The sequence below is a fragment of the Harpia harpyja genome, chromosome 9 (genome assembly GCF_026419915.1).
Source record: "Harpia harpyja isolate bHarHar1 chromosome 9, bHarHar1 primary haplotype, whole genome shotgun sequence".
In the NCBI taxonomy this organism is placed as follows: Eukaryota; Metazoa; Chordata; class Aves; order Accipitriformes; family Accipitridae; genus Harpia; species Harpia harpyja.
The window spans coordinates 44186450-44257875 of NC_068948.1; the positions used below are offsets into that span (position 1 = coordinate 44186450).

Sequence of the window (71426 nt, forward strand, 5' to 3'; positions counted from 1 at the left end):
AATGTAAGGGTTTTCCTCCATTTCCCCTCATCTCCTTAGCTTCAAGAAATGGAGGCAGGTAGCCTGAAGATTTTTCCATCCCACCTAAAGCCAGGAGGCGGATGGGGAGGAAGCACTGCCAGGTCTCCCAGCCCGATTCCTCCCCAGCATGGGAGAGCACCGTGAACTCTAGCAGAGACTGAACAGAAAGGTCATGGTCATCAATGACACTAATAAAGAGGCCCTTCAGCACTAGTATGAGCAGAGGACAGCGCAGGGTTGTGTCACCAAGAAGCTTCTTGCTTGCCACAAACAGCAGCACGAAGCACTTTGGAAGGGTTGAGGTACAAGGGAGCATCTCCCTGCCGGCACTGCTGGCTGCTGGGGTCACTCCAAATTGTGAGAATAAAGCAGTGTTTGCCTGTCTTTTAGTAGAGGCTGGGGTGGGGGGGAAGGGAGGGTGTCCTGGTTTTGCCTCTTTACTCTTTCTATCCTCTCATTTCATCCCTCTTCTCCAGGCAAGTATCACATCCTTGATTGAATGCCAAGCAGTAGAGTTAATGAGTTACACAAGCCAGGTCTGGATGATGGCTGCACTTTCTATTATCATTAATGTAGAAATAACTTATCCTCCCAGTTATCCCACTCATCTGTCCTGCAGGAGGACAGACTCCCAACAGAACAGGATTCAATTAATACAGTTCCACTACATTAAACTTTATCGGGATGGCTCAAGCTCAAAAAAAAACCACAAGACCTTTTTTCCAGCCTTACCCTGCATGGGCACATATGTAACCTGTCTACAGGAATATTCCTACTGGAATCCCAATAGCAGCCCCACTGCAGACAAGTCTGATGGATAAAGCCTTTTGGTTAGGGGCTAGTTGGTCCAGAGAGTATGTCGTAGCTTAATTTCCTAAAGAAATGAGCCTCATCAAATCACTGCGGCTGTCTCTTGGGAGCTTTTCACCTTCACGAGCAAAATTCAGCCACCTTCAACAAAAAGACAGAATTAAGAATTTCAGGTTGAATGTTGTTGAGGGTCCTCAGTAAGAAGACATTGAGCTTGAAGAACTTTTCAAGCTAATTCACTCTTTAAATAGTACCTGTTAAACTTTTCCTGGCTCACCAAGCCTCCAGATTTGGCTTCAGATTAAGTCCTAATTTAGGTTATATATAGCTACCGTTACATCTCAGCTAGCTGCACCTCGCAGACATAGGGCCACCTCTCCTGCTTTTGGAAGTCGGTCCTCCTGGAAAGAGCAGCAGCTGTCTGCCAACCGGCAGGAATAGGAGACAGTGCTACAGACTGGACCCAGCTAATGAACGAGGGGGTTCTTGCCCCATCCATCAATAACTGATCAAGTTGTTAAAGTTGTCCTAAAAGCTGCCACAATCAGATGAGAAAGGAGATATCACACACAGCTTTCCTGCACTTTATTAACAGCTGTGTAAATATGAGTAAAATCCAAGCAAACCAACATTAAAAATAATCCCATATAAGGATCAGCAATACGCTGGGATGGTGATAATCCTGCTCAGACCAAGAGCTCACTTCCTTACGGGCAAGAGTCTTCAAATATTGGCATAGACTGAACCACAATGTCTGGAAGACAGACATTAGGAAAATATTTAAGACATTTTTAGATTTTTTTTATTTTTTTTTTAATGCTATAGCACAGCTAGGAATGAGGTGGCCCTTTTGGTTCCTAGTCCTGACTTTGCCAAGTTTCATTTTTCTTTTGAATACTGGTTAGAGCTGAGCAGCATTTTGGGATGGTGGGGTGGCATGAGGCGAGAACTGTCCTTTTCCCCACAAAAAAAAGAAGATTAGATCAATTTGCCCTTACAAAAGGATTCAGCAACCACTATGAGAACTACCCTCACCCCCCATCCCAGCAACAATGTTTTATGTCAAAGCTTAAGCACCTTTGATGTTTCCTGTTCTAGGAGATGCTTTATGTAGAAACATACTTTACTGTTTCAGGTGATTTGTTTAAAAATGGAGTGAAAAGTACAATTATTTCTTTGTAAGCTAAGCAAATGATGTCATGCAAGCCTAAGCAGCGTTTTGGTGCTGGTTAAATACACCCAAAAAAAGCAGTTATCTGCATTGGCCCAAAAGTGGTATTTAATTTCCTTTGCAAAGCATTTTTGGAGGCTTTGAAGGTCACCCAGCAGCACAAGGTTGCCCCATCTGTGGCCTGTGACCCTGGCTGTGCAGCGCTGCCTCCTTCCCTTGCTACACAATCTCAGCGTGGGACACTTGGAAATGAACCAAAACAGGGTTTTATTATTTGTTCCCCACGTAGGCAAGTGCTGCAGTCACTGCCAAGCTGGGTTCGTCATCACCACCTTGACTGGCATCGACCCAATAGTAATATTGGTGCCTGTCACTCAGTGAGACTGTTAAAGTGTCTGTGTAGAGGCACACGCTCTCATAACTCACTGACCAGCTCCAGACTGCTTACAGCATCGTGGACCATCCGTGGTCCATTGACCCTCTGCCTTAAATTAAAAGCTCTCCAAGTCTGGAATTACCTCTCCTTCCCTGCCTGGGCACACCAAACGCCAAGCTCAGGCAGGGTAGCCAACACTACTTGAACAGCAGCAAATACATCATGCTAACCTAGCTTTTCAATCAGGCTTCAGCTAGACTTGCTTTCCCCAGATACTTGCCCCACAAAAACCATCCTGTGTTTTAGCAGGCCACAGCATTTCTAATTAAAAGCGCTGACAAAGAAGGCGCATGCAGACATCCTCAGGTTTACAGTGATCTTGAGATGGAAAATGTTGCGGGATGCCCCAGCCTAAGTTTCTGATGAACGTCAGGACCTGCAACTGCCTTTGGCAGTCTTCCATAGTGTTCTCCAAGGCCAAATTGACAAGGTATGGACTGGATAAGCAGACAACAAGGTGGGTGGAAAATTGGCGAGACCATCAGGTGCAAAGGGTGATCTTTAGCAGCAGAAAAGTCCAACTGGTGGTTAGCTACTAGCAGCATCCCTCAAGGGTCAGCGTTGGCACCAATGCTTTTTAATATCTTAATATCTTAACAACCAGTATGACGGGACAGAGCACACTCTCACCAAGTTCACAGATGATACCAAACTGAGGGAGCAGCCAATACATTGGAAGGCAGAGCTGCTACTCAGAGGGATCCCACCAAGCTGGAGAAATGGCATGGCAGGAACCTCATGAAGTTCAAAGGCAAAGCCCTGCCTCTGGCACGGACAACCCTGAGCAACAGGACAAGCTGGGGCTAGAAAGCAGCTTTGCAGAAAAGGACCTGGAGGTGCTGGTGAACAACAAGTTGAGCAGGAGCCAACCATGCAGCCTTGTAGAAAGGTCAGCTGCACCCTAAGCTGTATGAGCAGAAACATAGCCAGCAGATCCAGGGATGTGATCATAAAGGATGTATTAGAAGTCCAGACACCAAGAGCAGGGAAAGAGGAAATAGTACTCCATCGTGACCACCTCATTACATTTTGATGAGAATGTTCCCCTGAAAACCCCAGGGACAACAAACAAGTTTCTGATTCATCACAGCCCAGGTCTAAGTAAAAGCTGAAGTGAAATATTGATGACTTTGGGATGCCTGGAGTCAGCGATGGGGATATCACAACAGCGCAAAGCCCTGCAGTGATACAGGCACGCATTAGTAACAGCGTTCTCCGCATGCCAGATCACACAAAGTAGAAAAAGAGCAGCAGTATATTATTATCATCATGATAATAAAAATAATAATATACTTGTTTGGCCTTATGCAACAGAAACATCTCAACACCGGCATTTATGGATATAAGTACTACCGGAGCCCCTGGTCCCTTGCTGTTAAAGGGCTCACTACGCACTGCAGCAGGTTTCTGCCCCTTCCGCCCTCCAATTTAGGGCTGCACTTTCTGTTCATAATTCAAGCAATATTTTTTGCCTTGAGGCAGATTACAAGTCACTTGTTAGGTCTTAAGCAGAGACCAAACCCCCCTCTCGACTTGTAGCACATTATACACCCCTGAGTGAGAGCACTGCACAGGTTACATAGAAACCCATCCACAGGGACCAATTTCTATCACCTCATCCCACCCCTATTTTTTACTTACTTGTGCTTCACCATGCTCCCAACAGCAGCCGTGTTGCTGAGCTGACAGTATCACTAGGAGCTGCCAACACAAAACCTCCATGGCAAAGCCCAAGCCTCCTCTTGTCTCTGCCTTTAATCCCTGTGGTGGGAGGGCTCATCCAGGTGGAAATGATGCTGGTGAGAAGCCTTGGGGAGTGTCTGGAAGCCTTGGGGAGTGTCTCCAGCTGCTGCTGCCCAACTCAGGGCAGCTGCAGACCCCACAGGACTCTCCTCCTGCTGATGGGCAGCAATGGGCATTGCCCAGGTATTCCCAGGAGAGGGGCGATGCTAACAGCACAGCTGGCCAGGATGCTCAGACAAGCAGCATTGCCCCACCAGCAGCCCTTCTGATTGACAGGAGGAGCATTTTGCACCTAAATGCCTTTATTTATCACCTAGGGGAACCGTGGCAGACACTTGCTGACTTTTAACTATACTTTACTGTAGCTGAGTCCTCCCAGGTGCAGGGTAAAGCCTGCAAAACCCACAGCAAAGAACCAGCCGCCAAGGCTGTAGGATTTGTTTCAACCAAACAAAGGAAGTAGGAGACATCGGAGCTGCCGGGTGTGGTGGTTTCCAAGTGAAACACGTCAGTATTTCACTCTGAAATGACTTTGGGTTGAAAAATTTCCTTTGCAATTTCAAAAGAGTAAAATCTTCTAAATGTAAACAAAATATTTCTCCTTTTTGGGGGTGGGAATTTATTCAAGCCACTTTCTGAACATTTTCCATTCACTTAAAACTTTGAAATTTTTATTACTCAAAAAAAATGCAGCAAAGGCATTCACTTTTCCAGAGAGAACTCAAAAAAAAAAAAAATTATATTTTTTGTCTGGTGATGAGTTCTAGTCCCACCTCCAGACAACTCATTTCTTTTCTCTGCCTCACTTGCCTCTCCAGTAAAATTTCCAACTTTATTATATATCCTAAAACCCAACAAAGAAGAAAAAACATGGGGAAAAAAAAGACTCAGAATCCCTTGAGAGTCTCATATAATCACAGGACTCCAGGAACTGGAAACTTTAAGAGGGAAAAAAAAACCCAAAAAACACTTTTGCAAATCACAGGAGACCCATCATAAAATTGTCAGAGTTGGCAGCACCGTAAAATCTATCATATTGTGGGCTGGATTTATGTGCAAGAATCCTGAGGCTTTGGGATATTTTTTTCCCTCAGGCCTCAGGGCACAAAGGCAGTTTTCGGGAGGTCGGCTCTGCCCTGGGAGCACAGCCTGGAGCAGCAGAGGGGTGACTTTGCCCCTCTCAAGCATCCTTGTGTCTAGGAAAAAAAAAAACCTCACCAACACAATTCGGGGAGCTGCTGATCTCAGCAGGTACCACGGCAGGGAAAAGCCACCTCCCAAAACCAGCTAGCATCCTAGCTGTTGAAACTTGAAACGTGGAGGTGAGCTGATAGGGGCAGACAAAGAGCTCTCTGTGTGTCTGCTCAGGGCATCAGCAGCCTCCCCAGGTATGAGCCATGGTAACTGCAGGGAGTATTTTAGCCCAGGAAGGCAGCTGAAAAAACAGCATTGTGACCGCAGCCTAGGAATTCGTGTTTGCCCTTTAAAAGATGTTTTTAGCAGAAGTTAGGTTTCTTTCTCTCCTCCTCCGCTTGAAGGAGTTGCCCAGCCTGCGCTTATTTATTATGGTTCATCTATAAAGCTCTGTTTTTCTTCTGCCTGATGATGTTTCACCGCTACTTTCCACACTGCCAGAGCAGCAAGCTAGCTCCAAGGCTCCTCACCAAAAGGGAGAGGTTTGAGGCAAGGAGGTCCCCTGCCCAGGAGGAGGAGGATGGGCCACCCTTGCCTCCTCCACAGGCTTTGCAGGGCTCCCTCCTCACCCAAGGACACGGTTCACCCACCCAGCAAGTCCAGCTCTCCTAGACTCTTCCACCATCCCTGTCCCCAGGCCCATGGCAGAAGCACCCCAGGTCCAGCCCACCGCCCCCCAGCACCCTCAGTGGTGCCTATGGTGCTGGGAAACCACCAGGCAATGCTGAGGATTGGTTTATGGCTCCTGGGACTTGCAGGCAAGAAGGGAAAGAGGCTGGTGGTGGCTGTGCTCGGTCCCTTGTACCACGCTGGGATGGTCTTCCTCAAGTTTCAAGGCCTCTTACGGATGAATTGCCAGTTTACCTCTGAATAGGGTGAATTTTGCAAACTCTTTTGTCCAATTCTTTCAATGACAGTAACTCTAATATAATTTTTTCCCTAATTTTTTTTGTTTGTTTATTATCATCATCATCATTATCATACCCTGCTAAGGAATAAGTCCGTAAGAAGAGAAATGAAGGCTCTTTGTAACATAAAATCACACCCAAAGGGAGAGAACACCCTCCTCCTTGACAGCTCCCAGTGTTGTTTTGGACCAGCTGGGAAGAAGTACAAGCTGTTTCTCAAGGCTCAACATAGACCAGGCACGTTCACATCCAGGCTGGGAGTCACCACGGGCCTTTGAACAAGTCAGTTTTTTCCTTCACGTCCTGATTCCTCACAGTCCTACTCATTCAAGCGGAAGAGCAGGCTGTGCTCATGTGGCACAACTGGGCTCCATCAAGGCTAAAGCCCAGAAATGCCATACTGAAGCAGCAGCCAGTAACAAACTCTTCAGGAAGAGGAGGAGAAGGCTACATCGCCTCCTCCCACCCACCTTTGCCTTCATCCCAGATTTTGGTGGTGTGACAGGTCCATCCTCCTGCCACTGATGGCCTCCTTGCTCCCCAGCGTGGCTCCGCAAGGCTGCGTCCTCGGGGAGCTACCTGGCTTTTCAGCAGCCAAAACCCAGCGATCGGAGTCCGTCGCAGCATCGCAGACTCCGCCAAAGAGCCTCGGCATTTCCTTGAAGACCCGAAAAAATAATGCGAGGAACTCAGGGGAAATTAGTCAAGTTGAAAGCTGGAGGCTTTCCTTCCGAAGCCTGAGAAATAATTTACCATGTGGGTTTAGTTTCCTTAATACTCTTTGAGATGCATGGCACACATTTCTGGTGAGACCTCTTTACTTACAGAGTAACCACTGGCCATTTAATTACATGTAAATTACCATATAGTGATAAGATGATTACATGATTAGCAGTGGGATAACGAAGCCTGGAAAGTACAATGTAATTGACAGCTAAATACAGTGTAATTTTTTTATTCCTTAACTCAAAATGCAATTTACTCAGTCATTAATCTTGGACAACTGCATATTCTGGAGAAACAGCATGTGATTTACCAAGCAATGCAACATTTGAGTGATTCCCTGCGGGTGGCTCCATGAAGACAAACAGCTTTGCGTATAACTCGGGGTCCCAGCCATGCCCACAGAAGGGTTACGTGATGCCTACATCCCCTTCTGCCTGCAAAAGTGGCCGATACCCAGAGCGAGCTCCCAGGGTAGCACAGCATCGCATTTTGACTGTCTAACCCAACATTTATGAAACCCAGTTGTTGCAAGCAGAAGACAGTAAAAGCAGAGACAGCCGAAGGAAGAAAGCTGCGTTGTAGCCAGCGCTGGGATAGCCCCAGTAGACACCATCATCCCCCAGGTCCCACCTGCCATGGGACAGCTAGGTGGGAGCATCACCCTGGGGGGGCTGTGGCTCACCAGCTACACGGAGGAGACCTTTCTGCTGGGCTTCTTGGATGCAATCTCTTTATTTCTCCGGAGCTGGTTTTCCCGTCTTGTTTCGAATCCATAAAGTATCCAGTATCGTCCCCTCCTTCGCTGAGGCTGGGACATGGCCCCGCACCTCCCCTGGGCCAGACGTCCCCCCCCGACCCCATCTGCATGGGAACAGGGGGCAGAGGGTTTCCCAGTGCCACCCCAGCACCCACCTGGATTCCCAAGGTGGCTTCTAAATCTGCCTCGATGGGAAAGCGACCCCAGGAGAGCATGTCCCTTGGGTTGGGGAAGGACCTGGGGGACGCAGGCAGTTCTGTAGCAGACAAACACACAGCAGTCTCAAGCTCAGCCCATCACTGCCTAACAGCCTTCCCCGTTGGGATGCTGTACCACCTGTGGTACACCAGAAATAAATAAAAATCAAACTTACGGGCATCAAGCAGAAAGAACCAAAAAAACCCACCCCAAAACAACAACAACAAAAAATTAAAAATAGGTGGGCGGGTCCCTTGCCGTTGAGAGCATGTGGTGTTTATTAGACATAAATTGGCACACAAGAATAGGAAAGCGTAGCTAGGTAGGGATTATTTTTTTCTTCTTAGCTACATGGCTTTGGATACCTGTCTATAACCCCTCCCATGCACATACCAGCATTCCCACTCATTCACACCCACATTCTCAGTTGCTGACACAGAGGTATACCTCTTTTGTTAATTAGAATTACTTTTAATTAAAAATATATGTAAATTATATAGAGTGTGCACAGCTTGGAAAGAAAAAAAAAAAAAGAAGAAAAGAAAGCAAACTTCAGTTTCAATAAAAATTTTAACCCCTTTGAATCAGCTGCTTTGCTGGCTTAGTGTGACATCCTATGAGTTATTTGAACTCCCATGTATAAATAAATAGTACCAGGAAATTTTACACCTGAAAAATTCTGCAGTAGACATTTTTACTTACACATTTGCTTTTTCTTCTCTTCTTGCCTCCCCCACTCCTAGCCTCTCATGATCATTTTCTGCTCCTTTTAAACACATTTACTTAGTATCTCACTTAACGCACCCAGACCAGTATCCCTTTTTCTTTTTTTTTTTTGAGAGGAAGAAAAAGAACGCACAATAAAATGAAAGTCCAGGATTGCAAACAAGCATCATCATCAGCGTTTTTATGAGCAAACTTTTTCCTTTCGCTGTCTGCATCCTCTCCCCCCGCTTTTCCCCCCCTCGCAGCTGGCTCAGAGCCTCGCTTTCCGCATGCCGGTAAAAATTCGGCAGGAGACAAGCTGTGGATGTTTTCAAGTTTGAAAGATACCCCGCGCTTCCATCAGAGACAGCTGATGGACCGGGAAAGATCAGGAGATAGGAAGGAAAGAAGAGCGAGAGAATTACACGCGAGTGGGAAAGGAGATGAGTTTACGGGGCTTGTTCTTGCAGAGACGTGTTTTGGGGCGTTTGTAAGGAAACACGGCAGCCTGCAGGGAGTGATTTCACTCGTGTTACTACGCCTGGGCAAGGTAGGTACCTGCTTTTCTTATTTGTGGGTTCGTAAAACCTCGTTGTGTTGAAAAGTAACAATGATAATACTAATGGAAAAAAAAAAAAAAAAAAAAAGAAACACCACTCCAAAATCCACCCTTGGTAAAAAGGGCCGGTGTCTTTTTTTGAGAAAATTGAAAGAAAATATATATATATTATTATTTATTATATAACATCGTCAACATCAACACCACAAAAAAAAAAAAAAGTAACATCCTAGTTGTTTTCGTTCAAGCACTCTGACTGTGTTGAGAAAGGCAGCAGGAGTTTGGTGTCCCTTGGAGAACAAAAAGAACAGGAGGGCAGGGGGGGATGAGGGCACAGGGCTGGCGGTGGCAACAACACAAACTGGGTGGGGACCGTGGCAGGGGAGAAGTGTGCCGATCTGTTGATTTTTCTTTTGAAACAAAAGAAAAAGGGGGGGCGGGGGGGGAGCAAGTCACACCGAGGCCGATGACTATTTCATCTGTGGTTTCAATCAGTGTCCGTCCCTCTCGAGTGCTATCGGTGAACATTCAGTTAAAGGAGTCTTGCAAAATACTCTCGCTTTTGTTATCGACAGGGTATTTTTTTCCTTTTCCTTTTCCCATTTTTTTTTTTTTTTTTTCCCATGGCTAATGCTCTTGCACTTTCCTGACCGCCTCGTTAGCTGTTCTCGCTCCACTCTGGCACCATGCCCACACCGTGGACCGAGTGGTACTGGTGGGGCGAAAGGGTTCGAGGCACGCCGTGGGAATACAGGAACTCTGCGGGCTGTAAGCTGCTGGGGGGGGACTGGATGCCGGTTTGAGGTCCACACTGCCGGACAATGGGTTGGTGAGAAACCGAGGTTTGGTGCTGAAACATGCTATGGGTATCTCCTATTTGGGGGGAGGTATGGTTGGCCACGCTGCTGAGCCGGGGCATCAGTGGCCCCGAGGTGAAGTGGGCAGAGAAATGCTGGTAGGGTAACCTGTCCATCGGCTGCATGGCAGACACTGTGCAACTGCTGTAGGATGGCACGCTCGGCCACGTGTTACAGCTGATGTCTTCTAGGCTGGGCACGGGGTCCGTGGGGGGAGCGGAGCTGGCATACATACATGCTTGGCGCTGGGCTGATTCAGTCCTGTATGAAGTGTTCAGTCCCTGCTGCTGGGGGTAACTGGACCTGTAGAAAGGATCCTCTTCTGCCGGAGAAGTTTCCATGTAGGGCTTCTTGTAGGGATGCTCGGTGGTGGAACACTCCTCATCTGTTGGGAGAGAAAACTCCTGGTAGCAAACAACAATACCGTGCCCTCAGCTGAACCTCCCTCTCCATAATCCTCATTTTACCGAGGACACTGTCTGCACAGAGCTGATCCAGACACTGCTCTCAGTTCTGTCAGTGTAAATCCAGATCCCTTGCTTGGAATCAATCTTGCTGAAACCAAGTCTTGTACCTGGCCCTGTCTGCGGGACTGGGGAAGGGATTAGCTAGGAGCTCTGGGAGGAAAATCAAGGCTATAAGATGCTGGAGGGATCCCAAAGCTTAGCTTGCTTGGTAATACCCCATGCACATCCCCACACCACGAAGATCCTCATCTCCTTTCTGCTGCCAGCACTTTGACCAGAGGAGTAACATCTGCCTGCAGACACAGTGCACCTAACAGCGGTCCCCACCCCCAACTGAGAGGCTCAGAGCTGATGGCGTTAACTAAAAGCCTTTACAATGATATATTTTCGCCGTAAATGAGACAGGAATGGAAATCACAATAAAAATCCCCCCAGGAGAGCATCAGCAATGGCACAGTTGAGACAATCAGATTTGGAGTTTTACAGCCCCGGTCTTTAGCCGTGCCAAGGGAGCTGGGCACATAAATCCACGCAGGGCTGTGTGCTGGAGCCAAGTGTAACAAAAAAAGAAAAGTAAATTTCACAGCTAGAAACAACAAGGCGCAGCTTGCAGAGCCCTTTGTTTTCTGCAGCATCCCGGACCAACAGAGAGAAGGAGATAAACAATTTAGGTGAAATCTCTAGGGAGAAGCAAAATGAATAAATGAATATGCACTTATTTATTCATTCGCAGGGTCATCAAATGAAATCCAGCTCCGCTGGAATGGATGGCAAAGTTCCCAGGGACGAGCACTTCACCAAGAGATTTTAAGGACAGCGAGGCAAGGGAAGGGGAGCTTGTTCTGACCCAGATTAACTTTCCTGCTGCTTCAAGAACAAGATTTCTGGTGCAGGCAGAAAAACATCCCACTTTGCTTAAAGCCCTCTTGGCTGCACCCTTTCAGCAGGGGTAAAACTTGGAAGAATACTGCAAGAAATGGCCCTTCTCAAATTTTCTCAGCCAACTTGTTTTGAGCTGCAAAGTTTTTCACCCCCAAATTAGAAAAGGAAAAAAAAAAATAGTTCCACAAAAAAGAGGACTAAAAGCATCTGCCCCCCAAGAAGCACTTGCAAAAACACAGGTGTTGCTGCTGGGCTGCTCCAGCAAGAGTGCCCATGTCTCAACTTCAGGAGGTGCAGATGGACAGTACAGGCACCTTTTGTTTCTTGTAAACACGCACGTGCGCATACCCTTATTGTTATCAACAGCCATGTGCTTTCTCCTGGAAGCTGCCCCCACTCTGCTTATAAAATAACCCATTACTCCCACTCAGGTGTCTACCAAATCCAGCTGGAACAACTGCTGCTGTTAATCTTCTTGGCCCAACAAACCCCAGAAAACTTCAGGTACCGAGGTACACACCATGGGGACTTTCCCCTTGGTGTCCTTTGACTTTGTAAGAGCAGCTGCCTGTAAATTCAGCTGGAAAGCCGCAGTCCCCTTTCATGCTTTCTTCCTGACAACAGCAAAACCCGGCTCCTTAGTCCCAGCAGTGCAGAGCCCTGATAATCAAGTTAGCTTCCTCCTCTGCCTGCTCTTAAATCGGGTCAGAAAATAGGATGGGATAAGCGAGCAGTGCAATCACATCTTTAAAACAGCTGAAACGGTAAGCAGAGAGATGCAAAAGCGTGTCACTCTCTTTAATCCTGACCAGGTTCATTTTCTATAGGAGCAGTGGAGAGGATGTAGTGCCCTGAAAGACAAAAGCAGGTCTAAGCTCCCTCCTGAGCATGGGTCTGTCACAGGAGGTACATCTGGAAGAGCTGCCCGAGCTCTAGCTTTTACAGACAGCCTAAAAGTTTTGGATCCCTAACCCACCACTGAGTAATAAGAACACTAGGGCAGAAAAAAAAGTCTTGTAAAATGAAGCATTGTTCTGCTAATAAAGTTTTCAGCATTAAACCGCATTACTCTGCTGGCATTAGAAATCATTGGCTTGGGGTTTGACTGTTTATTTTATTTTTATTTTTTTAAATATACGACACAAAACAGTCAAACTCTGTTTTTCCGTTGTGTAAAAATGTGCCTGACTTACAACCTGAAGTTGCTGATTTTTCCATTTAGCCCAGACGTTTCGCTGCCTGCCACAGCCTAGCCAGGCAGAGCCGCAGGGTTATGGATCCACTTCCAGAATTCATCACAGGTGAAGAGAGAAAAACAAAAACAACCAGGATTTCAGTGGAAACCCTATAGGTGCCCTCTCTTCTTCTGTAAGCTCGCGCCATCACTCTACTGGCCTCTCTAGAGCCAGGCTCGCCGGCGCCGTGTGTGGAAAGGGCACCATCACTCTGGATTTTAAGATGCATAAGGACACCGTACCCATCTCCAAAGAGGACATAGTCACTAATGAAGGATTACAGCCTACCCTAAGAACTTCTGCCTGCCCTCTGGCCCCTCTTCTGATTATTTTCCCATCCATGTAACCTCAAAGTGCTGGAGAGGGAAGAGAACAGTCCACCACCATGATCAGATGGGATGATGCCCACCAGAGATCCTCAGCTGGTGCCAGCTGATGAATTTACACTGGTCCAGGCTCTCTAGTCTGATCTGGCATTGTCCCATCACCAGAGCCACCACAGAGCAGGTGAAGGGTATCCCCATGGTGTGTGGAACAGATCTGGGGGTGGAAAGGGGACGTCTTCAAGGAAGAGAATGGCAAAAGGAGGAGAAGTCAAACAGAGCTCCCATGCAATGCTGAAGGCTGCAGTTTAAACTCATCCCCACCTGCTCTGGAGCCTGGACAGTCCGTTTCAAGGCCATAATCCTCTCCCTAAAGGTCCTCTCACCAACTCAGCATCAGCATAAGCAGGACATAGGAGATAACTGTCTGGTCTGCTGTGGGTTTGATTCTTGATGTTGGTTCCCTGATAGCACTTCATTGTCCTTTTGCCGTTACCACCGAGCCCTAGGAGACACCTCTGGGAGGTGCTGACCATCCTGGGAGATGCTGACGGTCCTCCACTTTTGTTGCTATTCTTGGAAGCCAAGGGTGGCGATTAGCTCTTGTGACCAGCCCCTCGATACTGCGCAAACCTCAAAAAGCAAAAGGTTCTGCCAAGCAGGGGAAGCTGCCAGCGCTTGGGAGAAGCTGCTCCGAAGTGGATCCAAGGAAAACGGAGCCTGCAGAATGGGGTGGAAACTGGCTCCCTCACAAGGAATTTGATGATCTATCTAATGAAGGAGCTTGAGCGAAAGCATAAGCAGTTCCAAGATTTCCGGTATTTACTACTTCCAGCTGGGTTGTAAATACCACACAAATGGCTTTTTAAATGGAATTTTCCCAATTCCAAGATTAGGGCCGTCCAGAATGAAATGCAAACATGTAAAATCTCTGGACTTCAGGGTGCACTGGGCCCACCTCTTCCCCTGGTGTAAATCAGGAGAGCTCCTTTCCAATTCATGACAATCAGCACCCCAGGACAGAAGACAATGAAGAATGGGACCCAACTGTTTTAGTTTTCAAAGCTCACTCACCCTTCCAGGGCATTACAGTAGGTTTACCCCGACTTCGTGAAGGAGACACAATGGGTGATTATCACTAACACTGTTGTTCTATCCAGTCTGGTTTCTAGTGTGAATCTAGCACGAGCCTGAATAACCAATACCAGTATGCAAGACTGACAAGGGTTGTCAAAGAAGAGAAGAAAAAGGCAGATTCAGTCAAAATGAACATCTCTAAGGGCAAGTAAGACATCCTAGGACATGAAAAGCTAAGACACGCTAGTTGTTTCAGCAATTGCAAGGTTTGCATTACGGCTGCGTTGCATTGCAGGGGAACACGACAGAAAAGATTGTGGGGCAGAGACAATCCAACACCAAAAGCTGGAACCTCTTCCCGAGGCAGCGAGTTGCCAGCACTGCCTGCAGAGGCACAGGAGACACCTCCTGATGGGAGAGCGGGATGCTTATGTTAAGCCGCTGGAACTACAGTGCCACAAGCAACGTGGCTGCACAGCAAAAGCTGGGTGCACACCAGCCCCCTGAATATCTCCCCACCATGCAGGCAGGCTCTTCTTCAGCCTTGGTGCCCCAGCAGCCGCCTTGCTCTGGGCTCCGCTGCATCCACCCAAGCTGCAAACACCTCCGGCTGCAACATGGCTCAAGCTTTGGCCAGCTCGCTGCATCTCCTAACATCAACAGGACGAGCAGCATGATCTCCAAGGAGACATCCCAAACCTGACTTCTGTCCTACAGATTCTCTGAGTGACAGAAAGCTGGGTGGGATGAGGGAGAAATGAGTTCAGTTAACAAAGAGGTCTATCTACCCCAACAGTGCCTGTTCTTGAGGAGAAGGGGGAAAAGGCATTGCTTCACCTCCATCGACCTCATCAGAGCAGGAAGGAGATGAAAGATATGTTCTTCCCCACGGTCAGGGTCATGTCCAAGCTAGGTGGCTGAAGGACACGGTCCTCGCTGGTTGGAGCCGGTGGATTCTGCCACGTCCCTCTTCTCCCTCAGAGTGCCAACATGACAACTTTTATAACCTCCCCAGGGAGAGGCTGTTCCAGTCGCCTCCTGTTCAGCATCACAAGCATCCCAGAATTCTGCCAAGTGGTTGAGATTGTGTAAGGCTGGGAGGGAGCAGAGGTTTAGAGGGATGGCTTTTTAGTTCACAGGAAGTCTGAGGGAGAGGATAACACAAGGGAAAACAAGCCCCAGTGCCCTAATTGGGACGTAAGGCTAAAACGAAAGACAAAGCAAGCTGCCTGCTGGTAAGCCCTTTTGGGCTTCTCCAAGCACAACAATGAGAGAGGGAGAGATGGAGAACAACTAGAAAAAAAGGCAAAGCTCTAACTGGTCTTTGTCGCAGCCTTAAAATCCACAACAAGAACCGAGGCCTCTCCTTCGTAGGATACAGGATTGGAGTTAATCCACCCTCTCAAGACCAGTGCCTTTGTGAAATGCCATAAGCAATCTCAGTGTGGAGCTGGGATACAACACAGGATGATTCTCGCCTTGAAGACTGCCGTTCCCCAGCGTTCAGCATGTTCAGAAGGTGCCTGGAGCAGCGATCCCATTGCACCACACTGGGGTCATTCCCAACGCGGCGACCCCGCACTCCCACCTGTGCACCAGGAATTGCCAGATCTGGGCTCTGGGATGTGTCCTTCCTTCCTTCCTCGCCCAGGAGAGCATCACCTCCCTGAAACAGAGGAGCCTTCAGAGATAACATCCCTTCACAGCCCTGCTGCTCTCCCCTAATGTAACTCCCTATCAGATCCCCAGAGTGAATCCATCTTGACTTGACAGCTAAGAACAACACTGTCAACCACAGAGCTAAATCTTTGTCTTAGGTCACCAAGGAAGTAGAAGTTGAATAGGGTGCCTTTGAGTTGCTCAAATACAGACCTGTTCTTAACTGAGCCTAAACCAAGGCCTGACCTCCTGATTAAAAAGGATACAGAGAAACATCATGAGATGTCAAAGCTGGAAGGAGCCATATCTGAGAGACTATCTTGGAAAACAGTGGTGGTATTTGCTACAGAAGATACAGACACCAGCTGGTCTCAAACCCAGTTGAATTGCCCTCTGCCCCCGCGAGCACTTATCTGTAACCCCAGCCTTGCGAAAAGGAAATATTCTGTTTGAGATAAATCCTAAACGGACTGAAGAGGAGTCAATGTTTGGGGAGTTGATGATCCAATGAAACCAATAAAACTTCCAGTCCAGAAAATGGACAAAGGTGCATCAGGAGTGAACACACTCTTCCTTTCATGTTTTCTTAGATGGTCAGGCTTGTTAAAAGTTATGCAGGAAAGTAGGAAAGCAGGAGAGCTGTGAGGGAAAGCCTAATATTACACTTGGAAAGGAGAGGCTGGAAAAGGAAGAAAAAGAGGAATATTATAGGTAAGGTTATTTTCCCAAATTCAGTGAAGATCCTTGCTTGGTGCTAGAAGAAAGTGCCACGCTCAGCCTGAGTTTGAGATGAAACCTTGGACCATGTTCTGATTTATCTGAACAGAATTGCTCATCTCTAGTGACTTTTTTTTTTTTTTTTTAATTAATTTCACTTTGCAAAGAGCTGCTTGGCAGCTCATGTTGGCTCTCTGTTTCCCATTAACTTTGTGTTTCTTTTCTTTAAGCCCTGGTGGCTGTTTTCGATTTACTAGATGCATGGGGAGGGGGAAAAAGGCACAGGGAGGAAAGCAGAGGCTCAGGCTCCTGAGACATACAGCTTCACGGAAGAAGCCGGTGGTATCGGACAGGACACTGCTTCTCTTTGATTAAAGCATTTGGCGGCTTTGATAAAAGGCCCTTAACTGCTTGTGCCACTCAAGCCATCGTAGAGATAATGAGGGGCCATCAGCCGTACAGACGAGGACTCGCTTTGCCAGTCTCCTGCACTTTTGCAAGGGCCACGCAGGCCAAAAGGGGCCGGGGAGCTTATTACAGGGCAGATAGTCGTCTCTTTTGTGACAATAAGAGGAAGTGAGATAATTGGGGGATTGAGGGAAACCACCCATGGAGACACCACTTAGCGGGAATCCCAAAACTGGAAGGAAACCTCTGTTGATTCCTTATCATGTTACAATGTGGAGGCGAATGATGAATTGCCCTGCCGTGCGGGGACACGCAGCAGTCGGAGATTGTCCAAAGGGTTTATTGCCGTTTGGGCCAGCTTGTTTTGGTTAGTTTTTGCAAAGAAGGGGAAGAGGAGCGGTGAAAGCTCGGCTCCCAGGGCAAAGGAGCACCGAGGACGGATCGCAGGCTGAGGGATGCCAAGGGCGAATGGGACCTGCTTTTCCATTGCCAACAGCAGGGCTTTGCAGCAACCCAGTTGCGTCCCAGCACCTCGCACCCACAGTCCCACACCAGCACGGGGGTAGCAAGGGGCACACACCCCACCTCTGACCTCAGGGGACACTCTGGGAGGCCACTGCAGCTCCTTATTCCCTACCTTACAGCTATCTCAAGCCTAGCATCACCATTTCCAATCACAGCTTTGATACACTCTATATGAGCACGAAGGTCACCTGCTCAGCTGGAGGAGTCAGAAAATGATGCCTGTTTTCCGCTGTTTAGCTCAGTCTCAGGAAAATATTAAGATTTTCCAACTTTCTTTGGTTTGCATATATACTCGTACACAACACACGTGATGTTGCAACATTTAGGGGATTCACCAAGGATGTGAGAGAGATTTCCACTCCCCTCCTGCCTCATCTGCCAGCACTTCCCAGCATCCGCTACCTTAGACTGTGTGTCTACACGGCACATCCCAGCGCCCCAGGGGTTACGTTACTAAAAATAATGACATGTGGCCGACTGATAGGACCGTGCAGGGAAGCAGGAAGGGATCTGCTGTGGGGAGAGGCTACCAGCCTGAAGAAATTCTTGGTGCATTCAAATGCCATGGTGCGTGCCAACTCCTGTTAGCTTTTCCCATGCAATGTAGACTAAATCCTGAGAAAGGGGAACGGGGTAGGCAGCAACCACCTCCTGCCCACCCCATAGAGTTGCATTCAGCCCTGGAAATTCCCCATTTTCCTTTGAGTGTCTGGGGAGGAGTTGATCTGAGGCTTTTGCTATCTCAGTCCTGCAAGTGTTTCTGCATCTAAGCATTCCCATTGCTTTGGGAGAGGAAGGGAGAGACTGCAGACCCCTCGCTCCTGCCTGAGAACAATTATCCCATCGATATCATGGGGCTCTTCACGCCAGGACGAGCTGAGCAGTCAGTGTAAAGCCCTCACAGTTTGATCCCTCAAGCTCTGTCAAAGCAGGTCAGTCGCACCAGAGGGGAACGAACATGGATATCATGATTTTCAATCCCACGCCCCGTTCATTAGACCGAGCGTTTAAGTGGAATTGCTTTCTGCAGACAGACAACTGTCTCCCAACTGCGATACTCTTAGTTGAAACCTGTGCAAAATCCAAGCTGTCAAGGTATCTCCACTCAGAGATTAACCCTGTCTGAGGGGCTAGGGAGACAGATAAGTCATCTTTATCTCCAGCACCAACTGTCTTACTGAATGTGGATTCAACGTGGGTGAAAGGTGCTGCCACCCCTCCAAACTTCTCACTCCCAGCCCAGCAGCAGGGATGGGGTTTTAGGCTAACACCAGTGAGAGTGGTTTCCTAGCCCAGCCTGGGGCTGCTGCCCGCCTCCAGCACACAACCCGCATCCCTTGTTCATCCTCAAGCGTCACCGTAAAGCAGGCTGGGGCTGTTCATCAAGGGGAAACGTCAGAAAACACCACTGACAGCCTGGTAGGAAGGAGAAAGCACCGACTGGGGAGCAGCCAAGGTCTGACCTTTTCTCTTGGTGCAGTGGTAGATCTGGCTGTGTTCCTGGGAGATCGGGTAGGGGTTGGCAGGCGGTAGCAGGTCCTGGGAGGTGCTCGACACCCCGTTCTCGCACTGGTACTGGGAGCCCAGGTTGGAGGAGGCGGAAAGGACCCTGGTCTCACCACTGAAGGGGCTGTGATTCGAGGACACTTTTTGTCTCACTGTGCTCCTGGGAACAACCGGGTACTCTTTACTAAAAGCAAAGAAACAAGAAAAAAAAAGAAACAAGGCAGAAAAGCAATCAATTAATAAATAGATCGATGGATTAATAAGTGAAGACAGCACATTAGTGTAATGGTGTTTGTTTAGACTTTCAGGGAAAGAGAGACATCCCTCCCAGAAGACTGCAGCCCCGTCACACTTTAACCATGCTGCACTCTTCTATTTCACTTTCCTTTTAGTATCTTTCCCTTCAGATTCATGCCTCTTCCACCACAACTGCTATTTTACACCCATACATAAAATAGGTACGTACAGTTATAGCGAAATACACAAGATTTGTATTTACATATTATGATAGCATTTACAAATTATATGCTATTTATATTGTATATGTGGATGTGCATGTGTGTAAATAAAAACCTCATTTCTGCCAAGCTGACTTGGCAATGGATTAAATATTTAGGTCTACTTTTCCCCCTTATGGTAGTTGTCCTCATTCCTTTTCTGCAGGGTCTGCCAGCCTGGTTGTCCTGGATGGGGGATCCCTGGACCAGAGAACAAGCCCCACTCCGGAGCACTCAGAAAAGAGAAATAAATAACTCACCAAGACCTGATGCACGCCAGAGCCACACACCTCAGTGGAGCCAGACTAGGAGGGTGAGCACTAATGGAAAGTCTGGTTTACTCCCTTGCTCTGAAATCTGGTTTGAAGCAGGGATGCTTTGCCAACACTGGCTGGAAATCCCCTCTCCTACAAGACCCTACACACAGCATGTGTTTTGGAGACATTTCTCCAAGCACATCAGCAACGTGGCTGGACAAGATTATTCCTGCTCAGCAGGGGGGAGAACCAAAGCTGAGTAGGGGGTCTCAGAGACTTCAGGTGATGTGCAAGCCTCCTCCCAGGCTGTCTCCAAGACAGCTGGGTGCTCCCTGAACCCGAGGGCTTGCTAAAATGCATAAAGATCAGGTAGTACAACAGCACGTCGCAAAGTGCCACCAGGCTCAGAGCAGCCACAAACTAGAGCCCAGATTCCAACGCAAGCTTTCTTCTTTGAGGCTATAAGCGTTGGACCAAGCTGGCTTTGAGGTACCCTACTCACCTGCCCAAAATCGTTATGCTGGAGCAAGGGCAGATCCTTAAATCCCATCAACGGGCTCACCTGGCCACCTACACGTGGAAGAGGAGCCCTGAATCTCCAATTATGCCCCTTAGAGAAGACCTATCACTGTAGCAACTCAAAACTTATTTACAAAATTTAACAATACCAATTATATAAACCTACTCACAGCAGGGAGCTTTCATCCAAACCACTGCTGTGGTGGCTGCCAGAAACATCAGCAACCGAGCTGTAATGGAGGGGAAACTCACCCAGGAGCTCAAAACCAAATAAATGTGTCTCTCATTGTGCCACGAAAGCTTTCCAAACCCCGGGCACTGGTGGCTTGCCAAGGAGAGCCTATTCCAAAGGTGGAGTTTCTTCCCCTGGAAGCCCAGCAGCTTCTCCCGGCCGGGCTGGCAGGAGCACGGCTTTCCAACCACTTGGGCTGGCTGACCAGGCAGCTTTTTCCCAGAACTGAAGTCCAGGCTGCGTACGAGGAACAAAAGAGAGATGGGCTGGGAGGAAGCAGAGACTTATCCCTCAGATACAGAAGATAGCAATGGATGCCAGGGTATGTGGTGGGCTTCAGAGGACCACTTTGCCTGCGGACACCCAGCACTAACGTTTCCACCCCAGGAGCTCTTGCTGGAGGGCAGCTTTTCAGGCAGGTCAAGAGCTATGACCTTCAAACCTCATGGGTGGCCTTCAAACTTTTGGGGTCACCTTCAGATCTTCTAGGTTCTAGGGGATCTGCCAGACCTACCAGGTCATGGTTTTAAGCTGCCTGCTCCTGTCATGCTCCACTTTCACACAGCGATCCTCATGGAGATAGTACCAGCATGACACCTCAAAGCTGCATCCCCACCATGTTTCCCTTCCAAGAAGACAATCCACAGGGAGGTGACCCATGGACCTTGCCCTTTGCTCTCCTCCCTAATTAGAGGCTGCTGCATGGATTGGCTGGTTCCTTCTTCTTCAGCTCCAAAACCACCAACGCCCAATTCCCCAAGAAATGACAGAGCCTCATTTTTTTTTTTTTTTTTGGTGGGGTACCTGAGAGCTACGATGGAGGAGAAGGAGGGACATACCATGGCATGATGCCACATCATGTTCTCCGTGGCTTTTTTGGAGGATATAGAGATGACTCCTTTCACAGTTTCTCCCTGCTTCAGCAAGGGAAGAATTGGAAGTCTCTGAGACATGGGATTAGATCTGCATGGGGGTGTCTCACAGTAAATTCTCACAGTAGCTCACAGGGACCCCATCGACATCAGACCCTCACTGTGCGAAGCACCACACAAACACTAAGAAGCCATCCCCATCCCAGATACTTCTCACCTAAGTCAACACTTTCTCTGTCTCAATGGAGAGCTGAGAGGAGGAAAATTTGACCACCTGATTGTTTTTTCTTGATAAAAAAATATTTTCTTTCCATAATGGAGCTGTATGCCTGAAACAGCAATATTTTTACCCTGAGTGCCAACGTAGGTGGTGTCAGGATTCCACACTCGTATTGCGCACTGGGGAACAAATTCCTCTCAGAATGCGTTTCCCAGGGAACACGGCAGCCTCCGTGGCCATAAGAGAGGACCGTGGTGTTCTGCGGGAGACATGGCATGAGCAGGGAGTCACACTGGACCGGGAACAGGTTGGAGACACCAAGTTTCCCAACAGCAGTTCCCAGGAGGTATTGCAATGACTTCTCTCCAGACTGAAATATTTCCATTTCAGTCAAAACATGTTGGGTGCTATTTTTGCCAAAAAATCAACTATTTGAGGAGGGAGAGGAAGGAAAGTATTTTCTAACTAAATATCTAAAATATTCTCTTTCTTTCACTTTGCCATTTTTCTATGCACAAAGGCAGTTATCTCTGTATTACTACCTTTTTCTTCCTTATAGGAGCTGAGCTCAAATAAAGAGATACTTTTGGTACCTTGTAAAGCAACAATCATCTTGAAACATTTATGCTGTTTCCTGACCCCACTCAATATGCAGTGTGCACAGCTACCATTTTAGTTTGTCCTTCGGTCCTTAAAAATGTATCAGAACCTATTTTTTTCAGTGCCTAAAAGTCACTATCCCCAAAATAGCTGGTTGTAATCCTGGGCCACAGTTTAATGGAATGAAAGGTTTTGTTCACCGCTGGCACAAAATGACTGTTGTGTCCAGAAATTTTGCTGTCCAAAAAAATTGTAGCAAAGTAGGAAGGGAAAAAACGTGTTAAAGCTTGACTTACACAGGCAATATAGGAAATCGTCCCCACAGCAAGGAAGAGACTGTTGTTCCTGGGCCAGAATGTGAGTTAGTTTTACATGGTGGTGTTAATGGGTTACATTTTTTTTGCATTAAAAATTGTAAAATTAGAAGAAAAAAAAAAAGTTGGTTGGGGAAAGATTTTACAAGGAAGGAAGCTGTCACTGGTCTATTTAAAGTCTGTTGGAGGCTAATGATGAATATTCAGTTACTGTAGTTGGTGTATTACAATAGCAGAGGGGGACGAGGTGGAAAGGGGGAGCCACATTGCGCAAGGTGCTGTACAGTCTCTGCACCACCAGACTTCCAGCTGAAGGGCCACCAGACGAGAATATTACTTTGATTTTCATTAAAGCTTGGGGGAAGAAATCAGGGATGAAGTCCAAGTCTATCGTGAAGGCACTCGGTCCTGAAGTCCGGACTCAGTTGTTAACTCCCACCTGGCTAGATGTTTCGCAGACCCGTAGGATCGGACACTAGCTCTGCATAACCTTTTCCTAACAGCACACGCATTCGTCTTCAGAGTTCATCATATAACCCCGACCCTACAGATCAGGCCTCACAAGTGAATCCTTCCTGCATTTCCTGAGCACTTCCACCCAGATCGGACCTCTACCAGGTGGAATTAGCAAACTCGGTCTCATTTTCTCTCACGACATCTTCCCCCTCCCCTGGCCAAATGACGCCTTCGCTTTGACAGACTCAGGAGCTCCATAAGATCACTTACGCCACAAATTCATTTCTAGCAAAGAATTCAAAGGAGCAAATACTCATCGCTAAGAGTAATAATTTTCAATGTATTTTCACGTGCAGCTTTGAAGTGCAGCCAATGCATAGTAAACGCAACTGCTAGACAAAAACTTTGTCAAAAATCTCTTTGAAGATCCATGCTTTATAACCAGGAAGCTTCTGCTTCTTGAAGCATCCAACCCCTACTGGCCCTAAGCAAATTATTTTAGAAGATGCTTCTGATATTTCTGCAACAAAGCATTATATACCAAGGCTTTCCAGAGCTGCTGTAGCTCATGGTAACAAGACTTCAAAAGACTTATTAAATGTCAGGTCACAAGGATCATACTGATATCTGTTCAAGGTCAAGATGAGGCATGATATGGAAGAAGATTTCCCTGTGGTTAGCTGCTGCCAAGTTCTTACAACACCCTTTGAAGCCCCGAGGTGGGCACTGTCTAGATCTCATTCACAATGGCAATTCCTAGTCTAAAATCTGACCAAAGGTATATCAGTGGCCAAACGCAGTGGCCACTCTTTCCAAATTGCCAGGAGATTTTAACTCCTCCTTGGTCAGTCACTGCGAAAGGATAAACGTTTGCCGTCCTATCAGCCCTGTCCCCTCCACCCACCCAGCACCCGTGGATACAGTGGTGCAGAATAAGACCCCAATTCCAGATGTGCAAATCTAACGCAAAGGCATTTGGGTTTATACTTCCCAGGCCACCAATTGTTGTCCTTCCTGCTGAGACTTGGAAAGAAATGGAAGTCAGCCATAACAGATATAGAAAGAGGAAGAGAAAAAAAATGACTGGAATAAATACAGCATCTCCCAGGAAAAAAATAAACCAGAAAACAATTGTCAATTCTCAATGTGCATTCATTTCAGCTTATTTCCAGCATATTGAATTAAAATTGAACCACTCTCAAGAGGCTGTCTGGAGAGTCTGAAGTGGATAAACTACAGCAGGAAAGGACTTGGTAGGAGAGGAACTACTGAGTACTTCCCTCAGTCTTAGCCTCAGATCAAATGTGAGCTCTCTGTACGTGGGGACTGCAGGCAGAAAATAATACCCTAGATTGGATGTCTAATAAAGTAAGTCAAAAAGTTCACTGAGAATTATGGGGGGCTGTTCACTGCAGCATTCTCCACCAACATATCAAATGTCCTGACCTTCTTGCCAGAATGTGAAGGGATCCAATAACCCTGGTTTGGGTGCATGCATGGTATGTTAACAACCAGTGCTTCCATCACTCATCGGAGCAGTGCAGCCCAAAGAGATCACTGCAACAACCCCAAGAACCAGCAGTGAAAAGAACCAGCTAGAAATCCACAGCTATCATTATCAAGCAAATAAAAAGCTAGATTCCTGCAGACAAATACCACTGTTCACGTTGGAGTAAGAAGAACAAGAGAAGAGATGGAGAATGGATGTTGGCCAACAGAGACAGCATCAGCATCCTTTACAGGCTGGGCTGAGCTTCTGCAGATCCGGTCCTGCTGGGCAGATCCCCTGAAGAAGGGGCAATGGAGGAAACTGCAGCTACCCTGTGTTTCTTGAGCTGACTTTCTCACTTTAAGAGCTGCGGATACCCTTCAGTGAAGTCTGCAGAGCCTTAATTTGGATTTCGTCTGAGTTCCATCAAATTCTATAGAATACAGTTCAAGCCTACATTTTCCACTGGGGCTTTGACCAGGAAAATTTCCTTGGGGACCTTTGCTGGAGGAAAGCATCATCTCTCTAACAGATGCTGTAACTCTAAGTCTCACACTGAAAATGTTTCAGACAGCATGTGGCTCTTGGGAGATTTCAGTGACAGAACATGGGAAATGAAAGTGGATGTAAAGATGCAACAAGAAGATGCAAGAAGAGCAAGGTTGTTTGCAGTGGACCGAGACCTATTTGCATTAGTCAGACCGGTGCCTATCAGTCTGACATGATGTTAGTATGCCAGGGTAGACAACCCATTTGGAGCCTGGAGGCTCATTCATTTATTCTACTGGCACCCCAAAATGCACGGTCTTCTCCATTATGCCAGCTTTGAATCACGGTACTGATTTTATATCCTTTGCGTCTGGCCCAGTTTCTGTTCTCGGTTACACCACAAAACCTTTGGAATAATTCCTTTCGAGCCAGGAAGATTACTGTGGATTAATGCCAAAGGCAGCAAACTGTGGCTCGTGATCTTTGACAGAGAAAACATATACATAGCGTTGAACTACACTGCCACTCTTCTTTGTCAAGTGGATCATTCTGGATTTTTGTCTCTCTCTGAAAGGGCCTGGGATACCCATCAAGGGAGCTAGGAGCCACCCTTTCATGTAATCATCCCTCCTCTCAAAATCTTTCCCAATAAGAAGCTTCAAGGACTAAGTTACATTAATTTGAATGAACAGTAACTAGGGCCCGAGACTTCCAGAAGCTCTTCAGCACCCTTATAACTGCTGAAGACAATGGGAGTTGCAGATGATCAGCAGAAATTGGTTAAAGGGTTTAACAGAACTGCTCTTTTACAGGGTTCTAGCCCCAGACCCACAAACACTTCTCCCCTGCTGTCTTTTAGCAGTCACAGATTGGAAAAAACCCAAAAGCTATGACTTGCACACAAGCCCCCAAATCACCCAATAGCTGTGGTTTATTAGTACAGCTCCATTGACTCTTACGCATGGGGAATTTTAAGGGCAAAGTCCTACACTGGCATCTGCAACGGAGATCTCATCTCTCTGCATAAGCTTCACCCTCTGCGGATTTCTGCTGCGTGTTTTGCTCTTTCTCTCCACACCAAATTCCCCTTGGCACAGGCAGAAGTTCTAAGTGGAGACAAAAGGAATTATTACAGTACAGAGGGGCAAGAGATCCGAAAGGAACATGTTGCCTAAAATTCCCAGCATCACAACTACATAATTTTTACCCGATTTATGTTTTTCAATTGCAACATGACCACAAGATATAAATGCAGCATAACTCACATCCCTCTACACATTTTCCTCTAGCGTGTTTTCCTGTTTCTTTTTTTTTTTTTTTTAATTTTTTTTTTTAAATCAAGGAAATAACAAACTTGATCTCATGCTCAGAAACTTGAAAACACTAAAAAACCTGTCCTCCCAGAACACTCATCCTGTCAAAGAAACAAAGGCAGTGGGGGAAAAATGAACGTGTATCAGAAGTCTGTGTTCACTGGAATTTGGATCTCCCTGGAGCTCGTGGCTATTCTTTTTGAATGAAGTCATCTGCTGCTGAAAGGCTTAATATCACTACTGAATGAAATTTTCTACCTGGACAGACTTAGTAACTTTTCTTCTGGGAAACAGGAGGAGAAAAAACAACACGGAGGCCTTGTGAAGGAGAAAGCCAGAGAGAGGGATGGACTTGCAAAGACACCCCCATCCACCCTGCAAAGCTCCCGTCCCCAGAGGCCGCTTGGACCAACGCGTTGCTCTTGCTTGGCCAGAGCGCATGGAGGCAAGCAGGGATGGAGGGAGAGTCTTTGACGAGGCACCCGAGACCTCGCTCTGAGCTCACTCTTGGCGCTGGAAGTTTTCTTTCTTCCCAGCTTCGTCTTCCTTCCTCTCGGTCCATACCATTTGCCAAGGGTAGGTGTTCAACGGACGAATCATCAGGCCAAGCCTCCACCGGCACCTAGACCTACTTCTACTTCACCCCACTGCAAGACCTGCTCTGAGGCGAGCGAAATCATTTTGGACCCAGCAAAGCGGTCTCCCTCACATCCTCTGACAGCCAAAAGTGCAAGGAGGCCACCACAGCTGGCCAGATGGCAATTCTTTCTATTAGGACAAAAATGGGATGCCACAAGCCGGCTCAGACACCTAGCTGGACCAGCGCTGCCTCGCAGCCTTGCCTGCTGGGGTCTGCTTCTGCCAGGGTTGCTTTCGGCTAGGAGATGCCCCTCTGCAATAGCCCTATACAGGGAATTCAGAAACATTTGAGATTTAAATAAAGAAAACATAGAAGCGCCGAGGCTTTCCTCGGCACAAAAAATTAATTCTCTCCACGGCTATACCCTTTAATGAGATGATCAGTGACCTGACGAATGTCAGGTCACCAGTTTCCAGTACAAAAGGCTGTGCACTGTTTTAAAAAAGTGTGTTTTTTCCAGCTACTTTCTCTCTATAATGAAGGAATAGCACTAAAAGTACCTCCCACCATATTCTCCAAGGGCACAAATAGACATCACTCCCCTAAAGCCAAGATACACTTACTTATACCTGCCAGCTGGGGAGTGAGTCCATCACTGGGAAACAACTTCACTACATCTGCACACACACACATTTATATATTAAAATATAATTTTTATACATATTTAATTATATTTTAATATATATTTATATGTTAAACCTATATAAACCCACAGAGGCTGGTCATACTTCTCTAACATACTCAATCCTGAATGGTTCTTTATCTTACATATGCAATTTATTTTTTATATATATAATTTATTTTATATATGTTTTCATATATTTTTATATATAATTTTGTATATATTCAGATATATATAAAAAACCACAAAGGTGGGTGCATATTTGTCTAATATATTCAACCTTGAATGGGTCTTTATTTTACTATAATAATCTTATCCTGCTCTCCCTTAAAAAAAAAAAAAAGATATCTTTGTAAAGGTACACAGTCATTTCTATGCTATCAGTATAGAGGATAAGTTATTAAGGAAGTGAGTATCAGAAATTATCCTGTAAAGTCAAGGCTGTGGATTTTAACCCTTTCAACCCTGCCAGGTCTGAGCGGGTGTATTTATATTTTCCAAGTGTTTCTGTTCACTGTATCATCAACTATGACCGCAGGCCTGCATAAAAATGCCAAGCAATTTTTAGCACAAGCTCAGCATGGCTAGATGCCATGCTCTTCATATGGCATGAAGCCCTTCTAATAGTCCTTACTGTTTTACCTCCTCCCTCCCGCTCCAAAAAACCCCACGATGAATGTAAACCTTCAAATCTTTCCATTGACTGTAATGAAAGGGTAGTTTAGCAGCAAAAATGGGGGGGGGACATCGTTACTCAAGTTCCAGCAGAGGTTGGAAGGCTGGCACAGGAGGGAGGGGGAGAAAAGCTATTTCAAGTGGTAGTGCACCCATAAATAAATAAATATTGACATATGCCAGGATCTGTGCTGTCGTTGGAAAGGGCAGGCAGGGAACACAGGGCACATTCAGAAGACCACAGAGATGATTTAGATTGAGAAGAGTAAGTGTTATATATACATTTTTATATATATATATATATATAGGCATTTCTGGGTCTGAGCCTGAAAATGTTTGTACACAGGAGTACCTTTGCCCATTTGAGTAGGGTTGTGGGCATAAGCGTTTCCAGGATTACAGGCATTATTTGTTGCCCGCCGGCACGATTTGCACAGCTACAGAGAGCCATGCTCAGGTCACCAGCTATGGCAACCAGAAGAAACTCCTGCACGTGCACTCCAGCCTGCAGCGACCACCTACAACCAGCTCCGGGGCGGGCGATGGAGAGAGTCCTCCCCACAGAAGGTCACAACGCAGGTCCCTACAGATCTCCACTGAGAGCCAGCTCTGCTGGTCCCGGAGAATAAGGGATCCGAGTCGCTTCTGCCCTCCTGGATGGAAAATGCTATATTGAGCATCTACATCTGTCTTCGGTATAATCATGGGTATGGCACTGTTCCTGCAAAACATTTGCACCAGGAAGCAACTTGATACGTGGACGAAGTTCCAAGTGAAGTGAAAGGCATGAAGCTAATTACTGGCAGGACCTAGCATTTAGAAAAGGACTTCGAACAGGATTTTTAAACAGGGTTTAGGCTTGATTTTCAGCTTAAGTACTTACATCCAACACTGCGATTCAAAAAGGCCTCTTCAGCCACCTGGCCCTGGAGATCCCAACATTTTCTAATACCTTCCTTCTTCAACCTGAAACCACCAAGTCTACACTCCTGCTCTGCACATCCAGAACCGACCAGGCAAACGCTCCCCTCCTGCCAAAGACCCTCCGAAAGCCAGAAACCAGCACAACACAGGTCTCCACACCAAGATCTCCAGAGGCATCTGGAGCATCCTTAACAAACCTGCTCCCAGAACAAGGCTGTGAGCTTGATTTTTAAAGCACTGCCACCTGGGGAAAAAAATGCCCAACAGCTCTTCTGCAGTAGCCTGATGACCAGAGCTTCTCGGAGCTAGTCCAAGTCTCTTGCTGCTTTAAACAGGTTTAAGCACACATGCAGCCGCAGAGACATCTGTTTAGCACAAAGCTAGAGGTTGTTCTGGATGGGGACATGTCAGAAAGAAATACAAGGTCCCTGCGGCCAAGAGGACAACCCACAAGTGAGATCCTGCCTCTAACCCAGCAGTTAAGGCGTTCACCTGGGAGCGGGAATGCCTGGATTTTGGCCCCACATCCTGATGATATTTCAACAGCTTGACAAAATGTACCTGCAGGTGCCAGAGAAGGGACTGCCAGTAAGTCCTGGCTTAGCTCAAGCCACAAGTGACACGCAAAGCAAAGCTCAGGCAGCCCTCGCAGTCCTGAGCAGGTCCCCACGGCGGAGGCACGGGTTACCTCTGCATCCTGGACATCCTGTGGAGCTCCATGTCGTCGCTGCCGCGGAAGCCTTTCGCAAAGGGGTTGTTCTCGATCTTTAACTGGGTGATCTGAAAGGGAAGAAACGCAATGGGTTCATCACAAGTCCAAGGCATGGCCTAGGAGAGGGGGGATATTGTTTATTAAACCCAAGCCAATAGGGATGTGGGGGAAAAAACAGCTTTCAGAAATTCAAGTCATCCTTCAGCTCGGGCATTGACCACTCCAGATGGGCCTTCCTCTAGATCTCTCCACTGGAAAAATATCTCCTGTCAACAACCTCTCGCTTCTCTCAGGCTTGTCCCATGACTAACTCGTGGGATTGCACATACACGCACACACACAAGTTTGTCTCTGGAGGAAATCTGCTTTCTTGGAGTTACTTACTTTCTTTTTGCTGTTGTGACAGAAAGGGGTGCACTGACCAGAGGACCAGGGATGAAAATCATATTGCTTGAACAAATCCCACTGACACCAACAAGTATTTTCTCAACAATGTGCAGCCACAACTGAAACCTTAAATCTCAGACCAATAAGGCTCACCCTTTCAGTATTTCAGACCAGCTAAATGTATGTACTCCAGGTGCTCTGCATCTGACATCCTTCCCCAACCAGCCCCACACCTGTAAGCACTGCATGGACTAACTACCTAAGGTACTTGGAGGGCAGCTCCACCTCTGACCATCATGCCCTGGAGGAATATTTGTCTCTCCATTAATTCTAGAAGGAATTAAGAGGGACTAGTTTGCTCGCTTAGTTGGCTACCTTCAGCTTTAAAAGTTTGCTGGGATGAATCCCGCTCAGACTCCTAACTTTGGTCCTCTTAAAACATCTAAGCTAAACATTTAAAGCAGCTGCTGTACAGAACGTACCCTTACCCAAAGCAACTCTGTTGCTCAAAGAGACGCAATCCTCTCCTTCACGTACCTCTCCTGAGGGCTTCGGTGAGTAGGTTTTCTCAAGCCAGGGGTTGTCATTTAAGCAAATATTAACTGTGGACCAGCAACACCCTCAGATGCCCTGCTGATCTTGTACAAACTCGCTCTGCCGTGCCAAATTTGATGCAAATGCTTTGGTGTCTTTGCAGAGCAGGACTGAGTCTGGATCAGGTGTGGTCTAGCTGCAATGCCCTAATATTCAGGCAGAAGCAGCACCAGTTCTCCCTTTCTTCTCTTTCTCCATCGCTGCCTGGCAGTCTGAGCCCTCAGCCAGGAGTCAGGAGAGCCACTTGCCCTTGCCCAGAAGGAGAGACAACCCTGTGTTTGCCATTGGAGGAACTTCATGAGCTCACTACATTTTATGGAAACGCTGTCCTTCCTTCCTATTGAATGTTGGCCAACGGGAACGAAAGAGCTCGAGATTAATGGTGGGAGAACACAGAGAGTTTCACGTTCACCAAGTCAAGCACACGCAACTGGACTCACCTCTTTGCCAAAAATCGAAGAGAAAAATCTGGCTCAGCTCGTGTCAATAGCAAACTCCACCAGGTGTCTGCACGACCAGATTGTTTTGCTATTTTCTCGTCGTATAGCATATTTTTTTCCAAAGGCCATTTGTTTATTTGCCATTTTTGCCTAATTTGGCTCCAAATCTCAGGCAAAGACCCCACCACCCCTACGCTCGTCCCTATGGGCATTCCCATTAAATCAGGACCTAATTTAGTACATAAACAGGGCATTGCGTTTTTTTGTCACGCATTTCAGATTTCAAAGAGAAGGGTAAACAAACAATCTATTTGGTCCAATTTGCCATTTGAGCTGTTTTCTAGCAGTAAAACAGGAGTGCATTTTATGATTAAAAGCCCTGAATAATTAGACAACCAGCTGTGTATTTTGCAAAGAAACTGTGTTATCGGTTTCCACCGGCGAGGTGGTGGCACTTCTATAATGAATAATAGGCATTATTCAACTTTTTTAATGTTTCTATGCAATTTGCGTTCTGAAGCACACTAAATGTACAAGTTGTCCTCACTTGCCGAACCCAATGGCAATATTTGCTTGCATAAGTGAAGTCCTTCACTAAGCGAGGATTTACAGTATTGGCACCAGCACACAAATGTACAAAGGGCCGGATTCATCCCAACCTAACCGAAGGCATTTTAACCAAGGCGCCTGCACTGGGAACCTCGTCTCCCGGTGTTCCTGCTGGAATCAATGGAGGGAGATGGGGACTGCCAGAGGGCACTGGGGCTCTGAGGTGGGTAGCATTGCCTTCGCAGGTCCCCAACGCTCTCCATTCACCGGAGAAGGAGCCATCAACACACTAGTCCCTGATTTAAGGACCTCAGATGAATGCCCTGTTTGATGAATCAAGCCCTTAATCACCCACAAAATGTCGGACAAAATATCATATGGGAACTCAATCTCGCAAATACGTTGTTTTACGAGTACAGAAGTCCCCTAACCCGCATCTGGAACGCTCTTACAAGCAAAGAAAGGTATTAATGTAGGTGGTGGTGGCAGAAAGCCCCAACATGGCTAACTTCAGCCTCCTTAAAATTAGACATCTGCTAGATTGAAGGCACCTAGAAACCAGGGACTACAGAAGGTTTTAAATTAGCTCTCAGCTCTTTGGTGCACTTCAGATGCATTTCAGCAGGAGCTTTCAGAACAATGTTTCCCTGGATGATAATTCACAGCATCAGCCCTAGCACTAAGCCAGGAGAGTCCAAGCCAAATTTAACAAAACTGTACACAACAAAACAGAAAATAGAGAAAAAGTTGGTGAATCCCTGCTTTAGAAAACAGCCTGTGGAAGATATTTTGTTTGGCCGGTTTTTGTCTGACTTACAAACTATTTCAGAGGTGGTAAAGCAAACGAATGGGTGGAAATAACCTTCTTCTGGATCAACTTTGCCATAGCGAAACTCTGTTTAATTGACTGTAACTCATTGGGGTGGGAAAGAAAAAGCTGTCAGAAAGTCAAACGACAATTACATCATGAAAAATAAAAAAAATACAACGTCCTGCAAGGTCATTAAGACAGAGTGCCCAGGGCTAAATTATATAGCACAGATTGCATAAAACTGTAGGGCTTTGTTTATGTATTTGTTACTGAAAGAAATTGATGGCAAAGTTCTCTTCTGACCACCAATTTCTAAAGCTGCTGCAGACCCTTCTGAGACAAGAGCTTTCCAGGGTGAAGCCTCCCAGATTTACACTTTTCAGGGCTTGTCTGACCTATGGGTTCATCTTCACTTTAACGGGAAGCGACAGTTCCCAATGAAATCTCAGCGCCACTCATCTGCACTCCTTTCTCTGGGCTAACTGACCACAAAGCACTTCTGCTGAGACATTTCCAATGACATCTTAAGCTTCAGCATGATAAAATTTAGCTTTGCATCTAGTTAGGTAAAGGTAAGATGCGCTTTTCTTTTTTTTTTTTTTTTTTTGCACAGTCATGTATTTATATGGGTATTTGTATCTACAGGCTCATGAATATTATTATGGCCAGGAACAAAACTACTGCTTAGTATTACTTTTTGTCAAGCACTTGCCATAATAAGATTTTTTTCAATTGCTTCTAACTTTACAAAACTTTGTTAGGGCTGCAATGTTCCACACCAGGTATATGCCCTGGGCTCCATTTTATTTACTTATTTTGCTATCAGCCAAGCTGGTCCCACTTTTTTTTCTTTTTGAGCACTTCAGCTAAGGGAAAACATGCTACCCTGACCCTCTTGGGCTCTTCTGGAGGCACTTCTGAAACCATCCTAAAGGCTGGGCATTCTGGAAAGGGACTTCACGTTCTGCTAGGGATGGGGATCCCTAGTTTCTGAGCTCTCTTCTTGTGAACATCTGCCCCACTTGGACAACTTAAAAGCCTGAACGGGGAAAAAAAAATCACCATTCAGGTCACCCCATTTAGTGATGAGGAGATCGAGGTGGTCACCCTTGAGCTGAGCACACATGGACCTCTCCGTGCTGTGGGGATACGTGCTGTCCCTGCCCCGCAGGTGACCACGGTCCTGCTCGGCGTGGCAGAGATGGGCCAGGACCATCCCTACCACCGCTGCAGCCGGCTGTGCTGGGAGCAGCTCCGAGGCTGGGCTTGAGGCTGGAAAGCACAGAGCCTTTTTCTTCTGCACTCTCACATACCCCAGGTGGAAACCAAGGCAGCGTGGAGGAGGAAGCCAAGCCGGAGAAGTAGGAAGGAAAGAAAAAGGTGAAGACAAGGTGCCTGCTGAGACTACGTACGGCTGGCTGCGCCAAACAGAGGAGCTGGATGGGGAGCTGGGACTCGGAGCCCGAGGTAAAGGCCAGGGGAAGGGGGGGCTGCTGGCAGAGGGGAGAAGATGCTGAACCCAGAAGCCAGTGAAGGAAATGGGAGGGACTGAAAGCCAGTAGCTGGTCAGAGGTACTGGTGTGAGACAGAGGGGCTCATTGAGGAGGCCATTGGCTGAACTGGGAGGCAAGAACGGAGGATGAGAGGAGACAGACCTCGCGCAGTCTTGGGTTGCGGGGGGAAAGAGGTGGGTTGGGAGGCAGGAGTGAGGCTGGAGAGAGGTAGGGTGTCTTTGCAGGGCTTGGGGAGGGGGTCTGGATTGAGGACCAAAAGGGGTCGGGGGCTTGGGGCTGGCTGAGCACCCTGTCCCGGGACTGGCAGGGACAAGACTGAGGACAAAGGGGCAGAGGGAGACAGGACTGGTTCAGACACGGGTTATGAAGGACGCAAGACCTCTTGAGGGAAGCACTTTCCCACCAAAGCCTGGAACAGGACTAAGCAATTGAGGGTAGAGATGCAAGGAGCCCCGGAGAGGGTCAGTGAGAGGAGGAGAGCTCACTGTGGTCTCCAAGCAACCAAGGGCTGCACAGAAGCCACCAGTCCTGGCGATGAAGAGGAGATACATGGTCTCACCTCGCTTAACTCCAGGGAGCCCTGCCTCTCTCAGCACTTGGGGGACCCCCCTTCGGAGAAGAGCTTGCCCTGAGTAAGGAGAGGGGCTGCCCCCTCTTGCCACGGAGGTGGGAAGATGTGGGGCCAATGGCCCCATGCTGGGGAGGGAGAATTTTGGGGACACAGCCCTGCAGGGCTGCTTCAGGGGACCGGACAGGGTCCACCCTTTGCACGGAGGCACTCCATGGGATGCCAGCCGGGCCACCACATTTGTAGCCTCTACTGAAGCGATGGAGGTGGCTACCTGCAACCAAAGACAAGGAGAACTGAGCTCTCCGGGCAAAACATCCCGAGCTCAAGGACCTGCCAGCCTCCGGCAGTAGCTGCTCCTACACAACCCTGCAAGATGCCCTCAACAGAGCGGCAAAAGGCCACGTGTTCGGAGGAGAGCCGCGCAGGCAGCTCTCCAAAATTTGACAGGATGGAGCACCAGTTGAGTTGGCCAACTCAACAGCCCTCTTTTAGTACAGGGGTCTTTCTTGGGATGGTCAGAAAGCCCACCAGCATGTTTCTCTATACCCACTGGCTATCTGGGAGTGCATCAGATTAGTCTTCAGCCAGGCCCTCCCCTGGTCCTCTGCTTTACTATGGTGCATGTAGCATTTCTGGGTGCCTGTAGCATCCCACCTGGGGCTAATGTTTCCTTAAAAGAATTTGGGCTACCAAGAATGTTAAATAACTTAGGAAAAAAAAAAAAATCAGCATAAAACCGGATATCCTGAGGGGGGAAAACCAATATAAAGCCCAAGTCCAGCTAACGGGGAAAGTAGGTTGTAAAAATTAATGAGAATAATTGTTGTGAATTCTTGCTTTTGAAAGAACCCTCACGAGGGCAGAACCTTAATTATTTCTGTCTATTAGGGTTCATTTCCTGGTCCTAAGCAGAGAGCTAGTACCTAATAAATACGAGCCAGTAACACAATGATTTAAGCTACAGCAAAATAGTACTTAACTGCAGGGGAAGTTAATATTTGGGAATCAACCTGATTGCAAGCACCCATTGTGTAAATGGCAAGGAAATGAAATGTGCATGTGACCTATTTTAACACCTCAATATTTCTGGGGTATTTTTTCAGGGTTGCAGAGAGGGGGGAGGTGGTCAACCGAGCTGCTGACAACCACACTGAAAACTTTACCAAAACTTTCTTCGTAGCTTAAGCCTCCTTTTGGGGAGTAGGGCTGGGGAGGGGGAGATCCCAGTGTGCTTAAATATCTTTTCAGGCTGTCTAAAATATCAGGGGAAATAAGCACAAGCCCTACATTGGGACTGCAGCTGTGCTATTGAAATAAATTGACGGATCTGAAATCAGGCAGGTATTTCTATAAGCTGTGTAAGCATAGACTCAAATGCATTTGTGGCCGAGTCATACAATTAATACTGTAATATAATTCACCTTTAACATAGCTCTGGAAACCTAAAATACATGCACGTATAAATTTGTGTGTATATATGCACGTGTGCGTAAAATACACGGGTGTATAAAAACTACGCGTAAAATATGTTGGTGTACGCAAACTCCGTGTGGTTGTGCGAATAGGCAAGTTTGCACGAAGGATGCGCTACAGATGATGGGTGGAAGCGAGAGATGGCCGTAAATGGGAAAAAACAGGTAGCGCGCTGACAAAGAGACGCGGGGATGGACGAGCAGACCCTCCTTGGGGAGCTCGACGCAGACAGACCCAGACCAGTGGGACCGCGATCGTTTGTGGCAACAGGAAACGCAGTCTGCATTGCAACACGAAAATACGCTTTGCCAAGCAACATCTCAGCTGTGAAAGCTGAACTCGGGTTTCTGCCTGTGGAGAAGACCCCACTTGCCACTCGACTCAGCTGAAGGATGTTGCCCCTTGCGCCGAGCCAGCATCTGCAACAGCATCAGCTGCGCGTCGCCTCAGCCCCAGTATTATCCTCCATCTGCACTGGGGCAAGCTACAAATTTTATTCCCTTCCCTGGAGGGAGATGCCATTTAGGGTAGATCATTCTCTAGTTTATTTTTATGGCTCTATCTTTCTCAATTGGGTCTTTATCTTGGGGCTACAGCCACTCTTTATTTGTTCCCCCAATGATTCAGTGCAGCGAGAAGAGGAATGCGTGTGTTGGGGGGAGGGATGTAAGTGTATGTAAAATGTGTAGGGGGGTGTGTAAAATATGTAGTGGTGTCTGTGTGCGAGTGCATGTGTCTGCTGGGATACAAGCATGTGTGTGTCTGTAGGGATTCATGCATTTGTCAGTGCGTATGTTTTGACAGACACGGATACGCAGATGTCATTTCTTATCAACCAGATGTTGTTGATTTACAATCAAATATTCCTGCTCCTCCTAATATGGCAGTTTTCCCAAACTACTGTACTTACATGTTTCTGCTTTGCTTTTGTTTTATTTGCATGATAATTTCTTTTTCTATAAAACAGTCCTATTTTTCTTCAAAGGAAAGCAGTTAAATTCAGGTCTGTTTTCTCATAGGGAAATGCCTTTAAAGCAAGCAGTGTGTCCTGTTTTATTAACTCCCAGTTCTATTAATATTATATTCTTTCTCCGAATCCATCAAGCAGAAGTTAAACTTGATTTTATAGCATCCACAGTGGAGTTATAATTTAAGGCATAATTTGGCGAGGACTCAATTTGGATTCAGTTTGCTTGTCCTGGTTGTGCCAACAGCTCCTATTTTAAAGGGCAGGGAAGTATTTTCTTTTCTCCCTAGTTACGGTGAAACACTCTTTCTTCTCCAGTCTACCTCTGCTCTCTGCGCCTCCCTTGCCAACCGATGGACGGAGGAAACACAATCATTTCGCGCAGGTTTAGGAGCTTCCTACTTACATCCCCAGGAAAGCATCCAGGATTTATCCGGGGTGTTAAATGACCTTTCTCCGTTTGAAAAACAATGATTTCACCCTGTCAAGTGCAAGGAGCCATCCTACCTGCCCGTAAGTACAAGTACAAGCTTATAGTAATCGCTTTCTATGCAACTGGGGAAGGAATTTGCTTTCTTTCCGAAGGAAAATTGGCTTTTCATGGGGCTCTGCCCTAGAGAGGGTCTGCGGGCAGCAGTGAGGGGCAGTTGGCAAAAGGCATCCCTAATACATCTGCTGAGAACTACCCCAGCCCTGAGCCTTCCTCCTCCTCCTCCTCCTCCCTTGCTGGGTGGGGAAGCCCAAAAGCCGAGCAGGGGAAGAAGAGGGGGCAGCGGCCCCACAGCAAGGTCCCCCCCGGGGAGGCAGAGGGGGACAGCGGCAGGGACCCACACGTGTCCACCCAGTGACACCCCAAGAAAAAACCTTATTTGATTTTAATTTTTTTTTTTTTTTTTTGCTTTTGCTTGGGCAGACGGGGAGCTGATTTCAGGCGTAGAGCCTCCCTTTCCTTCCAGGGCCTTCACGCTGCCAACCCCGCAGCCCCCCGCCGACCCTCCCCACAAGGCCGCCCGCGGAGCAGCCGAGGAAGGAGCCCTTTCCCAAACAAAGGGCCGGAGCCCGGCCAGCCCGGGTTATCAGCGGCCCGGCCATGGAGGGGAGAGCCGGGCTCCCTTCGCCAGATTACGAGTCTTTGACCGATGGCGGGGAGGGGAGAAGATAAAGCCAACTTCCTCGGTTGGGTCGTCTCGCTCTTTGAGCAAACCATCCTGTTGAGCTAATTCCCCTTCGGCTCGCCCTAAGCCCCGTCTTTAGATGCTTTTTATGTGTGGCCAGGAATAACAGAGGGGATGGGATGGGTGTGTGGTGAGAGGAAAGGGGAAGAAGGGGAAAGGAGAAGGGGGGGGGGGGGAAGGGGAGTGGGAAAGGAAAAGGGGGAGAAGGCGGCAGGGGAAAAGAGATGGGGAAAAAAAGAAAAGGGAGAGAAGGGGGGGAAGGCGGAAAAGGGGGGGAAGGCAGAAAGGGGGGGAAAGGGAGAAGGGGGAAAAGGAGAAGGGGGAAAAGGAGAAGGGGGAAAAGGAGAAGGGGGAAAAGGAGAAGGGGGAAAAGGAGAAGGGGGAAAAGGAGAAGGGGGAAAAGGAGAAGGGAGGAGAAAGGGGGGAGGAGGAAGGAAAGAAGGGGGGAAGAGAAGCAGGGGAGCCGAGGCCGCAGGAATTGCAGCGGGAGAAGGGAGAGAGCAGAGCGGGGACGAGGTTTGCCGGTGCGAGGGCCAGCCCAGCCCCTCACCTTGTGGTTTTGGTAGGAGGTGACAGCGATGAAGGCTGTCTCCGGGAAGACGTGGGTGCAGAAGGCCGTGTTCTTGGAGCCAAAGCCGTTGTTCTCATCCGCTTTCACGATGTGGAGCCGGGGCTGGTATTTGTGCATGGAGTTCAGGATGATCTGGGCAAGGGAAGGAGAGGATATCCCATGGGAATGGAGGGGGCACAGCACGGCAAATCCCCCCCCGCTGCCCGGGGAGAGGAGGAAGAGGAGGAGAGGAGTCTGCAGCTTCTCCCATCCCCTTCCCCAAAGTCTTCACCCTTTTCAGGGCTCCCCCAGAAGGGCTGATTTAGGTACTAGGGTGCCAGGACATATCTCTCAAGAACCCCCCCCCGCCCAAACTAAGGAGCCCGTCAGGGCTGGGTGATCCAGTGCACCACCATGACACGGGCATCTTTGTGTCATCTCCCCCCCCCCCCCCCCCCCAAGGAAGGCAAAGAGGCAAGAAGGGGGGAGGGAAGCAGAGGGATGGAGGGATTTTGTGTGTCCCCCCCCCACCAGCCACCCGCAGAGGATGGGAGAGGAGAGTGGTGGGGAGGGGGAAGATGGAACGCGCTGTATTCAAGATAAAAAGCGGTCCCTGCTCGGTACCGGGTTAATCTCGGGGGAAGGTGGCCGGGGGGGGGGGACGACACGGGCGGCGGGGGGCCGTTCAGTCACGATAATGACTGCCGGACCCTGGCGACAGCGAGCCGCAGCGCGCCCCGCCGCCGCCTCCCCCGTCCCGGGGGTTTAAGCAAATTGCTTTGACATCCAGGAAAGTCGTAGACATCAACGGTGAACGATCTAATGGGGTTTAATTTCATTACAGCGACTCTAATTGAGAGACTCCTGGTGCAGCTCCTCCTCTGAAGTCCCTTATTGTCCCCTCAGCGCCTTCAGTTTGTTTAGAAGGACTTTTCCCCAGAGCCGCCTGGTCGCAGCGGGGGATGCTTGGCCCCGTCCCCGTGTCCCCCCCCAGGCCGAGACTGGTCCCCAAAAACCACCCCTGGGGATGGGAGAGGTCCCCCGCTTCGGCTGCGCTGCTGCGGGGTTCCCACTCTCCTCTTCCCGAGGGGGGAGCAGGGAAGGACCTGATCCCTGGAAAGCAGCGCTTGCGACCCAGCTCAAGGCAAAAATAAAGTAAAGTAAAAATTATAAGAAGAAAAAAAAAAAAAGCCAAAGAAATCAACCCCCCAACTGGAGGGGGAAAGGACCGCTCGTAAAAAGATGCTCGGCCTTGGGGTGGGCTGGGGTCTTGTCTGGCAGTTCTCCCCGGCAGCCTTCCCCCCCCTCGCTTCTTAGCGACCACGTGTGCGAGGATTTAATAGCACAAGATTTATCATTAAAAAGCGAAGGGGAGAGAAAAAAAAAAAAAAACTTGGGGGAAAAAAAAAGAAACTGAAGTGTTGAAACGAGACTCGAGAAAAATATGCTCTTGGAAAGGGATGGCGGGATCTGGATTCGCATACCCGCTTAAGTAATTATATGTATATATTTTTATAGATATATATATTATTCATACATGCTCATATATATTTGCTCATAGGAACACGCATCTTTGGAGACCTTCGAAGGAGGGCTGTTTCTGGCTGCAGAATTCACACAAGCTTTCACGGCCCCATGAGTCTAGCAAAGACCTTTTTATGCCCAAGAAGCTCTAGTGGGATTTCAATTTTTTTTTATTGTCTTTAATTATTGTTGCATTTTTTTTGGATCGAGGGATCCACGTGGGTTTAGGTCCTATTTCCTCGAATAACTATGCCCAATTGATTTTACCTGTTAGCTAAATTCACAGAGGCAGCGAGCAGATTTTAACGCTCCAAGACTCTCCAGGAGGCTAAAATCAGGTAGCTAAACACTCAATTAAGCTGGGTGCGTTTCACCCACTCGTGGACTCCAGTCCCCGGGGTCTGTAATCAATTCCCACGCAGTGCTGCGAAATAGCTCAGGTTTAAGGTTTATACTTCCATTTTGGGGGGGTCCTTCACTGGGGTTCACCCTATCCTCCCAGGGAAGCAAACAACACCCCACCAACACAACGGATTTGGGGGCGGGTGACATTGCCATGACCTTAGCGGCGCTGGCAGCGGTGGGGAAGACCACGCGTGGACACGCCGTGGGAGAGAGCCGTGGGCACGCGTGGGGTCCCCGGTAGCCCTCCGTGGGCACGGTGCCGTTCTCCTACCCCTGGTACTTACATGTCCAAAGGGGTCGAGGTGGTTGTTGGTGAGTTTGAGCTTCTGGAAGGAAACCAGCTGCCTCATCCAGTGGGCACCGGTGGCCGGGGAATCGGGGTGCACGTACAGCCGCCCGGGCATGGCCGGCTCTGCCTTCCCCGTCACGGACCTGCGTGGGGACAGAGGCACTGAGCCCCGGGGTGGGGTGGGGTGGGGGGCCCTCCCGTGGGCTCCTGCTCCCCCACCCACCCATCCCCTCCCGCGGGGGTCCCTCCCACTCGGGTATCCCCGTACGCGGGGCTGGACAGTCACGCCGTGCTTAGGGAGAAAAGGCATTTACGACCACTCCTCGGGGAATTAATTGAGCTCTTTGGCACCTTTCCCGTCGGAGATGGCTCTCGCTGTTTTCCCGTTTAACCCCATCCTTCCCCCCCTCCAATTACCGGCACCCAAGCCAGGAGCAAAGGACGGACCGTGTACCAATCCTCAAATATTATCCTGCCCAGAGATCTTCCCTTTCTTAATATAATTAAACTATCGGCTCCACAATAGCCAGTAATCTCATCGTCAAACAGGATTACAGTTATCATTAGCTAATTGCGACAGGCTTTTCTCCTTTTTTTGATGCATTTCTCTCCCAGGGAGTGTGGGAGCATCCCCAGAGGCTCAGGTGAAGCCCCTGCAGCCCAAGATCTCTCCTTTGCAGGGAAAAAAGAAGGATGAGCCGCTGATTCAAGGGTATCCCCCAACCTGTGCTATCCAGGTTTGGCCAGCCCAGAAAGCCAGACACAGAGTTCCCCTCCCTCCCCTTTCCCCCACCCGTGCATACCATTTATTATCTGCAAATTTGTATCTGTGGTCATCCGCTGGTACAATATCCATCAACAGTATGTACTTAGTTTTTGGATTAAGTCCAGTGACCTTCACTTTGTAACTGGGGAACATACGCCTATAAAAAAAAAAAAAAAAAAAAAAAAAGTACGTAAGTATAAAAACAGAGAAGGGAAAGTTTTCCAAGGTGGTTTTGTGTGTGTGTGTTTGTGAGGAGGAAACGGGGGGGGTCATTTAACAAAAGGGCAACACCACACTCGCAGATGGACCTTCCCAAAAGGCTCGGGCAAAGGATGGGTGCACCCTTCCCCTGGGATGCAGGAGATATTTGGGTGCCACTAGCTACCGCCCCAGGTCCCAGCTGAAGCGAAGCAGGCAATTTATCAAGGCAGAATCATAATTACGAGGCTGGCGGGGTTATTTATTCACCTAGTCATGTGCCTGATTGTCTATTCGTATTTTTGTTAATTATTTGTTTCACCAAGACTTCGACTCTCTCTTCTTTGAACAAACCTGATCGTGAGAACTTTTGGAAGCAAGTTACTTCCCTCTCTACATAAGCCACTGGAACAGGAGGGGAGATTTGCCAAAAAAAAAAAAAACCTTAAGAAATATATATTTCTATAAATATTTGTATTTAAAATACATATATTTCAATCACCCCCCACGTGTCTTAACGGCTCTGTGTGCCCATATTAAAAAAAAAAAAAAAAAGCCCTACACGCCCTCAGGTGTAACACGAAATCTGTGTGCAGCCGTACGCGCGTACAAAGACATCAGCAAACACACCTGACAAATACTTGGAAACACTCGGATACACACTGAAGACAGGGGCTTTTTGAAATATTTTCCATTACTGCAAGGCAGGGACTTAAAACACTGATGTTATTTTAGTTTGAGCTTTCCAAATATTTAAAAATAAAGCAGATGAAAATGTATCCCTGGACTTAAAACACGCATAAACAAAAACCCCACACCTCTAAAAATACTGCACTCTCCTCCGAGTCTCGGGCTCTTATCTCTGCGATAGGGCATCTGGGCTGGGGTTTAATTCATTTCTAAAAAGCTGGGGAGAGGGGGGGGAAGCTACCACCGAAGAAAGCGAGGATTTAACTTTAATGTTTTAAGGGAGAAGAATTCCACCTGAAGAATTATCTGTAACTCCATCGAAAACACCTGACCAGCAAGAACACGGACTTCTCCAACAATAAACATGGGGAATTATATAAATAAGGAAACCTATCCCGCATCTCCCCTAAAGCCCCCGCACTGTAAATGTCTATTTTACTGCTCTCCAGATGAGCTTTCTGTCCACCGCAATATTTGTTTGAAATTTCTGCAAGGTGGTTTATGTCTCTCTCCGTCCTCTGCTTTTTTTTTTTCCCTTCTGCGAACTCGGTTTTTTCGGGAGGTCCCTCCGCTCGCCCAGCCCGTGTCCCGGCATCGGGTTGGGGGGGCGGTCAGGGGACCCCGGCCCCCAGAAGCTTCTCCCCATACATTTCTCCCCTCGCTTTGCACCACGTCCCCTTGGACACAAGACCCTTCTTTAAAACCGATTTTTCCAGCAGCAGCGAGGTTCAAGGGGAAGGCGAGCCGGGAGACAGATCTATTCGGTAAAACTTTATACAACCAGCTCTCTCTCTTTTTTTTTTTTCCCCTCCCTCTTCAGGCAAATTTTAGAAGACCACAACAAATACCAGATGACAGAGCAAAATGAAAGTTTGACTTTGCGTTGTTTATTGTGCCCTCGCAATCTAAAGCTACTACTATTTATATGCGTGGAGGGGTTTTTTTCCCCCCTTCCTCCGAGGATTTTAATTTAAAAGCACAACGAAAAGAGCCTCTCTCGGGCTGCTCCCAGTTTGCCGATGGGACTGGAGAGACTATTTTACTGGGTCTCGCTGGCTTAAGCACTCTTCGATTTCACAGTCCTCCAACGCATTAATATTAAGGGTAACATTAAGTCGCCTCAAACGCCCTCAAATATACATGCATGCACATACAAATATCTATGGATCAGGTTTACGAAGCCGGTCATGGAATCGATTACGCACAGTCCCAATAAAGTTAGATTTGCAAGGCTGTATATTTTTCTATACACCCACGCAGACAAACACACACATATAGAAATGTGTATCTGGACGCAGTTAGATCCGCATGCTATTTATTTGCGGACACATCTACGCATCTAAACAGCTTTGCTATCAGTATATAAACAGTAGCTTAAGACCACATATACTTTTAAATGGGGTGCCGTGGGTGTTCTGGATATATTGGCCTCAGTGCGCGCAAAATAAATGAGAAAGTTCTGTAAACAGCGTAAGGCATTGCAAAATCGCAGAAGGGCCGAGCTGCTCCTTTAATTAAAAATAATAATAATAATAATGACAACAAAATCGCCCAGCAAGCTGTTCTAAACAAGGTTAGCTTTTGGCCAAGTGGTTGCAACTCGCGCTCGCCTGGAAAGTTTCCAAAGGCCTGAAATTGGGATTAACGATCCAACTGTTCTGGTTAAGAAAGAAGCCAGAAGAAACAATTTCTTCTGAATATATCCTCGCAGGGAGGGCTTTCCTCCCGCCCGCCCGCCCGCCCCGGGGGCCCGGCCCTGCCGGGGCATCGCCGGACAGGGCTCGGGGGGTGCTCCCGGGGCCGTGGGGCACACACACCCCCGGGGGGGTCTCGCACACGAGAGACGTGACCGTACCAATGGCAGGGAAAACGGGGCTGCAGCCGCGGACCCGCACCCCCACCCACGCGGCTGTGCGAACACGCGTGCTCCCTTCCCTCCCGTGGGCAATGCCCCCCCCCCCAAACACGCACAAATGAAGGCAGATTCAGCCACGCAAGGCCCCCCTGCCCCCCCCCCCCTTACCTCCCGGCCTTTGTTATGATCATCTCCGTCCCCACTTCGTGAAATTTCAGCCACAGCTCCCGTTCGTGCAAGAACACTTTTATCCCCTCCATACCCTGCGAGGGAGGAAGGCACAAACCATCAGTCCCCAGCGGTGCGGGGAAAATCCCTCCGGGGGCGGCCGGCCCCCCCACGCTCCCGGCGGGAAGCTCGGAGGGAAAAAGACCGGGCGATGGGAACCGGAGCTCGGGGCATTCCCGGGAAAATCCAGCCGCTTGTGCGTTTACAAAGCCGAGAAGGAGATTTCAAGCTGGAGCCCGGTGATGCTGGGGGGGGGGGGGGGGCTAGGGGCAGGATCCTGCGGGCCTCGGTGCTCCCGGGAAGGGGAGAAGAGAGCAGGGAGCACTCGGAGCCGGCTCCGGCTGGAGAAATACCCCAGCGCTTCGGCCCAGCTGCTCTGCGAAGCCAGGCGGAGGAGATTTACACCCCTCCCGTGAGTGATTTACACCCGCCGGCTCCGCTTCTGCAGGCTGGGGCGGCGTGGGGTGTCATCCCTGCTCCCCTCGCCCACTCATTTTATTCCCCCCCCAGCCCACACGGGCTGGCAGCGGGGCTTGGTACCGCGGGGACAATACATCCCTCCACCGTGGGGTGGGAGGCACAGTGGACACCCCCCTTCTCCCCCCACCCAAGCCAAGCACATAGTCCCCCCACTGAAAATGGGGTCGAAGCACCCAGCCAAACGTTTCGGGGGTGGGTTTTCAAATGTACACGGGGACCCCGAGTCCCCGGGCAAGCCCAGTACCGGTCCCCGTACCCCCACCGGCCCTCCTGCCCGCACTCCCGTGGGCGGCATCCACAACGGGTGGAGGTTTCCCCCCGAGGGTTTACCTGCCAGGGGATAAACCGGGCTCTCCGGAGGGGCTCGGCAGCCGCTGAAAGCGAAACGATTTCGGTGGAAAAGCCCCTCTTCCCCGCCTTTCTCCCCTCCCCGGGATGCCCCGAGCCGGCTGGGACCGAGCACCGGGGGGGACGGCTCCCAGCACCGCCCGGCCCGGGTGGGGAAGGCCCCGGCGGCGGGGAAGGAGAAGCCGAGATGGTGGGGGGGGTGTCCCCGGCTCGCTGCCGCCGAGGCCTGCTCTCCTCGGAGGTCCGCCGGGAGCTGCGGCCGGCGAGTCTCGCGTGGGAGCCCACGCGTGTCCCGGTAACACGCGACACTCCCCGGGGGATGAGGGCTGATGGAGGGTGACAGCCTCCGGTGTGCCTGGACCCCCGGATCGCTACAGGGGTGCCCACGCGTGACACCCCCGACCTGTCCTCCGGGCCCATTGCGTGGGTGCGGGCGGAGCTGTGCGTGCACGAGTGGGGCTGTACCTGCGCGTGCATGCATACGCACGGGTGTACAAGGGGCGCGTATATACATGTATGTTTATATCTTATACAAATACACGCAGGCAGAGCAAATGTATACACGCGCACGCGTCTGTGTGTGTGTGTGTTCGCGTGTGCGTTTGTACAGTCACCCGTGGACACCGGTGGGTGCGCGCCTGCCGCTGCGCGAGCGGGTGCCTCGCTCCAGTATTTTGGGTGCTTTTCCGTGCGTGCTCCTCCAAGCACCCCGATATTCACCCCTGCGCTTCCCCGCGGGTCTAGCGCACGACCCCAAATAACACTAAAGCAGGATGAGGCCCACAATCAGGCGAGACTTTTCCTCCCGTGGGGGCCTAAAACGATCTCATCGGCCACCCAGAGCTGCAGCAGCCACCCAGCTGAGCTGATATTTGGGGGGAAAAAAGGCAAAGAAAAGGGGGGAAAAAAGAGCGAGGGGGAAAGAAAAGAGGAGCTTGGGTCCTTACCTGCTGGGGTGAAGGCCTGCTTGGGGCGAGGTGGGGGACTTGCTGGTGGCCCCCAGCTGAGTGTCCTGCTTGGCTTCAGCCTGGAGCTCTTTGGCCTCCGAGGTCAGCCGGCGTGGTCGGGAGCCCAAAGCCTTCCTCGCTATCCGCCATGTTACGAGCTTCCTTCGCTGAATCCCCCACTGCAGGCACACATCGGGGAGAGAGCAGAGATAAGAGACGCATAAGTCAATGCTGACATTTAATAAAATATATATATACACACATATGCAATGGGGAGCAAGCCGGAGCACTAGGCAGGGTTGCCCCGACAAACCCGCGCTGCCCGCAACTCACTTCCAGCTGCCCGGGAGGGAACAAGGCCCTTTAACTTTGGGAGAGGGAGAAATAAAGACTTTTATTTATTATCGCAGCCCGCAAGGGATGATAGGATTTGGGGGGGGGGGGTGGAGGAGGGGGGAGGGAGGGAAGGGGGAGGCGGTATTATTAAATACATCTTTTGGAAAAGGTAAACAGCGTATTTTAGGTCTGTCTGGCAGGACACGCGGGAGCAAGCACCGGGGGGCCGTGGACCGGCCAACTCATCACACAAGTGACTCTGGAGGTCAGGGGTGGGGGGCAGAGCTTCCCCCGAGCCTTGAACACCTCCGATTCCCCCAGGCTCGCTGCGGCCGAGGGGCCTGAAACCCCCCACTTTCCTCCCAGGGAAGTGGGAGCTTTCACCCCACTCCAGTTTCAACCAGGCAAATGCCACCGACACGCGAGGCCCTTTATATAACCCCATTTTCAAAGAAAATTCAACTTCTCGCACCCCTACGGAAAAAAAAAAAAAAAGCCTTTCTCCCCCCACCCCTGGATAGTTGCAAGTAAGCGAAGGATGGACGAGCTAATGAAATATAAAAGTGCAAATAAATCAATTGGTCGAGACACTGTGCAAGGTAACGCGCACTCGGGCTGGTGAACGGGGGGTGGAATTGGGGCCGAAGTGAACTAAGCCATAACATTTAGAATAAAATTGCACCAGCAGAAAAAAACGAGCTTAAAAAATACACGGTTTACATCTAATGCGAGTAACCACAGTAAGTTTTAAAAGTAGTATTTTTGACGTAGCTTTAAAGGCTCTATCAGGAATGGTAAAGTTTCAAAGCAGGGGAAAAAAAAGATAAAAGCAATTGAATTATCTGTTAGTTTTTTGTTCATAAGAAGTTTAGAGTTTTAGTAGCTTTAAAAAAATCTCTCTTGCATGTTTCAAAGAAGGGGATTCACTTTTGAAAGGCCAACCATATGGAGGCAATATTGTTTTTTAAGTACACGAGAACGTTCTCCTCTTCTCCCTGCAACAATATTTAAAAGCCGTTTAAAAAAAAAAAAGAAGAAGAAAAAAAGGCAATTCTCCTTTAAACGCCGAGGAAAATTGGGAGTGGAAAGGAGGGGGGGATGAAAATGATCTTCCCCGCTAGTGGTGGGTAATACATACATATAGGTATATATCAATTTAAAAGGACAAAAAGCGAAGGGATTCCCGGGTCCACAGCTCTGGAGCTAAAGATCATGTACAGAAACGGCCCGTGCCCCCCCTCCCTCCCTTCCCAAACGCTCTTTTCCCACCGCACACCAGCCAGACGCCTGGCAATAAGTGACTGAAGGGCGAAGCAAAACCGCTACGTGCGCGGAAAGTGCGCGGAAAGTGCGCGGAGCCGAGGGCCGCCGCGGGAGCCGCTGCCCCGGGCCCGGGCCACAGCCCGCGGGGGCAGAGCGGCAGCTCCGGGGACCATTTAAGGCTTTTCTCTTCCCCCTCCCTCCTCTTTTTTTTTTTTTTTTCCCCCTGGACTGTTGTGTTTGGGTTTGGTTTTTTTTTTTTTTTCTTCTTGCTGCAGCTTGGGAAGTGCCGGTTATCCATTTTTTAATCGATTTCCCTCCAGCTTGGAGCTATTATTCCCTTGAGCTGGCAAAGTTAGGGGGGGGGAGGGCGAGGGGGGGAAAAAAAAGATAATAAGCATGTTATTAAAACAAAGAGGGACCCAGCTATGGCAGCGCAGGGCAGCCTGGCTCCAGCGAGCCTCCCCGATGCTCTCCGCGACGAGCCATAATTAAAGCAGATATAAAAATTATAATAATAATAAAAAAGGAGGAGGGGTGACAGCAAAAAACAACCCAACAACTAAGAGCAATTGGCGATCCGTGGCTTCTAATTTTTTTTTTTTTCCCTTTAAGAGCTTCTGAGAAGAAATGGAGCTTGACAGAACCAGGCCGCGGTGGCTGTATGAAAAATGCATCTTGCGTTGCTAAAGTAGCACCAAGTGGGTTTGCAGGAGGACAAAAAAAAGGGGGGGGGGGGGAAGAAAAAAAATAATAACCACCCTCTGCTTTTGTTCGAGCTTCTCCCGGCCCCCCCCAGCCCCACACACCGCCTGGGGAGAGCAGCCCCCCCCCTTTCCCCTGCACCCCCACGTCTCCCGAGGGCCTCGCAGCTCCTCGCAAAGACAATTTGTGTCTAACAATGCCCCCAGCCAGCCACTTTCGCTCTCCCTCGGTCCACACACACGCACACACAGATTACAGACACCGACGGACATACAGGCAATGGAAGAGCTGTTACCCTTGCTTGTTGAATTCCATGCAATCAATGCATCTCCATATATATAATGTATGTGTATATTTTCCCCCTTTGCAATGGGAATTACAATGGGATCAGGCTTCTCGTGTGCATATTTCCTTTTATTTATTTATTTGCGGATCAGCGTGTGAAAAACCCAGCCTGGAAGAAAAAAATCTATCCAATGCAAGCCTGCTTGCCTGCTTCTCGCTCGCTCTCGCTCTCTCTCCTGCTCTCTCCAAAACACTTCCAGGTTGTCAGACGCACTAGAAAGGATCCTGAGACCAAGATAAAGCCCCCACCCCCACCCCTTTCTCAGCCTGATCTGGAAGATACAGTTTTCCCCACCCCGCTCTTTCTACTCGCCACCGAAAAAAAATAAAAGAAAAAAAATAATAATAGTAATTAAAAAAGAGGGAGAGGACGAAAGAGAAGAAAAAGAAAACAGCACCCTCTTGGAAAAAAAAAGAAAAAAAAAGAAGGGGAAAAAAAAAGTTTCGGCCCGGGCTGGCAGCCGCCGCTCCTCCGGGCAGGTTCGCGGCGCTGCCGCCGTGGCGGCGCGGAGCCGGGCGCGGAGCGCGGCGGAGAGGAGCGCGGAGGTGACGTGGGCTCGTCCAGCTCCGTTCGCCAAGTGCCGGGACCCCACTGCCCAACCAGCTGGGATCCTGCTCCGGAGAGACTCACTCTCACACAGCCCTCCCTCCCGCCCCCTCCCCCCCCAAACCTCCTTTTCCAGCCTATTTTTCTGGCCGGCAAACAAGAACAAGGCACAAAGACAATCATCAAACTCCCAGCAACCCTCCCCCCCCCCACCCCTTACCTCCTTCCCCGCTCCCTCCCTCCTCCATCCATCTCTCCCAACCAAAGAGAAAATTCAGCGCCTGGGAATATCCCCCACCCCTCCCCTCCCCCACACCCTTTAAATAAATCGCTGGCTCCGCTAACCTCGCACCACCCCCCCGGCCCCCCCCCCGCCCTCAAAGGCAGCCTAGAGGTGTGGATTTAAACCCAGCTCTATATTTGCTAGTGCTCACAGAGGCCTTTTATTGGGGGGGGGGGGGGGATAAGGGGGAATCCCCCCTAAATGGACTTGCCTCATGGGTATAACCTGGGGGGAAAAAAAAAAAAATAAAAAAGGGATGAAACGCGGTGGAGCGGGTCTGAAACCCAGAGAAGGTGGACCCCAGGGTGCGTGCGTGGGGTTGTGGCCCTTGTCCCCGCTGCTGGAGACATCCAAGAGCCTTCCCCCATCCTCTTCCTCAGCCCGGCCGGCGGTTTCGGCTGCCCCGTGGCCCCCCGCCTGCACGGCCGAGGGCCGCAGCCCCCCGGAGCTCTTTGCAGTGCTCAAATAATCAAACCGTCAGCGAGGAGCGGGGATGTAGGGTTTATCTGCATCTTCCTCCGCTCCCTCTCGCTCCCCCCCTTTTTTTTTTTTTTTTTTTTAATGTATTATTTGGAGGTAAAGTTGAATAGGTCAAGCGCAGGGTAAACAGCCCTCCCTGTCGCATTCTGCAGGCTGAAGAGAACCAGATTGGCGAGGCGGATTTTTGATAAGGACTCGGAATAAATGGCATGGTTTAGATCTGCTCTGCCCACCCTCCTCCTCCTCCTCCTCCTGCCCCCACCCTCTTCTCGGCGGTGTGTCCCGTCCCCGTCGTCCCCCCCCCCCCAAATCCTTCACTCTTTCTTCTGGCCCTCTCGGTCATTTCTTTTGCATTTCGCGGAAGTTTTCAGCAAATCCACCCTCGCTCCCAGCCCTCGCAGGGCGCGATAACAGCGGAGCCCTCTGAAAGTTTGAGGTGAGGAAGGGAAAAGTCTGGGGGGTGAGCGGCTATTGGGGAGGGGGGGCCCTGGGGGGGGTGTAGTTTTGGCATCTCCCAAACCCTTTCCATGTGCACGCCAGTTCAAACAGCTACTCGAGAAGAAACAGCCAACAGTAAACGGTTGCAAATAAGAAATAATAAAATAACTGCACTTGTAGCCGCAGAGAATAAGCCAGAGAACAGCTACTTAAACAAACAGAACCAAAGCTTGTCCCATATTTCATTATTTTTAGAGGGGACAAGGAGCCGTGGAGCCCCTTCCAAACACAAATAAACGAGCGAGCAAACCGGGCGGTTCTTCCCCCGTGGGGAAGGCGGGCGGACAGCGGGACCGGCCCCGGCTCCGGCCTTGGGGGGGAGCGGGCAGCTCCGGCAAAGCCCTTCCCGGGAGCTGCTCTGAAAGGTGCAAATCGAGGGGGGGGAACCAAAAAAAAAAAAGAAAAAAAAAAGGGAAAAAAAAACAAAGGCGGCGATGATCGGGCTGCGGGAAAGCCCGGGCCAGGACCGCCGTGCGCGGCCGCGGGTGGCTGCAGCCGCCCCGCACCGCACTTGTGCGGGGGGAGCATCCCCCGAGGCATTCAAGCTCGCCCGAAAGAAACGGGTTTTTTCCCTTAAAAAAGGAAATGAAAGCAGCGAGGAGAAAGGTTTCTCGCAGCTGCTAGCGAGAGAGAACACGAGCTTCCCTCCCCTCGGCGGATAGAAAGGCAAAAGTGAAAATCTCTTGAAGTTTGGAAGAGCGAACCCGAGCACGGCCGCTGCCTGGGAAAGCACTCACCTCTCCAATGCCAAACTAGCTCTCAAACACCTTGAAGACAAGTTGAAAACGATGCAAATAAATCGAATTTATTTCCGTCTGCAGGTTGGGGGGGGGGGGTGAAGAAAGAGGGGGGAAAAAAAAAAAAAAAGCAGCTGGGAAAAGGACAGCAAGTCCAGGCTCTCTAGGACTGTAATGTCAAGGCGAAGGAGCCTTCCAGCTAGAAGCCGATTTGTGGTCTCAGACAAATTAAATATTACTGTTTATTACACCAGCCATACTCCAATAAAATAAAGAGAGTTCAAGGCGATAGCTGCTATCTCACGAGCTTTGCTCCTATAGGACACGGAGACGTCACCAACCACGCAACTGGCCTATTCTGTCATGGTTGACTGCAGCAGTAATGGAAGGTTAATTTGTATTATTCTCTTCTTTTTAAAGCTCTATCAGTGAGATTCCTGCTTTTTTTTCCCCAAAGAAATCCATTCGGTGCAATGCAAAATACAGGGAGGCTGTGTGTGTGCAACCTCCATATAGAGATACGTGTGTGGATAGATACCCATAAATATATATATTCACACACTGAGACGTACAATGCATATGGATATATGCGGGTGTGAGGGGGTATATATCACGTATGACTATGTATCACCCAAGCAGGCACGGAGTCGCTGGAAACTCGAGGAAAACCCGCTCTTTCTTGGAATGGAAAAGGGGGAAACCAGTAGCAAAGCTCCCCCTTCACCAGGAGCAGCCCAGTTAATCCAACGGTATTGGTATTATACAGCTTAATTTTTTTTTTTTAAATAATGCTATTAGAGTGAGCAGGAAACTTGTCAAATGAATGCTCAGGCGCCTCTGAAAGCAAGCACGCTGGGCTATATATAGTAAATGATAACCTGGTTATTTGCACAGATTCAAGTGTGCTTCGGGAACCAATTATTTGCTCTGATTAAAAAAAAAAAAAAGAAAGTAGTAAATCGAGGCGATTATTTGCCAAATGAGATTGACAAGGGAAGAAAAAAAAACAAACGCACCCAAAACCCCCAAAATCCCTCCAAGTGCAGTTAGTGGCTGCAGAGAAGCCGCCGGCACTTCCCTGCGTCCCAGTTCTCCCTTAACCTGGAGGGATTTTGGGATGCACTCGCGGCCGCCACAGAAAGATTCCCCCCCCCCCCCAAATAAAAAAAAAAAACAGATGCTAAAACGTTGTTTCCTCCAACAGAAAAAGAGAGGAGGAGGAAGAGGAGGAGGAGAAATAGGGAGAAAGAAAATAAAGAGCAACACCTAAGGAAGAGCAAGAAGTTCCTGCAGGAGCTGGACACTGCCGAGGGTGAGTGTTCCCAGGCAGGGAACCCCAGCCCGGCTCCGGCCGGCAAAATCCTGCCTGGATTTACCCGATTTCCCCAGGCTGGGCTCTCCCCACCACCACCAACCTCTGCAGACCCCCGGGGGAAGCCAGGCCCTTAGCAAAAAGCACCAGCAAGGATGGGGGGGGGGGGGGGAAGGGGGTCGGGGAGGAGCACCCCCCGTCCCGATTTGCCCCAGTGCAGCACTGGATCCTGCCGCGCTCCTCAGCTCAGGGTCCCCCCAAAAAACCGGGATGGGGGGGAAAAACTCCACGGAGGATCATTTTCCTGCGGGGAGCCAGGCTGGCACTGCCTGCCCAGAGGTGCAGGATTAGGACCTTCCTGCTGAAGGCTTACCCCAAATCAGAAATAAAAGCCTCTCCCCGCACCCCCCCCATGCCCCCTGAGGTCCCCCCCGAGGCGGCTGCAGCCGGGGGACGGGGAACCGCTTCCCCCCGCCCGCCGGCCGCGCTCCGGATCTGGCCCGGGAACCGTTCGCTCTCGGCCTCCGGAGCCGAGCTCAGAACCACCGGGGTCCTGCTGCTGGGCCCCAAACACCGCCCGGGATGGGGGAGAGAGGAGCAGGAAAAAAGCTAGCACATGTACGTATGCAGATATAGATATATTTATATACGTAAGTATAGGTGTACATACATATATGAGTCTGGACACACACACAGTTTGCAAACGCACACACGTGATGCCTTTTCCTTGCTCAAGTGTTTAAGCAAATTATCTATCTTTGGACTGAACGCGCAACATAAACGCACAAGTTTTTAGATACTCGTGAATATACATGTCTTTACATATGTGTATATATACACAGGCACACACGCACATCACAAAATCGTATGCGCGTGGGTCTACAGATAACGAGATCGCTGTGCATACTCGCACAACAGCATCTATGCAAGTGCAAGCCATCCGTGCCCCATCCATCATACATACACGTGAATATTTATTTATATTTCACCTATGGTTTACACACAGGTTTTGGGTGCGCGCAAGCATCCATCTGCCCCCCCATCCTCCGCGCAGCTCGGTGCGAGTGCCTGCAAATCTGCGCACACCCAAAACCCTGGCAAGTGAATAAATGTGTGCACACCGCCTATACACTGTACTCCATATATATATATATAAAAATATATAAAATATATAAAAATATATAAAAATAAAAGCTCCCGCATACATAGAAATACCACAGCGTCCATCAGCAGCCATGGATCCAAACACCCACACCGTGGGTACTTACCTACGTGGGTGTGGGGGTGCGTGGCTGGGCGGGGGTCTCCAGCCCTCTGCAGCCCCCCCGAGCTCGATCCCTGTTGCTCAGCTCCTCGCCGCAGTGAGGAGCGCAGGATCAGGCCCGCGCAGCCCGCTCCCCGCCGCCCATCCCTGGGGCCTCAGGTCGCGGGGACCCCCCGTTTTTGGGGGCCGCATGGCCGGAGCCCGGCGCAACCCCTCTGTCCTCCTGCTACCTTTGGAGGGTGTCACTCGCCCTCGAGGTTTCTCCTCTCGGATTTTACCCTGGAGAGGTGGAGGGAGGGAAGGAGCGGGGGGGGGGGGGGGGATGGCCGGGGTGCTGGCTTGCAGTGGGGTCGAGGTGTCAGCAGTAAGAAATAGTGCCGAGCATGAACTCTCCCCCCTCGCACCCCCCCCCCAACCCCTGCACACCCTTTAAAATCACTTCTTGGGTCGGCTTAACCAAACCGAAAAGCCTTTCGCCTTCCACCCGCAGCCTGCGGCTCCCCGGCAGCCACCCTGCCCAGGGACGGGGCAGCGCGCCGCTGGCCGCCCCCGGCTTATAAAACATATATACTTGGGCATTTGGGGCTTTCTAACTCTTCCCCCCCCCCCCCCCCCCGAGATTTAGCTCCCCCATAGCACGTATATTCCCCCCCCCTTTCCATTTTTAGGTAATTTACTTCCCCTCGCCGACCCGTTCTCTCTTCTTTTATTTCTAACTCCCTTTTGTTGGCCGCATACTCGCTTTGGCGAAATACACACCTGGGAGAAAACAAATATTTAAAATAATCATCCTCTCTGGAAGCGTTTTGGTCCATTCACTTGTTTTGGTTTGGTTTTTTTTCCCCTAAATTACTGGGGCAGTGACTGACTGCATTGATTTGAGGGTTTATCAGCAAGATGTTTGTGTCAAAGGAACGCCAATACAGCTCTCCTCGTGTCAGTATTTCCATTACAAAACCCTGCATTTAGTAGTCTAGAATTTGTATGCTTAGACGAGCCTTCGGGGCTACATACCTGGGTCGAGCTTTTTTTCTTTTTTTTTTTTTTTTTTCAATTACAGGTGAACAGCATTTTGCTTTTAAAGTTTGTGGTTTCGGGTCCTTTTTTTCCCGCCCTTCTGGCTATTTCAAAAAAAAAAAAAAGTTCGCAATTAAAAACCGTTCCCCCCTCCCTTCAAGCCCATTAATTTCGCAGGCGAACTCCAGGCTTTAAAACGGTGACGAAAATGAAAAATAAGGAGCCGGGCAAAGGCAGGGCTGCAGACCCTCGCGTGGCGCGGGCGCAGCGCTGTCCTTCGGAGCCTCCCACGCGTGCCCGTGGGAGGGAGATCCCTTTTTTCTCCCAGATGGCAAGCGGGGAAGGGGCGAGAGAGTCCCAAAGTCAAGCCAGGAGCATCCCCAAAGCAAAAGGGATCCCTTCTCTCCCCCCTTTCTGCCTCCAAAAAAGCATCTGCCCCGGAATTAACCGCAGCACGGGGGAGCCGGGGCTCGGCCCCCTCCCCAAATTTTCCTGTGGGCACAGGGGCAAGGGGAAATTAGGCTGTATTTCTCTTTCAGGGAGCCAGTCCGGGTGATTTTTTCGGGCACAGGGTGCCCATCGGCTCCCCCTCCCCCGATTAACGACCGATGTTCCCGATGGAGAGGGGCGCGTTATCGATGCCGGAACAGAAAAGCTAATCTGCTCTTGCCAAACAGGGTGTCAATCAGGGCGTTATCTCGGCCCGAAGGAGAAAATAAAAGGAGATAAGGCCTTCCCTCTGGCCCTGGGAAGAAAGCTAATGGGGGCAAAAAGGGGAAAGTCTTCAGCGCCCCGTGCCTTTCCCTGAAAGTGATCTTGTAATGACCTTGAAGGGGGAGCCGGGGGGGGGGGGGGCTGGGATGGATCGGTTGGGGTGGGGAAAGGAGCCAGTCGCTGAAAAAAAGGCCACACAAACGACACCTGTAATTATTCCTTCCCTTCCCCCCCCCCCCACGGCGGACAGGACCGGCCCGCGGCCCCGCTTGCACCCCGGCTCCCCCGGGGAGCCAAGCCCTTAGCGGGGGGGCGGGCCAGCCCGGGGCACCCACACAGCTCCCTCATCCCGGCAAACTTTCTTCCTCCCTCATTTTTCCTTCTGTCTTCCCTCCTTCCCAATCCATCTCACCGCCTTTCTTCTTTTTTTCCCCGTTTTTCCCCCCGGTTCGCTTGCTTTCTCCTGCCCTAAATAACGCAGAGCCAAAGCACAGTCGAACCCGGCCGATCTATTATGACCGTGTTATCCTTTATATCCGCAGGATACACACAATTTTCGGGAGCCGGGGACGCTCCCAGGGAGGCGGGGGGGGCGGCTGCGGCCCCCCCCCCCCCCAGCCCCACTCCGCGGACGGGAACCGCGTTAACCCGGCTTCGTGCGGGTGTCACGGGCATCCAAAAAACCATCTTTTATCCGCACGGGGAAAACACAGATTATATGAATCACCTAAACAGCTCCCGAGACCTTTTTTTTGTTGTTGTTGTTGTTGTCTTCAGCAAACGTTAAGTGCAAAAGAAGAAAAAAAAAAAGTCCACGGGAGGAAGAAAAAAGGAAAAAAAGAGCATTTTTCCCCCGATAGGGACTTGCCCCTTGTGCCAGGGCTGGATGAGGCCACAAGCTGTGAATCTTAGGGACCTACGTGCTACCCCGGGAGCGCTGCGCGGCCGCGGATGGTTCCGCGGGAACCAACGCGGAAGAGAAATCGATTTCCGAGGGGCAGAGACCCACGGGCGTGCGGGGAATTACCAGCAATATTTGCGAGCTGTGGGTCTCCCCCGTGTCCTGCTGCCTGCAGCGCAGGGGCTCTAATTCTGAGGGTTGCAGGTAGCTTTCCCGGAGTGTTTTTCCACGCAAACAGAGGTGGAAAACGGGGCTGGGTATTTGGGTGCGAATAGGTGCTGGTGTTGGCACTCGGTTTGGTGAACCGATTTTCTATAAGCCCAGAAGAATATATAGATACACATCATCTATATATACATCGTCATAGATTTATACCTGTTCCACGTATATTAAGCGTTCACGCAGGATACATGCTTGTCTGTTTTGGTCCAGGTGTAGAAGTGGTTGTGGGCACAGAAAATCCTGCTTTCACGCATTTGAGAAAATATTAGGAGCTCATTTCGTGCCTGACTGTTTTGGTTTGGGGTTTGGGTTTTTTTTTTTTTCTAGACAGATATGTGTGTTTACCTGCTCCGGTGCGTGTCTGCAGGCTGCCAGCACAGGGGCTCTGGGTGAGCGCCTTTGCGAGCATATTTTGGGTACTGTACGCTTAGAAATCGTTCATTTCCAACGAATAATTCCTTTTAGGGGAAAGAAGCGCTCAAATCTCAGCGCAAAACCCTCCACCGGTGGAGCCCGGACAGGACCTGCTGAGCCGAGCCCGGTTCCCCCCCCCCGGCTGCCGGGCTCAGGAGCCGCCAACCTCCCCGCTCCGGGGGCTGGAGTAGCCGCCGTTCAAGACAATGCCTATTTTCTGTCATTAATAACTCGTTTCTTAAAAAAAAAAAAAAAAAAAATCTCGTTTGGATCCAAGATTGTTTTTTATGATTCAGTTGGACAAGACGGAACACATGTTAGTTTAAGCAGGTTCATGAAATAGCTGTAAATCAAATAAAGTTTACGAGTTTAGCAGGAAATACTGAAAAGATGAAGAAAAAAAAAAAAATCCGCCGAGGCAGAGACCAGCAGGCTAAAATAGTTGGTGGAGTTTTGTCCTGCTCTGTGTTTCTCTCTGTTCTCTTGTGCATCTTGCCGATTAAAGGCCTCGAGACCCCGTGTTGGCGCCAAGTGGCATGTTATTAATCAGTTATCCCGAGGTTCAGTCCACATAAGAGAGAAATTTAATCACCAGAAACCAGACCCGACATAAAAGAGAAATCTAAAATCAATTCCCGCCCGTCGTCCCCCCCCTTTCCCCACCTCCAAAGCGATCAGAACGAGCAGAAGCAATCAAGAACTCGCTCCCTCTCCCTCTTAATTGCAGTGGGAGAACTGCAAACTTCTCGGAGCTTTACCCCGAAGAGCATTTGGAAAGGGAAAAAAAAAATTTTAAAAAGAAAGAAAGAAAAAAAAAGGACCCGCCACCACAACGTAACGCAACAAGTTTGTCCTTGATCTCGCTATAAAAACGTGATGGGGGAGAAATATCCCAGGTGGAGCCTTTTATAATGGGGGTATGTGTGGAAATCCCATTTATCGCTGTTAAAATGATCTTTGAAGGTTCCCAGGGTAAGGGCTCGTTGCGGAGGGGTCCCCCCACCCCAGATACCGGTCAGGGTATCCAGCCCCCCTGGCCTCTGCCTTCTTCCCCCAGCCCAGGTCCCACTCGGGAACAGGAATGCGGGGGGGGTACCTCTCCCAAAAAGCGTGTGTGACCCCCCACAGGAGCTGAGCGCTTCCTTGGGGCGCTTCCCAACCCACCAGCAGTGCCCCCTCCCTTTCCTCCAAGGCGTTTTGGGTGAAAATACCCAGGTTTGGGTTAGGCCGCGTGGGTAAGAGCAGAAATCCTCAGCCTTTCTCGTTGTCTCCGTGGCAGGGCAGCAGGGAAGATCCCCTCCTCCGGGAAGGGACCGGAGGTGACAGCAGGGGAGAAGGGACCAAAACATCCCATTCCCTCCCCAAAAAACCTACTTGAAACCCAGGGCAAGTGGAGGGCAGCCGCGGGAGGCACCCAGCCTCGGCCCCGCAGCTTCCACGCGTGTTTTGCGTGGGAGTCCACACACACGCCGGGTTTTCTCCCGGCTGCCGGGCATGGCTGGGGGGGGGTCGCGGTTGTCCCTCGGCTGCTGCTCAGAGCCGTGAAGGGCACCCGGGGGAGGCAGGCGGCCACCCGGGGGGCTATATTTGGAAAAGAATTTGGAAACCCTTCCAGCAAATCTATGCGAAAGGTACCGGCCCGATGGGAGAGGCTGCCCCGGGGGCTGCCCCTTCCCCTGAGCCGCCCCCCCCCCGCCCCAAGGGCCACCCTGGTGGCAGAGCCCCGCTCCCCACCCGCGTGTTTATTCCTCGAAAGAGGAACGACGCAAGAAAAACTCCAGTGTAAACCTTTGCCTGCCCAAGCCCGAAGAGAGCCATTGCACCCTCGTCTACCCCCACCCACGATAGCCAAGATTTAGCCCCCCCCCCGTGGATTAAGGCTTCGTGGAGAGGGTCTAACTTTGTGCCAGCCAGATTTGCGTGTTCCGCCTTAAAAAAAAAAATTAGCGGGGGGTGTGCTGTGGGCCTGAACCTCGTGGGGGGCGAGGGAGAGCCCCACACCTGAGCTAACCTGCTTGGGGTATTTTAACGAAAACCATGGTTTTCCCCGCATTTTTCTATCCACCAATACCCCCTCAAAAACCTAGAAAGCATTGATTTGATTTGGGTTGCCTGATGGGTTTCTTTTCCCCCTCCAGGCTCTATCTGATCGTTTTCCTACAGCCCAAACAGACTGGAAACCACAGAGAAAATAATCAAAGTGCAGCATGTTTTCCCACAGTAGGAATGCATGTTAGCACTCTCTCCACGTCTTGATCCTCTGTTTGCGTGTGGGTATCCATACGGAGATGCCTTCAGATGCAGATGCACAGATGCAGAATGCGGTTGGGTGTCCAGAAAACACCCGAACCCACGGACGTGTCAGCCCACGGCCTCGGGTTGCAGCTACAGGTGAGGATAGCTGCATGGATCTAGGTATTTCGATATAAACACAGGAAGATACGTGCACAAGTGGGCACAGGGCCAACTTCTACCCACTCGCATCGGTGTATTTATCTGCAGCCCGTGGGTTCATGCTATCAGCCCCGTGGCACCCACCCGTGCCCGTGGGTGCTCCTTCCCCGCTCAGGCCATCGGCGTTGCTCTAATAACTCTTCGGCTTCTCTGCCGCCTGGTCGAGCACCAACCTCCCCCCCACCCCCAGCATGGTGCCGGGGAAAAGGGTGGAAAATAAGAGGAAAAGACAAGATTTTGGGAAAGAGCGAGGCCCTGCGGGGTGGAGGAACCCCCCCCGCCCCGGGCAGGCTGCGGCAAGGGGAGCGGGTGGGCTCCGGGGGAAAGAGGGGAGAGAGCTCGTTCTCCAGCAAAAAATGGTTTTCCAAGCCCCCCCCCGGCTGTCAAGCACATCCGTAACTCCTCCTCTGTCTGCGGAGCGGCTCCGCTCCCCCCGCCCGGCTCCCGCAGCTGGGCGGCGTAGGTAGCTCCAGATAAGTGAAAGTGGTATTTTTATAGGCTGATAAAAGAGACTTATCTCGGCTTTCCCGAATCTGACAAAGATTCCCTAATTGGTCATTTGCCCACAGCAGCCTCCCCAGCCCGGGGCCCGGCAGACGCTATTTTCAGCCTCCAAAGGGGGTGTCACCCCCCCCCCCCCCCAGCTGCGGCTCCCCACGCTGTTCCCTTCCCAAATCCCCCGAGATCGCTTCTCCTCATTTCCACTCACCCGCACACGCTGAACCTGGGGTAGAAGGGGAAACCCCACAGCCCTGGGCCAAGGGCAGAGCTGCCAGCACGGGCCCCCCCCGCACACCCCGGGGGGGGACCCTCCGGGGCAGCTGCCGGGTGGATCGGGCCTCTGGGGAAAGATTCCCAGCCCCGTCTCCCCCGCAGGAATCGCTCCCTCAGGATTGCCCACCGAGGAGGGCTTGTCCCCACAACCCAGCTGAGAGCCCCCGTAAACTGCTTATTAGGTCTTTTTGCGACACCAAATATTTTTATCAGCTGGAAAAAACCTCCCCATCCCATACAAACATGCACTCAAAGCAGGGCGAAAGCTCTTTCCTGCAGACAGACGACGGGTGGAGATGCACGCAGTTTTGCACCAACCCTGCCTCCTCCAGCCCACCGGGTGCTGAGATTAAATGCAAGTTTAATCCCGGGGATTAAATGCAAACAGCAAAGCGGGGTCATCCTTTTTCTCCCATAGCTTCCCAGGGAGCCCGGGTCCCCCTGAAACACACTACAACCATCTTGCCGCCAGCCCCGGCTTCGCTCCACGCATCAGCTGAGATTTTTTTTCCGCTCCAATGCGTTTTAGTCACCAGGCTACCAAAAAAACCCCAAAGCATGGAGGAAACGCGTTTCTGAACACCTCAGACTTGCAACCAGCTCGCATCGCAAGCCTTGAAGCGAGCCGGGAAGTCGCCCGCTAAACTTATTTCTCATTTTCCTTTTTTATTTTTTTTTTTTTTCTGGGGAAGGGGGAAGGGATGCAGGGATTAACGGCCCATCTGACCTACCAGTGGTGTACGCACATGAATCAAACGCAATCAAAGGCCCCAGTGTCAGCATTAGCTTGACCCCTACGACTGGCTCGGGGCTCGGTGCGCAGCGAGGCCTGTTCTGGCCAGAGCAGCGTGAACCTTCCCCTGGGTTATTAATGCTTGCTGAGGGCTCTGCCCGGCCTGGCCGAGCCCATCAGGTTGGGGTTACAGCCACCTCAGATACCCCGGGGTTTGGGGCCCATGGGGATGGAGCCGGCTCTGCCGGGCTATGGCAACACTAGCAGGATGGCCCCACTCGGTTGAGTGAAAACAGGTCTCACAGCTTTAAACCATCCACTTAAAATCATGGAGAAGAAGAAAGGAGGTGGGAGTTTGGAGGGTTTTTGGGGGGTTCGGGGTTTTTTATTTTGTTGTTTTGGGGGGTTTTTTCCCCCGTGCTCATGTCTTTTGCCTTTCCGTGACTTTTTTGGTATGATTGCCCTTGAGTGGTTTTGGAAGGAGAAGCAGCCGTTCACATCCCATTGGACCCTCTGCAGCCAGGAGCTTGGGCAAGGACAAGCCCCATGGAACAGGCAAAGTCCCAACCCCACTGTGCTTTGGTTTGGGACCCACATCCCAGTGAATGTGCTCCAGACCTGGCCTTGAGGCTCAGCAGGTGCTGAAGCATGGAGGAACTGAGCTTTATTAAAAAGTCCAGACAAATACCCCATGGCATCTTCAGAAACAGGAGTGGCACCTGAGCATCTCCTTTAATACGTTTTTCTTCACAGAGAGGAACAGAGAGAAGCGCATCAGTCAGTTCCCAAATCAAATCTCCAGCAGGAGAGTGGTTTGTAGGAGTTGATTTTGATACAAGTATTTCAGAAAACAGCCCGTGATGCCTCTTTTCAGTGAGCTTTTCCCACACCCAAAAGGGGCACACAAATTAGCAAGCGATCATTGGGAGGGAAAGCCATGCTGCTCTGGCTCTGCAGGAGCAGTCTTCAAAGGGGATGTACATGGTCCTGTCAGAGTTTCAAGCTCACCCTCCATTTAAATGTCATTTTTAATGGAAAAAGTGCAACCTCCTCTTCTCCCCACCTAGTCCAAGCTGGGCTATTTTTATTTCTTTCATGCACGCTTTAACTTAACATTGACTTTTGCTTTTAACCTGCTCCTTCCAAATACATATAAATAAAACCCTCCTATTAAAAAACCCAGATGCCAACACTCTCTCAGCAACACTTGGCTCTTCAACTTTAACAGGTTTGCTGTCATTAAATCTTGTTTTATTTTTTTGTAACGACAACTGGATGAGCGAGGGCTTGCGTGGGAAATGCCAGTGGGAGCCGGGCAGGGGTCTGGCGGGTGGGAGGGCTGGCACCCAGCTCTGAGCATGGACCACACTCCTCCTGGCTTTCTCCAGGTGTGAGAAGGGAGCCTGCAGCAAGGCTCCTGTCAAACTCAAGCTGCCAGAAAGCTCGGTGTGCTCAGAAATCAGCCTGAGCTTCCTGAGAGTGAATCCAGAGCAGGGCTGGCCCTGAGATATCCACCCCGCACAGATTCAGGGCCAGGAAGGAGAGTGAAGTTGCGGCCGCTTGAACCAGTTGCCCTGTCTTGGATCGTCACTGCCGGTCAGCCCGGCACGCTGGAAACACCGCTGCTGCTCACAGCACTCCCTCTGCCAAAGCTTTTCTGCCACCAGATTTCAGAGGAGCAGCACGCCGCTGGCTTCCAAACAGCGGCCGCTGCCCCGGCTGCCTGCGAGCCACCCTCCTGAGGCCAGAGATGCTCCTCAGCACAGCCAGAACAGAGTCAAGGTCACCGGGACATAGCAGGGAGGCCAGATCCACCCGTGGCAAACACTGCGGTGGCAGGGCTAAGACGTCACCCTAAAGAAATCCCTAGCTGGGGTCCTCCCTGCCCCAACTTGTTCTCCCCACGGAGCTGGAACTACTCGCTCCTTGCACGCATCACCATTGTCACAACGCAATCGTGCAACGAAGTCGAGAGGGTTAGGTGTCCGCTTCAATTGCAGTAGGATGCAAACACCTACATTCAGACAGCTTTTTGAAACCCTGGGAGTAAGAGCTGTTGCTCATCCTTTTCGGTAGCTTCTGAATTGGTTCGGTGGTGTCTGTGCAGTCCCTAGTGCATAAGTGTCCTTATTACACCATGCGGTCTCAGGGCCAGCGGCACGTCCCACGCTCGCAGATGGTCCCAGACGGGTCATGTCTGCCCTGATCCCCGGGAACATGGAAAGTCCGAGACCTCTGTGCAATTTTTGGACCATTTTTTGAACAATTGTGGGCCTATCTGTAAAATGGTGGAGTAGTTAGACATCTTTCATGATGTCATTACTTAGTACTAAGGTCTTGGGTAGGACGAGTGCTTTGAGATCCCAGGGTGGGCTCATCCACTGTGGAAACAGGGGGCTTCGGCATCACACAACTTTGCAAAAGGATGTAAGAGAACAAGTGAGCCTCTATTCATTCCCTCCCAGCCTCTCCCTTAATTCTATCCAGAGCAAAGAGCTGGCTGCATTAGTAAGGCTGGAAACTCAGCAGCCTTCTAATTTGGGTAAGTCTCACTGGCAAACGCTCTAAAATCCAGCTGCTTCTACAGACATGGTTAAACTGCAGCCTAGATAGCTCTCACTGCAATTACTGCCATAACTGAGAACAGAAAGTCAAATCAAAGGGAACAGAGAAGGAAAAGAGAGAAACTCTGCAGTTGGGACTGCAGGAAAGAGAAGCAAATTTGCCGTGAGAACAAGTCCTTCAGTATCCGTTAGTCGGATTTAAGTGGTACTTAGGACTTTTACAAGCCCTGTGCATCAGAGAGAATTTCATCGGAGGCAGAGAGTAGCTGCTTTATGCTAAATCAGCCACGATGGATGTACCAACCCTGAGCAAGGTTCCTCAGGCCGGGACCTTGAGTAAACCTTCCAAAAAGCTTTGTCTTGCTTTCAGAAGACTGCCATTGTTTGTAAGCCATAAGTCCAATATACCACAGCTGTCTGGGGACACCCGCAAGAAAAAAAAGCAGCTCCAGCTAACTAATGCCTCTTTCCCCAAGAAACCTGGGTATCTACACAGAGCATCCTCCATCTAGCACCGGTCAGGTTGCGGTGGGATGGAGGTACCTCACTCATCGCAGCATTTCTGCGAAAAACTATAGCCTTTCCATTTCTCCTTCTATGGGAAGTCCTTCGCACACATTTGGCGCAGTTTACAGGATGATGATGACAATGTGTTTCTCCTAAATAAAATCCATTTTTAAAGAGTACATGTGCAATTACTTTGGGTTTTGGCCTGTATTCAGGAAAGAATTTCCCCTCGGGTCAGATTTGGCAGGGACTGGTAAGGTTTTCTTGCTTTCCTCTGTAGGGTGGGCCATGGTCCACTTCCTAAGATCATCTGGACATTTTCACCTAACAATTTCCCTGCTACTGCCGGGACCCGGGACACTGGCAATGCCCTTGATCTCTCCTGCATGTTTGAGTTTTTGTGGCTTTTGGTCTTTTGTACTAACGGTCTTAAATTTGTTATAGGGTGTTGGGAAGTGTTTTATGGCTTGCAGCGTATGCAGTGGATGTTCTGGGGACCCCTCTGGATTAAGCAGCTATTACACGGTCACCTGTAATTGTGAGCGCCTGTACTCGATGAGGCAGGTGGTCCCTTCTCATACTCTGCCACCCCTCCCTTATCTACCAGTAGCAGGGCTCTGACATCCAACTACTAGGCAATTACACACCCAGTGTAGTCGTGTGTGACATCTCCCCGTTCTCTGAAGTGTGATGCTTATAAACCAAGGTGATAGGGGATATTAGGATAATAAACAAGGTGGAATTCCCGGGACTGGGAAATTATGAAACCTGGGCTCTGCTCCTGTCTTGCTACTAACCGGTTGCACGGGACCCTTCCCTCCTTCGCACCCCCTCGATTAGGCATTTAGACCATGCTGGTTACCTCAGGCTCCGTCTGAAGTCAGAAGAAAGATGTTTTATCTAGTCCTAAAATATCTCCCTGCAGCAGTAGGGTTGACTTGCCCTCACTCGTCCACCGATAACAAAAAGAGCCTAAGCAACCAGCTCTCTACTTTTTAGACCTCTTGGCCCTGATGAATACATGTGATGAGCTTAGCGCTGCGAGTCTGACCTCAGCTGGTTCTCCAGCACTCCTACAGAACAGGTGACCAGGACAGATCCATCCACGTTAAGTACAAGACCTTTGAAACCAAACAAGGCACAAAAGCGATACAGCACGATGCCTCCCACTCTGTGACACAGGGGCACATATTTGGGTACATGTTTCATCCCTGGTTATATTATTAAGGTCTCCATGCAGACAGAGTAGGACAGATGCTGCTGCCGCCCTGGTCATTTCCAAGAGTGGAATGGGTAACAGAAAAAAGAGGCATCCTGCCTCTCAGTCCTAAATTGCTAAATTCCAGCCTAGGCAAAAACGATGCCTGTGGATCAGGAATACTTTATGGATGAGGCACCATCCCGAACTCATACCTGCCTGATCTGAGTTCTTCCGCTACTCCCGTCTCATCCTCCTCTCACAGACAGCAGCGATTTTGTTTAAAGCACATCACGCTCCTTTAGACCCCCCCACTTCCCTACCAAGAGAGCGCACAGACAGCTTCGAGATCGCCTCCAGAAACACAAAATACGATGGACAGAATTGCTGATGCTAAGCCATAAGGCTTGCTTGGGATCAAAGGGGTCTGTGTGCTCAAGTCCTTGGCCATGTCCTGAACTCCACTTCTACAAATACACTCTGCACCGCCGGGAAATTTGGTCCGAAACTGGCAACAGAAACACCCCCTCCTGCTACCAGATCCAATGTGCAGCACAGATATATTTCCCCCTGATCCTCCAAAGAGAAAAACAAACAAGCACACAAATGCCAAAATATTAACTACTCCCCAAATTACTCAGACTACTGCTAATTAGTATAAATTTACAGCAGCTGCACTACTGGAAGTGAGCTCAGACTTTAGCCCTGGAAATAACTAGGGAGTATAATTTTCTACAGTTTTTCTGAACTTAGAGAAATCTACAGGAATGTTCCAGTATACTAACTAACTTCATCAGCATTTCTAAGCCTTCTTTATTCTGCTCCTACTGGGGTAACCATGAAGCTCACAGGCATGAAATCCACAAATGCATTCCCTCTCAAAGACTCCTGTACACAGCAAGTTCAGCGATGTGTGTCCAGAGAACCACATAGGAGAGGGTGTGGAGCTCTCTAGCCTGATTTCTTACACCTCGTTCATCAGCTCTTACTGATCAGCACAGATCAATGTTGAGGGCTTTGGAGGTGTTCATCGTGTTTGGATTTCGTTTCTCATTTTCCTGCTGGAATTACCGAGCAGTGATTTTCTGTGTGCATTGTGAAGGCTTGGTCTCAGCAGAATACGATGCAATGCATTTTTCTGGCACGACAAGCTCTAGATCTGTTTGTCACTGTTCTTTAGAAAGGTGGAAAGGTGGTCTGGGTAATACTAGCCTTGAGTACCCGCCTGAGTTTGCAGCATCCATTAGGCTCTGCTATCACCCACCTGCCTTAGCATCTACGTGTCTCAGCAAGACCGCAGAGCTTCTGCAGTAAGCAAAATATAACCATCAATCTAATACGGCATTGACTAGCAGATTATTTTGCTACGTTGAGTCACCAACTATTACAACCTAGCAGGCTTTCCTCCCTGAGTAAAGCTCATACATTCAGATCCCGCTTCCTGCTCCAGAACTGGAGATAAGATCATAAATAGCTTATGTGCGCTTAAAGAATGGATACTACAGGAACAGCAGGTAGGCAGACAGGTAGACAGACAGACAGACATGATGATAAGCCATACATCTGGCATGTAAGTATCATGGCAGTGGAATTACCATTCCCCAGCCAAGTTTCACGCTTTGGGGAGTTGTTTTGACATGCTGTCAATGCCGCACCAGAATAACCTGATTTATTTCCCTCGTTCTCTTTGAAAAGGTCTATTTGGTGCCATTTATTTTGCACTCACTTACTCGCCATCCTATCAGGAGGCGGGAGGTCAGCAGGGTCACTCCTAAGAGAGTATCACATTCTGTACAGAATAGAGAAAACGCTCTAAGTTAGCGGGAAGGGAAGAATTCATGCTGGGGCCTCCTTTCAGCCTCTGCTCTCCCACAGTGGGCTCGTATACCTCTTCCCTTCCCACATCCTTGCTCTTCCTTTCAAATGGAAAAGCCAGTACCACTGTTGCTGCTATCCCACCAGCAGCAATCCCTCCCCTCCAAAGAGCCTGCTTCAGTTTTGCTTCATTTGCGCCTCCGCCGAGACTTGGCTGGGAATTCTCAGGACTCCCATCTCAATCCGTCCTCCCTGTATCGCGCAATTAAATCCTTTAGTCTTTTCCATCTTCGTATATAAAATAGATCTCCAGTCCCAAGTGGCCATAAGAGGAACTGAAGACACAGCAGGAGACAGGAGAGAGACGCATTGCTCTTTCAACAGGGATCGTTACAATGGACTGAAAAAAGCGCACAGCGAATGCTCATATTGGCACATGCACACTTGTAAACACAGCACTTGTGCCTGATGCCCGGTTCACGTGTCAGCCGTCACACTGGTTTCGCTCTGAGATAGCAAACCTCACATCCCTCCAAACCCACCTCAACCAGGCAAGAGACGCAGTTTGGCAAGAGCTACCCAGGCAGGGACAACTCACTGCCTCTGTCCCGTGGAAGCAAAAAATTGTTGTGACAACGGAGCTGCTGCTGAGACGCTTTGAACCCACAAACCATTGCAGCAAAAGTGGACTCGATGATCAAAATGCAGTAACTTCAAAGGCAGACGGCACAAGAAAGAAACCATGAGCGAGTTACGTGACCTTTTTCTTCTTCTGGAACGTGACATGGATGGGCAAGGCTGGTGCAGGAGTGGAAACAGAGTCAGAACCCGACGGATCCATCTGTAGCAGAAGGAGCAGCCCGGGGAAGCAGAGAGCATCGGCAACTGTCCGAGCCACCAGACTTCAGCAGCAGAAGCTCGGACCTGCTCGGTAGCAAAGCAGGATATCCCGCCTGCTGAATAACGCCTGTTTTATCACTGCCTCCCGCACACAACTAGCCTTTTGCACTCTTTTCTCGACAGTTACATCAGTCAGGAATATTGCCTACACATCCTATGAGCGCAGCCAAAGCTCGAACAGGACAATTTTAACCAGAGACTCTTCAGCTGGCACCTTTGCTTTGTTTAGCTCATTAGTTGGGGAACATCTAAGCTCAGTACTAGGGGGTGACCGGCCTGGGCATTAGATCATGGAATAACATGAGCTCCATGCGCAGCTGAGAGCCAACACTTGACACCTGCCTGCCTTCTTCCATCTTCGCAGCCCGGTACTTCTGCTCCTCCAGCCTACAGGCCTCCGTTCAGTTAATCACCCTCACACTTGATAGCTACTGCCTGGCCAGCTGTCCTGATGTTTCCAAACACATGAACCCACTCCCCTGGTCCTCTGCGCAGAGGAATGAGCGTTGCACTCGCCACATCGCGTGTGTCTCGGAAATCAGTAGAGCGCTGGAAGAATTACATATGGTCGAGATAAGCACAGAGGCAAAGTATAGACATTTGTGCAAAGGTTTCCTTCCCTCTCAGGCTGAGCCAGCAGCAAAAGAGAAGGGGCAACCTTGTTGTCTCAAAAAAAAGCATTAAAAAAGAAAAAGCAGCCAACAGTCAAAAATAGAAAGCAAATACTATTAGGAATAATAATAGCACCCCAGAAGTAGCAACCAAAGAACCCAGGATTGCGATCTAAGGTAACATAAAAATAGCCACAAAGTCCAAGGGAAAAGAGAGAGAGATTTCTAGCATGCACACTGCAGAATTCCCTCTGGAAATGCAGATGGGTTTGCTTCATTTCCTCTTCAGCTTTTGCTGAAATATCAAACAGCACAAAAGCCCCCTATTTGCACTGAGAATACAACTGTTGAGTGCATAAGCTCTCTCCACATCGCATTAGGCACATTTCCATTCAGCAACCAGCCTCTTTTGACTCCCATTCCTATTTTGAAAAAGAGAGAAATCTGAACCCAGGAGCTGGTTTTGACAGTCCTTTATTTGCAAATCCACTTGTCTTTCAAAGTCATTTTAGCTAGGAAACTTCACTGAATAAGAAAACGAAGCTCTCACCAATTCCTGCATCTGTCTAGAGCAAGGACTTCCCCAGAGGAGGAACCGAGCTCATAGAGGAGGCTCTCTTCTCCTGTTCCCCACTGACGTGCCCTCTTTTCCCTTTCCCACTATTCAGTCTGGGCTCTTCCACATCCCTATTATTTAACACCCAGCTGCTCTTCCAGTCCCTACTACCCAGACCTGTCTCCTCTTCCACTCACAGAGGGCTTCTCCCAGAGCTGCATAAGGACAATTTCCTATTCCACGTGTTCCTCTTAAATTAGCGTAGTAGCTAGAAACAAAAAAAAAAAAAAAAAAAAGGAGGAAGAATGGCAGATGCACTTATAGATGAGCTTTCAGGCCATAAATTGAGAGCCAAGACTTACAACCGATGCTGTACAACCGAGAAGGCTGAGGGAGAGGTGGACAGCCTTTTCTCACCGATTCACAGACCAAGGAGCAGGAGGGGATGATGGCCACATCGTGGTAAACATAACAGGCTGGTTGAGAACCCCAAACCGGGCTCTTGGAGATCAGAGTTGAATAAATACTTCAATGCCCCTCTTAATTACTCTTTATTACCGTGTTTTAGTTACCTCTAACGGAGCATGCAAAGGGATTAGTAAATAATGCTTTCCTTTGTTAACCTTTCTGTCTGCTTTTTGCTGCTCTGCCAAGACCTGACACCCTCCAAGACAAACAGAAAATATGTGAATAAATAAAGACTTCATCAGCTCCGCAAGGTGTTGAAACAAGAGCGGTGCAAAAAGGCTCAGGCGCATTAGTTTGATGGATAGGAGAGAACATCCCCAGAATTCCCATTACAGGATCTTTTATGGTAGCAATCGATATTGCGGGATTAAGAGAGTTGCAAGATCTTTCCGTGTGAGATTTTGTATGATTTTCTGTAGCTCAGAGGCTGTACCCTGCTTCTTGTGGTACGGCAGGGCTGGTAAAACTCTGAGGGACTGTAAGTGTAATGCTGCTAGCAATGCTCAAACTATTTACCTTGGACCATTTGGGATTCACAGAGGACATCCTAGTAGTCTGAGCAGGGTTGCCTGACTCGCTACCTTGTTTTAAGCCTTACTGCCGTATGCTGAAGCGTATAATCTAGGCAGCTAAAACAGCACAGCCTGCGTTCCTAACGTCTTTCTGTGAAAACAAACACCGCCATAGGGACATCGTGGCCCCAGGCGTGGAAGGAGGTGGTGCGTGAAGTCACTCACGGCCGTGAAATTGTCTTCAAGACAACTTTCCCCATTAAATTTCGGGTCTGTGGAGAAGCAGCGACAAGGAGAATGATCAGAAGGGTGATGGTATGAGTGTGGGCCAGCCCCCCACGTCCTGCAATAGAAGGGACCACTGGATATTTGTCCGCCCTCTTGCAGGATGACAACAGCTCCCGAAAGCACAGCAGCAAGCTGAACGCACGGTGTATCTCGGCCCTGCCGAGGAGAAGACGTCCGCTCTCCACCTGACCTTGGGGAAAGCTGGAGAGGCTCCTGCCGTGAACCCTCACCCTCCTGGAGGCATCTCAGCCTGCTTTACCCACCTCCATCTCCCAGGCACTGGCAGGGCGCTGAGCCCCTGCTGCGGGGAATGCTGCCAGGGGGTTGGGGCAGCACCAAGACCACCTCGTCCGGGGCTTTTTTCTCCCCCTCCCCGCTTTGTATTTACATCGCAGCCCCGTTTCTTGCCGGTTTGCTCTTCCCTGGGCCGGGGGGAAAAGGGAGTTTCAGTGCCTAAACCCTGAGGTCCTTCCGAGAGCTCTCTCCTGCTGCAGAAAGTCCCTTCATCATCCCTAAGATTAACATAAAAGCGACT

At 49.6% G+C, this 71426-nt stretch overlaps 1 protein-coding gene and 1 long non-coding RNA gene across 2 annotated transcripts; one reads left to right on the top strand and one right to left on the bottom strand.

The window, feature by feature from the left end:
• Positions 1 to 9441: 9441 nt before the first annotated feature.
• Positions 9442 to 46641, bottom strand: TBX5 (T-box transcription factor 5). Its single transcript, XM_052798126.1, is given in 9 exon segments — positions 9442 to 10470; positions 18842 to 19068; positions 29692 to 29783; positions 38747 to 38899; positions 40960 to 41107; positions 41768 to 41887; positions 44642 to 44746; positions 46489 to 46577; positions 46579 to 46641. Coding segments are annotated over 9 exon segments (1566 nt in total). The 5' UTR covers positions 46627 to 46641; the 3' UTR covers positions 9442 to 9886.
• Positions 46642 to 50784: 4143 nt separating this feature from the next.
• On the top strand, positions 50785 to 57705 carry LOC128146465 (uncharacterized). The gene is made up of 4 exons (XR_008236771.1): positions 50785 to 50868; positions 52307 to 52416; positions 52872 to 52979; positions 57563 to 57705. It is a non-coding gene; the product is annotated as an uncharacterized LOC128146465 (long non-coding RNA).
• Positions 57706 to 71426: the final 13721 nt, after the last annotated feature.